We start from the raw sequence: 72,089 nt of genomic DNA, 5'->3' as shown, positions 1-72,089 counted from the left end.
AAGATTTGAGTTAAACAGATGAAAAATATTTATTGCCACCTAAAAAAACATCACCATATAGTCATATAAACCTAAGTTTATAACATTGAAAATACTCATAAAATATACCCTTTAAAGAGCAAGCGCCAACTTTTAAATGTTATGTGAACGTATCACGCAGTAAATATCTGTAGGACTTGACCCAAATTGGGATTATTCTTGGAAACTCAATCTGATTTCCCACAAATCAGATATTTGAGTTATGCATACAACAGAACTTCAATTATAATTGTTGAGGTCTGTCGGAGCACCTAGTTGACCCTTCAATAACTACTCCAAGATAATCTTAGGGCTCTTCTTGTAAATAATATCATATGGTAAAGTTTCTGTATTTTCCCTCTTGCAGTTGGAGAAGAAGTGGAAAGTTTTATGGAAATATGGCAAAAATAAATAAACAGAGTAACATTGTAAATTGTGGCCCGCAGGGACATTGTCAGGCTACTTGAATATGTCATACTGTAACATAACTTTATAGTGCAATGGAAAACATCAAGGGGGTAGAGTGCAACAATAACACCACCACCCGGATGGAGGATTGTAGTGTACATTAATCCTTAATAAAAAAGGATTTATTTCCCATAAAAATATTTTTTTGTGTGTGTAATATAAGGGTACTGATTGTGAGGAGTTAATTTCAAGAGGAGTAGTAAAACAGGTACATTGTTAAAAATGTTAGATACCTTTTGTCCAGCAGCGCTGAATTTCTGCTTTAACTGTTCAAATAAGAGCAATTTTTGTTTGTCATCTGGCAGCTGATTTGATATCCAGCCTGGATCCATCTGAAAAATAATTAATACATTAAATGCATTTTCAGTAGATTAGCATAACATTCCAATGTGCATTATACATGAATTTTAAATAATTCCTTGAAACAGCCAGTAGCATAGACAAAGTATGGGTTTTATTTAGCGACATTTCACTTAGGAAAGAGAATAATCATTTTATCTGCTCTTAAATATACAAATTTCTTCTACCACTTCCTTTAGAATATGCAAGCCAACAGACACAAACACACAGCTCCCTATGGGATCCTGAGTTGTTCTCCACGATAACCACACAGCAAATTATTCCATGTCATCTGACTAGTAATCCAGTTTACACTATGAATTTTTATTAATGTTTAAACTATTTTAAATGGTGTACAACTAATTACATTTTGTTTATCAAGGCCAAATGGTTTCCTACCAAATTCCACCAATATTGAAAATGTAATAGGTACTGAAGTACCTCCTGGCCCTGTCAGAAAAAGGCACAACGGTTGCAACAGGATCTCTGATATAATTTATACACATTCCTATTTATCTGAATAAAAAAGAAACATTAAACAATGTCAGATTAATATATATTTGTTAAACTCTACTGGGAGTTATCTATATTGGCTGGTTCGTACATGCAGAGGTTGTGTGTAATATGAATTAAATAAGGTAGTTCATTTTCAACCTGTAACATTTATTATTTTGTGAAGTGATTAAGGAAGCTGACACCAAAATGTCAGATTTATCGACATAATGGTTTTCTTTTTCTCTTACACTAATTTTACATAACTCTTTTTCTCTTCTTGAAGGGGTTACCCCACTTGACACATAACATCTGGCATTTTATTCTTTCCTTTGAATATTAAATCACACAAAAATACCACAGACACTTAAAAAGGCTTTGCCGTTTCTATGGCAACAACCTATGAGTACCTGCTTTTGTGTTACATGACAAGTGTTCGTTATTAAGGAATAATTTCTGAGTAGGGTTTGAGTATTGAACCGTACTGGAAATTCAGTTTCTATGCAGAATTTAGGCCTTAAAAGTGTTAGAGTCAGCTGAGTAGGTAACATCTCCTTTAATTATTCCATTATGTTCTTCCGTTGACATGCTTTCCTACTTATTTAAAAAAAAAAAAAAAAAAGAATAAATGTAAAGAAATTCTTTAGTCAATATCACATGATATGAAAACTTCCTAGGACCTAGGAGTGATTTATTCTCAAAAGTGAGTTATTCTCAAGTGTGCAAAATACACTAGGGCCTAATTGAAGACTGGAATCAGCTGAATGACGTGCATCTGCGGTCAACTTAACTGAAATGTAAAACAGAAAATATGTAAAATGAATACAAATCTATAATTCTAATCTGCTCATACGTGCTACCTAGAAAAAAATAAGCATTTCTTCTGATACCAAAGGCGTTTTCCATTTTTCAAAGGTCAATTTTTTTCCAAACTAAATCCGGCTATTTGTTGTGTGGTAGTGCATCTAGGATTAACAAATATGTCTCCTGCCAGTATACTATTTTCTTTGTAAAATCCCAACAGCATTGTTTACCCTCCCTTATTTCCTGTTAAAAGTAGCAGCGTAAAGTGTTACTGGCCAGGAGAACAATGCATAGGTTCTGGCACCGGCATGCTGACCTCTTGTTTGCCTTACCTCCGCTGTGCCCTTGGCAGAATGACGTAGCTGCCATCAGCACTTAATCACCTTAATCACTTCCGAAGTAATGAAGAATTTTTGGCAATGTTTTGCTAATCATCCTTGTTAAGGGCTATTCCAAGCTCATGTAATGCTCCACTGTGTTTTAAGAGCAATCACTTTAGTACTGTATAATAGCCCTTTATCAAGTTCCCTTTGTTCGCAAACACTCAATTGGTTACATAAAAAGTGTGAGTACACTCATATATTTTTACAATTATAAATGGTCACACCAACCACACACACACACATGCTTATGCTACATTTACTATGTGGGCAAATTCAATGTGGGATACATGCATGAAGTAACAGTCAAAAGCAAAAAAGACTGGCACTGCTGCACTATTTTACTCAATAGCAAGTGTTTTTCTGTGGCGGACTTGTCTTAGAAGCATAACATTTTAGTCCCAGATTACTTTGTGTCTGTAGCCCATGATAAACCTATCATACTGGATATTAAGTTGTTTTTTTTTGTCACGGGATGAAGATTTTAACAAAGTGTGAAAATAAACTCCTTTGCAAAGTCACTGGTGCTCATAGATGGCATGTATTTTAGGCATGATGAGGATAAAACCTATGATATTGTAAAAAGAAACACACTTAATATTCCGTTATCCATAGCATAGCAGATCTATAAAGCGTTATCATAGGTCGTTTGAGCATCACTCCATTGGCTAGTAATACCCAGAGTCAACTCAAATCCCCATCCCTGGTTATCTTCTGTTTGGGTTACAAGTTGACTTCTTCTGTATTAAGAAAAACAAATACTAAAAGTATTAACCACCTTCCCTTTACATTGTGAGCTGTAGCATGCAAAATTCTTGATGCAACATGTTGGTCACCCCCTACTCTTAGTACATTGTGGAATATGGTGGCATCTTATAAATTACCCATAACAACAATAAGAGGACCAAGTGATTAAAATCTAGAAAGTAAAGTGAAGAGCTATGTGTGTGTTGTTTTTTTTTTTTACAAAGACATGGTCATGCTCTGAAACCGAAAGAAGTTCTCAGAAACAGGAGGAAGTGGAGAGCAACTTTCACTGTCTTAAGTGACATGTCGGAAATACTAAAAAAGGCTGAAAAGAAATAACCGGAAAAAAAAAACGTAAAGCCCAGGAAACCATGATGTATGATAAGCGGAATTTACTTTATTAGGAGGGACCTTCCTAGTTTGTGTAGGTGCATATAATAAAAGCTTCACGCATAAAAGATTTTGGTTACAATCCAATTGTGAAATGGAAATGTGAACCGGGGAAGTGAGGTGGGTGGCTAAAATATTGGTCTACTTTTATAACTTTTGTATAGTGTCATTTTCAAGCTAAATACTTAAGAATATAGCCTCCAAATATGATCAAAAGGTCATCTCATTGTTCCTTTAGGAAAAATATTTGATTTATATTATATCATTTCTTTATATTCATTTTCTGTAGAGATAGTTGGAAACAATGTCCCTTTTTGTGTACCATGAATATATTATTTGCCTTGTCTCATAAATAGCTAGGACACATGTGTAATTTATCTCACACAAGATTCAAAAATTCCCATCACAAACTATTATAAATCTTTCCATGGAGTAAATGACTTTACAGAACCCACCAAAAGATAGACAGGTAGGTATACATACACACACGTGCACACACGCTTACAGAGTCAATTGGATCTCATGCAAGGTGAAAAACCTTACAATATGAATACAGAACACCTTAGTGATTTTTAGTATTGTTTCATGTATTATTAATATTATCTTTTATATATATAACACTTCTTTCAATACATATATTCAAGGGGTATAACAAGACTAGAATTGACTAAGACAACCCGATTTAATTTAAAAGTACCATGTAAACTCTATCTAGCAGGTCCCTCCACACCAGTGTGTCTGTGTAAATCGTTTGCACTGTATGGTACAGTTTATACTGTTTGACAAACTCATATTGATCAACCTTGGGATAAATTGAAGAAATGCTAACCATATAATAATAATAAATACACACACTTTCCTGGAATCATCCCAATGTAATGTTTATTGGAATGATGCCCTAACAAGATACTCTCAAACCTCGCACATTTGGGATAAAACTCATACTGTATGGAACTGATCGCCCCACAAAATGTTAACCTTACTACCTCTGTTACAAACCCAAGTCACCCTACACCTGCCAGGCAGAGCCACATCAGGGATCATCGCTCCAATAGAGGACACACATGAGAGGGGCTGCGATAGTAGATCAATGCCCGTTGGTTAACAGCAGACTGAAGCCATACTCACCTGTGCCTTGAAGTATAGGAACAGTCCCAAAGTGCAGCCGACCTGTGCCACCGCCAGGAAGATCAGGGCAAACAGAACGGACCTGGGCAGCGTGTGAGAACGATCTGGGCTCTCCAGGGCCCTCAACTCCTCGGCCCCTCGCAGATACCCACCAGGGCTCATCTCCGGTGAGCGAGCCGAGCCAACACCGCAAGGCTATCACCAGAGTAGCGGCTGTCAGCGATGCCCTGACAGAGATAAAACCCACAGGGCACGGGGAGGGCTTTAAACTTTCAACCAATCAGAGAGCATGATAGTTTGCCTGGATACGCCCCTTTCTTAGAGGCTTGAGTAAGGCGTTCCATGTAAAGAACGGCGGATCTTGTGCGATGTGATAACGGGAATCTACAACCGGCACGTGATTAGTACCGGGAAAAACTATATAGGGTCTTCCTAAACCTCGTTTACTACGAAATGAGACAGTTATATAAATATTAGAATCTGATTGGGGTCAAGGCGAATGTGGCATCTACAGCAAATAGCTAGCCCTATAGCGGCGATTTACTGTCAGTAAATCATGCGAGAGCAAAAAAACGTGTTCTTTACACCAGATGACCACTAAACACCGTTGTGGTATCATCACTAACAAAGAAACATGTGACAGAATAGTGAGGCGGAGTGTGTGGGGATGTGTGTGTGTGTAGGGGGGGTATGTGTGTGACATGCAAACACACAACTCACACAACTACCCACACACATTCATCTTGAGTGCACCTCTGTATAACAAGCAAGCATAAGTTTACACTCAATTTGAAGGGGGGGGGGATACCTGTGTATAATACGCATCCATCAAATGTCAGTAATTGGTGATCAGATCGTAATCATATAAAAAATTTAAAGTAATAAAAATATTGTTGAATTTATGTTTACAAAAATTATTTTTTTAACGCAATGGTGTTGCTCCATAGCTTACAGTAGCCACTTTAATGCCACAATGGAGTTATAGATGTGATCTCAGGACTGCAGTGATCATGCAGCAGGAAGATGAATTGGTGTTGGGCAGATCCCAGGGTGCCAGGGCTGACATGATACTAAATGTGGAGGGCATTAATTCACAAGGGGTGCTTGCTGGGGGCATCAGGTAAATCAATACTAGGGGGGCTGGGTGATGGGATAAATATACAATGTGGGGCTAGCTAGGGTCAGTACACAAGGGTGTGGGGACACTAGGGTGACCACATCGGCCATATTTTCCAGGACAGATATAGCTTTTACATATTGCTGACCAGCCCAGATAAAATGCTGCCCTGCAGTGTATAGACTCATGGAAGGAGCCAACTAGTCAGATATACATTAGTGTGGCAGAGTCTGTCCTGGTGTGTGTTTTACTTATCCAGAGATAAAACTTTCTAGGCCCAGAAGTCAATGAGAGGAAAAGTAAAGGTTTTCTGTTATTTACTCTATTCCAATCTGCATATCTTATTAAAAAGGATTAGTGGCACTAAATTGTTGCTTCAGGCATCCCGTGTATGATGACTTTTTTTAGTGTACCGATGTACTCCCAATCCCATCACATTACAATGTGCATTAGAAAATCAGGAAAAGATGGGCATGGATGGTGGGCTGATTTGGGGGCACAATGAGGGACTTGACTAGACTTGCTCCCCAGGCCTTAGACTGCCAGCCCTCCCCAGGCATGTCTACGTTATCCCATTAAAAATGAAACTACAAAATCTGGGACTGGGTAGTATGCATCTCTAAAGAGGGTTACGTCTGCCATGAGTTTTAGTGATTTGTGTGGAGTGGTATGAGTCTTCAATGGTTATAAGAAAGAGTATAAACTTTGTAATACATAAATATTTTTTATATGTATTTTATAAAGACATTACCGTGTCCAAATATAGGAGACAATTGCCAGATCAGAAGCCAACAACTGATCAGGGGCGACATCCATTCAAATCAGTACCCTGGACAGTGACTGAAATGTAAAGGCCATCTATAGTGACCACAACTAGGATTGTCATTTTATAACTGATATCCTGCAGCCTACAGGGAATTAGATTGATTTGTACTTCTAAACACTTATGTTGTCCCTGAGCTCAACAATACATATGATAATTATAATCTTGGGGGGATTCCATATATGTGGCCCTCTCAGGAAAAAGTACTTCTCAGATGTGGACCTCATAATAGATACCTTTCCAAAGGAGCTGAACTCAATGAAAACCCACTTGTAGTTCTGAAATTTTGAGTTTCTCCAGAGCAAAACACCCGAGGGGAGTTAACTTTGAAATTAATGTAGTCTATTCAGAGAACACTTTGTCAAATTCTAAAAGCAAAGTCCCTTTGAATTTTATTTAGCTAAAACTTTATGAATTGCTTCACTGAACTATCTAATTCCACCATGTACTTCCATTCTAACTACACATTTGCCAAGTATAGGTATATGGGTGGAACATTTAGTAACAATGTGTTTTATTTCCTAATAATACCTGACCCTTTTATCTAATGTGTACAAATCCAGGACAAAACCTAACCTAAGGGGGGCGTGGCCGGCTGCTGGAGAAGATGGCTGCTTGAGACCTGAGCTCCGTCGGTCCCCCGGTTTTATTAGCACTTCTAGCTATCATTTGCACTCATGGTGCGTAACAGAAGACAGTCCTCGGCCCCGTCGGGGTCTGGGGAGGGTGCCATGTCTTCAACAGCCACCCTTAGGGAGTTTTTTCGCACCCCAGCGGTGTTGGCCTCGCAGGCCCCTGACGACCACGAGGTGCCTTCGCCCGCGGGTTCCCGCGATTCCGGAGACCGGTCTGAGGATTTGGCTACGGGACTGCCTGTTGCACCTACCTGCTCGGCGGACGTTCGTCAGCTTTTTTCCTCGGCTCCCTGGCGGGAGGATTTTAGCACTTTGCTGGTGGAATTGAAGCAGACCGTGACCGATGCCGTTGCGGGCCTTCGGGCCGACTTGGACGGGTTAGACCGTCGCCTTGCACTCCGGGAGACGGAATCCGCTCAACTGGCTCAGAGAACCTCTGTCCTGGAATCCTCTTCTGCCCATCAATCCTACTTTTTGGCCGACTATCGGAGAAGGTTGGAGGATCTCGACAACAGAGGCCGTCGCCACAATGTGCGGATTCGCGGTCTTCCTGAGGAGACAGCCCACTCGCCTGAGGATGTTGGTGGTCTTGTGGTCCGCCTGTTTAACAGCCTCTTGGGGAGACCTCCCGAGGCTGTGATCTCTTTGGATCGTGCACACAGAGCTCTGAGGCCTAGGGGTCCCCCGACAGCACCCCCGAGAGATATCATCTGCTGCGTTACGGACTTCCAGCTGAAAGAGCAGATTATGCGGCGTGCGAGGGAGGTCGGCTCCTGGAATTACGAGGGCTCTGAGGTTACCCTGTTTCAAGATCTCTCCGACATCACGCTCCAGAATCGGAGAGTGCTTCGACCTCTTACCGCTGAGCTCCGGAGCCGTGGCATCCCGTATCATTGGGGTTACCCCTTTAGCCTTAATGTGCGCTCGGGTGGCTATACCTACTCGCTCCGATTTCATCGCGAACTGTCAGCGTTCCTCCGCGATCTCAACTTACCTGCTATTCGGATCCCTGATTGGAACTTGCCTGATGTCCCGGCGGATCGTGGTTCTGGTGGCGGAGTGGCGGGCTCTTCCCGTCGTGTGGGGAGGTTGCCGGGTCGTCCTCTACGTCCTGTACGGAGTGCCGGGATTCCTGCGGCGACGGATCCGGAGGAGTGAGCGCCCCGTGCGGTATCCCTGCTGTTCTGTCCGGTTGCGGCTGTTTCCTCGGCTCCGTTGATGTACCCGAAGGTTGCCTGCATTTGGAGCTCTACTCCCCCCTGCCATTGTTCTTGGTCTTGGGGCTCTGCCTTGCCCTCCTGGGTCCTGCCTGGTGGCTTTGCTCGGGACGCCTTGCTTCTTCCTCCGGTCGGCCTTGTGGACGCTATCCTGTGTCGGGCTGCTCACATCCCCGTTGGACGGGTCGCAACGCAGACTCCTTTTTGTTTATGTTTTTGGGGGGTTTGCTTTTTATTTTTCTGTAAGGGTCGGAGTGGGGTGGGGGGGGTTTATGTTTATGTTGCCTGCACATGTCTACTGATGTTGGGTTCTCCCACTTGTGGCTCCCAGCCCTAGGCAATGTTTGATATGTTGTGTGGGTGATAGCTCAGGGCATTTTTTGTTGGGATGCGGGGGGCGGGTTTCGGCACTTTTGGGTGGGGGGGGGTTTTTGCGTTTGTTATTCTTGTTTATTTTCTTTTGCGCTGATTTCTTGACTCTGCTACTCGTCCTCTGATGTGCTGCCTGGGTCCACGTTTCAGGCTTGGATTTCTACTGCCTGCTGCTGTATGTTGCTGTATGCTGCCGACGGGTTCTCCCGCTTGTGGCTCCCAGCCCTGGACGCTGTTCGATGAGGCAGATGGGTGCTGGCTTTGGGCGATTTTCGTTGGGCTGTGGGGGGAGGGTTTCGGCACTTTTGGGTGGGGGGGGGTTTACGTTTGCTATTATTGTTTACTTTCTTTTGCGCTAATATCTTGACTCTGCCAATTGCCCTCTGAGGTGCTGCCCGTGTATGCGTGGAGGGTTTGTGTGTATCCAGCCTGCTACTGTTTGCGGCTCTTCCACTTATGGCTCCCGGCCCCCAGGTCATGTCCTGTAGGGTGTTTGGGGGCAGGCTTTGGGCGATTGTCGTTGCGATGTGGGGGGAGGGTTTCGGCACTTTTGGGTGGGGGGGGGCTTGGTTTCTCTGTTCATGTTTATTTTACTTTGCGCTGATTTTTTGACTCCACCACTTCCCTCTGCTGGGCTGCTTGTATACGCGCGCAGGGTTCGTGTTTACATTACCTGCTACGGTATGCTGCTATCGGGCTCTTCCACTTGTAGCTCCCAGCCCTAGGCGCTGCTCTGTTGGATGGCTTGGTGTTGGCTATGAGCACTTCTCGTTGGGCCGGGGGGGGAGGGTTTCGGCACTTTTGGGTGGTGGGGGGCTTGGGTTTTCTGTTCTTGTTTATTTTCTTTTGCGTTGCTTCCTTGACTCTGCCACTTGCCCTCTGATGTGCTGCTCATGTGCGTGGGCTGGGTTCTGTGCTGGATCATTTCTCGGTTCATTAGGGGTTTTGCTTCCCTCTTAGTTCTTGGGCCATATATTTTATTTTATATTTTATATTTTATATTTCATATTGCATATTTCCTTTTTTGGGAGATGTGCCCCCCTCGCCGTCTGCCATTCGTGCCCTCATTTGACTTTATGGGGTTAGCTTGTTGTGGGGGGGGTGGTTTACTTTGCTGATACGCTGGGCTACCTGGTGTGCCGGGGACCGATGGTAGGTCTCATGTTCTTTTTGGTTGTTTTTCCGGTTTTTGTTTTGTTTTGGCCGGATTCTTTTTCGGTGGTCGCTCCGCCTCTTACCATAGGCGTCGTGTAGTGCTGGTGGATGCGGGGGTCCTGTTGTTCCTGGGCCTTCCAGTGTACCCTCTTCCGGCTGACGCCATAGGTATTTGTTTGGAGTGTGGGGATTGTTTTTTCCCCCCACTCCCCGTTTCTTCGTTTGTTTGTCCCGTTGTGCCTTCTCCTTTTCCTTGTCTTCTTCTTCTGGTGTTTGTCCCTTCCCTCTTTGTTTCTTTGTGGGTCTGTTTGGGGGTGGGTCGTTTCGTCCGTACCCCCTTTCCTTGTTTTCGTCTTCTCCTGGTGTGTGTTTTTCCCTTTCCCTTCTTTTCTCTTTGTTGTTTGTCTCTCTCCTTTTTCTCTTCCTTTTTCCTTCTACCCTTCCCCGGGGGGCTCCTGATTCCTGCTTTCAGGGGTAATTTCCCTCTCGTTGGTCCCATCCTGCAATATGACTTCTCGTCCCGCTGATCTTGTTGTGCTCTCGATCAATGCCAAGGGGCTTAATGTCCCTGAGAAACGTTCCATTCTGCTTAGGGATTTGAAGCGTCAATGTGCTTCTGTTGCGTTTATTCAGGAGACTCATTTTCGGGATGGGTCTCAGCCTCACCTGAGGTCGCGGGATTACCCTGTTGCCTATTTCAGTAACAATCCGCATTCTAAATCGAAAGGGGTTGCTATTTTGTTTTCTCGCCATATCCCGCTTACTGACGTCACTCATTTAGCGGACCCGGAGGGTAGATTCCTCTTTGTCAAGGGTAAGCTTGCTGATGCCTGGTACACGTTTGCTAACGTTTATGTCCCTAATCTCAGACAGCATTTGTGGCTTTCTAAAACATTTCGTGTGTTGCGTCGCTTTCAGGAGGGGCTGTTGGTTTTCGGTGGGGATCTCAATGTTGCTCTGTCTCCTCGTTTGGACACGTCGGCGGGGGTGTCTCAGACCCCTTCTCATGTTCTAAAACGTATCCATTCCCTGCTCACTTCTGAGCAGTTGGTGGATTGTTGGAGGGCCCTTCATCCTTCTGCTAAGGATTTTAGCTTTTACTCTATTCCACATGACAGATATTCCCGCATTGACTGTTTGTTTATTACTCACTATAATCTCCCTCTCCTGCTGGATGCCCGCTATGGGGCCATTACGTGGTCTGACCATGCCCCCCTGTCCCTGACGCTTACGTCCCCCCTGACTCGACCTACCCAGAGCTCTTGGCGGCTGAATGAGTCGTTGCTTACTGATGCCATTGCCTCGGAGGTTACTGCTGAGACCTTACGCGACTATTTCTTGTCTAATGTGACGCCAGATCTGCCTCTTCCTACGATTTGGGAAGCACATAAGTGTGTTGTCCGTGGTCAGCTTATTAGATTAGGGGCTGCTAAGAAGAGGGCTCATGCTCAACAACTTAGCGCTTTATACTTGGAGATAGAGAGGTTGGAGAGGGTTCACAAGGATACGCTGGTGGCTGCTGACTTTGCGCGTCTGCTTGCGCTTCGTAAGGAACTCGCTTCTATCCTCAATGCCCAGGCCCAGAGATCTTTTGTTCGTCTGAAGGCCCTCTTTTATGAACACGGGAATAAGCCGGGAAAATACTTGGCCCGCGCTTTACGTAAGAGGAGACAACTTTCCTATATACCCAGGATTCGGTCCGCTGGGGGTGTCCTGCGATACCTTCCGTCGGAAATAGCTCAGGAATTTGTGACCTTCTACTCTAACCTCTACAATAGCTCCCCTTCACATGGCTCCTCTGGGGATGTGGAGGCTCGTAGATTGGCTATTGCACAATACTTAAACCGGTACTTACCCCGTCGTTTGTCCCTGACGGATTCTGCGCAGTTGGAGGTTCCGATTTCTCTGGAGGAGTTGTCCGGGGCGATTAAGCTTTCTAAGTCTGGTAAGTGCCCAGGTCCGGACGGTCTCTCCCTGGCCTATTATAAAAAGTTTTTCGACGTTTTGGGTCCCCAGTTGGTCTCGGTGTTTAATTCTATTTTGAAGGGAGACAGCTTTCATCCCCATACCTTGGCGGCTACGATAGCTGTGATCCCGAAGGAGGGGAGGGATGCGGATCTCTGCGGTAGCTATCGGCCTATTTCCCTGCTGAATGTGGATATCAAATTATTCTCCAAAATTTTGGCTTTGCGTTTGGGGCGCTTTCTCCCGGCTTTGATTCATCCTGACCAGTCGGGCTTTGTGCCTGGTAGGGAATGCAGGGATGGGACTATCCGTGCTTTGAATCTTATCCATTTGGCTGGGCGCTCAGGGGTCAGGTCTATTTTGCTCTCTACGGATGCCGAGAAGGCTTTTGACCGCCTTGATTGGTCGTTCATGCTGGCGGTGCTTCGGGGGGTGGGTCTTGGTCCTCATATGATGGGTTGGGTCTCAGCTTTATACTCTGGGCCTTCTGCCAGGGTTCGCCTTAATGGTGCTCTTTCCCCCTCGTTTCCTATTTCCAACGGTACTAGGCAGGGCTGTCCACTCTCCCCATTGCTGTTTGTCCTTTCCCTGGAACCCTTTTTGGAGGCGGTGCGTGCTAACCCGGATATTTCTGGGGTTCTGTGTGATGGTGTCCAACACAAAACGGTGGCTTTTGCAGATGATATGTTGTTTGCACTCGGGACTCCCCATGTTTCGCTCCCCGTGCTCCTCGAGGAATTTAGGCTTTATGGTTGTCTTTCTAATCTGAAAATTAATTTGGCGAAATCTGAGATATTAAATATTTCCTTGCCTAGGGCGGAGGTGGACTCTTTGACCTCCTCCTTTCCCTTCCGTTGGTGCTCTCAAGCGCTGCGTCACCTGGGGATCTGGTTGACTGCGGACTTATCTCTTCTGTATCGCTTTAATTTCCCCCCTCTGATTGATGCCATTCGCGGTGACCTTCGCACGTGGGGCTCCTTGGTTGTGTCCTGGGTTGGTAGGGTGAATGCCATTAAGATGAACGTCCTTCCCCGCATATTGTTTCTGTTGCAGGCGCTGCCTATTGTTTTGCCGAGGGTCTTTTTCTCAACAGTGCGCTCGTTGTTCTTGTCCTTTATTTGGGCTAAGAAGTCCCCTAGACTGGCCCTGGCGGTGTTGCAGAGACCTAAGGTGCGGGGTGGCTTGGGGTTGCCTTGCCTCCGTTCTTATTATTTTGCTTGTCATCTTTTACGGTCTTTGGAATGGACGTATCGCCCTTCTCATAAATTGTGGGTGCCTTTGGAGGCGTGTGCTTGTTTGGTTCCGCTCCGGGTACTTACCTGGTTGACTCCTTCGGTGGCGCGGAAGCAGGTCGGGGGTAATCCCTTTGTATTGGCTACCTTACAGGTGTTACACTCTGTCTCTCGCAGATGCCAGTTGCTGACTTACCCGTCACCCATGACTCCGCTTCGTGGTAATCCGGATTTTCCCCCGGGTGGGTCGGGGGGTGCCTTTTTGGGGTCGCCATCCCAGGACTCCCCCTCGTTGTGCTCCTTTATGCTGGGTCGTGCGCTTCGGCCCCTGTCTAGCCTTCTCCCCGGGGTTGCCCCCACCGCTCTTCAGGTCCTCCAATACTTGCAGTTACGCGATTTTGTTGCGTCTATCCCTCAGAAGCATCGCCTTATTCGGGATCTTACGCCCTTTGAGGCTTTGCACTCTAGGGCTGCTTTGCCTCCCCATGGTATCTCTCTGCTCTATCAGCTCCTGCTGGGCGCCGATGATGCCCCGCTACCTGATTATGTGGCTAAATGGGAATCAGAGCTCACTGTCACCTTGACTGCAGCACAGTGGGGTAAGATTTTTACTTTGACACACGGCTGTTCCCTAAATTCTAGATCACAGGAGATGTCCTTCAAGTTTTTGTCGCGTTGGTACCGCACACCGGTTAGGTTACATGCTATGTTTCCTGAGTGCCCCAACGTCTGTTGGCGATGTGGGCAGTCGGTGGGGTCAGTGCTTCATATCTGGTGGGCTTGTCCCTTGATTGTCCCTTTTTGGACCACTATCCGTGATGTCCTTCCTCGCTTCACCGACTCCCCGCCCCCCTTCGCCCCTGCTAACTATTTGCTGCATCTTACCTCCCAACCTGTCTTAGTGTATCGGCGCTCGGTGGTTCGACACCTGTTGAATGAAGCTAAAGCTTTGATTCCCCTTCATTGGGGTGCGACATCTCCGCCCTCTATACGTGAGTGGGTAGTGCGGGTTGAACAGGTTCGTGAAATGGAGGAACTCGTGGCCAGGTCTGATAGTCTTAGCGAGAGGCATGGTCGTACCTGGTTCTACTGGTCCCAGTTCCTGGCGGACCCCTCTTCCCGGCTTCTGTTTGGCTGATTTTCCTTCATTTGTTTCTGGTACCCCTCCTCCGGGCTGCGGGTGCTGGGTCGTCTGTATGCTCTGTTGGGCTATGATGTCATATATGCTGTCATTGTTATTTGCATTATCCTGCTGTGTCAGGATCTTCTGATTTCTTGCTACTTTTCGCAGGAGTGTCCCCCCCCCCCTCCCCTCCCCCCTATTTTGTTCCCTCTTATTTCCCTTCTGTTGTGTACGATTTGTTGTAAAATAATAAAATCTAATTTACAAAAAAAAAAAACCTAACCTAAGGGTATCCTAACATAATAAACATAAATGAAAGGAAATAACGTTCCAATAAATTATTGTCTATGGCAAATAAGAGAGGTCATTTTATGGCTCTATACGAAGATCTGGTCTTTGAACCTGACTTTATAATCCGCCTCCTCTACTCTACTTTCTGCAGGGTTGTGCCAGGTTGACAACATGGAACGCCTGTCAAGGACTGGTTTGAATGTGCATGGTAAATCAGTATACCACCAGGGGACAGAAACCTAATCCCAAAATCAGATGTTTTCCTTTTTGGTTCTAGAAATGCATCAGAATCAGTTCTAAACATAATCTCAAATTAATTATTGCAAATTTCCATTGTCAGATGAAGGACTCCTACATGAACCACAATGATTGTAGCTATAGAAGAAAGTAGGTTAGATGTCCATTTACACGGACAAGGTTCTGTCTTAAAACCCTTGCAATCTAGGTCAAGTAAACAAAGACCAGGCCAGCAGTAAATAAGGATGTCTCAACTAAAAACTCCAGTTGAGCCTCCTACTCAGACATGAAAATATGATAAAAGAAGCCTGTCCTTTTCCACTGGGTAATTTCAAAAGCCTAATTAGACCAACTAAAATCATGTATATACAAATCAGTGTAAGTGGCTTTGAGATGAACAATTCATCTTTTTTCTATTTTTTTCCACTCATGTTATTTATACAGTATATACAGTATATATATGTGTGTGTGTGTGTTTGCCAGCAGATCAGCTATTTGGGTGAGTGTTAACAAAGTCAATATAGGTATAGGACACAAAAAATGCTGTAAAATGCCCAGGTTTTATCAAATACAACCATTAAACATCTGGTATAATTTATATGAATGTGTAACATTATGAAGGTAATTTGGTTTAGTTCCTTCCAGGGCTCAGTTGTGATGATGATTAAGCACATAGCACCAAATTCTTCTCTGTTTCTTCTGTTAAGTGTCCCTCTGTCTTGCCAGGTTGATGTCTGAACTGATGACCTCAGCATTGGTTTTCAGATTTGCTCAATTGTTGCTTGCTGTCAGGTGTAGCTCAAGCTTTTGTTAAGTTCTTTATTTAATAGATTTATTGGGCCCTCATCTTTCACACAAGTAATAAAATAAATATACTTAAAGGAAGGAAAATCCTTTGGCCTTGCCATTTTTCTCAGGTAATTGGTAAGGAAAATAAATTCTCAGTTAAGATTTTTCTTAGCCTCAATACAAGGTGTTCCTTACTTGTATTACTATGACCTCCTCATCCCTGAACGCCTTCCCAGTTTCTATCCCACCAAGAACAACCCAATAACCAAACAGGAGCCAATATTGGTATAAAATAGACCACAGCGCTTTATTAAACAGAGTTATACAAATTATACCATTTACCCCCAGGGTCCTCACGTATTCATTGATCTGTCACACTTTCCAATTCAACAATGCTAACTGCTAGCCGGCTCTTAGCTCAGTGGGCACATCCAATAATAGTGAGCAGTTAGCGGTGGGACGAGGCCTCAATATGACTTCCATTAACCATGACTCCTCCTCCTTCCATTGCCAACCCGACTGGCAAGGACACACACACCTTGCCTGCTGTGACAAGGAAAAAAGGTTAACACATACAACCAAAACAAATAAATAAGAACAAACAAAGAAGGGGAGGGCAGTCGAGGGGGGGATAGAGGTATAATGGCTGCTGGGAGCACCCTACCTTAAATAAGCTCCCCTCACCAAGACCACACATCCCCTGAACAGGCACTCACGCCACGCATACCCCACACCCATACATGGGCCCTGTCTGCCCAGCTGCGCCTGGCTACCAGAGATTCTATGGGGAAGATGGCTGCTAGAATGTTTCTTAGAAACTCCTGCGGTGACTGTGGGACAAAGATCTTAATAACAGTTCTTTACAAGTTGTGTTTAGTACCCAAGCATATATTTTGTTTTACATTTTGAAGTTGTCCAATGCTGTGCTGTCAATCAGCACTGTGCAGGCTTACGTTTCCAGCACCTTAAATGAGTTTCCATGGGCTACAGGATTTGATACATGCTGCACAAAAGGAATCACTTATCCCTCCCCAAGCTTCCCCCTTCCCTGCACAGCCATGTTGTCAACCTACTGTGACTCTACTGAAAATCAGAAATTGTAGGCGGAAATTTCTTCAGACCATATTCACTTTCCATTATGAGGGACCAAAGCGACCCTTTTTCACAGAAGAAATTTGCCCACACAAATTACTCTTATATGTATGGGGTTTTGAAAACAAATATCTGGAAACTGATCTTTTTTAACATCAATCAGACATAAAGTAGGTCTTATTAAGAAGAAAGGCATAAGGGGATTTCCTCAGTATCAGGTAAATAAATACCACCTTTTAGTGTATGGTTAGTCTTTAAGTGTTCTTGGATTGGATTCAGGCCATTACTTCACAGGGTCTTGGTTTCAGAATAAGTGCGTAAGCTGTGGTTTCAAATTGGTATTTCTGAGTGGAAGTGGTAAAAGAAAACCTATTTTCTTGCAAACCATGAACTTTTTCAGAATTAAGATCAAGGTTTTGATTATTAGGTTAATTAAAGATGAGGAAAGCATATGTGTACTTTGTGTTCAAAAGAAATTATATTAAGATGTGACTTTATTTATGAAGAGTAGTATTTAAAATAACAATGGTAAGAATAATGACAATTTACATGTTAGCATATTTATTTGGACCCTTTTGTTTGTTAGATGCCGGGTGATAAACACAATTTTCCTTGAATTATAGGTGGCAGGTCAATAAAGCAAAGATAATAAATATTCTTGGCACCTTTTCTAAGAATTATGTTCTGAAATCATTGATTGCCAATCAGTGATCAGTTAATGATTGTCAACCTTTCTGACACGAAAGGAAGCCAGGATGCAGAGAAGACGTTAAAACAACATGGATTAAATTGTAGCATGGTGGGCTTGTTCTGTGTATAAACCACGAATAACTTCCGTTCCCCCCACAAATTCCAAGTGAACAAGATACGGTATTACTAGCGCATATTCTAAGGTCACCTACATTTTAATCATTTTATTTTACAAGGACTCGAAGGGGTCATTTAACAACACCGGATGGGCCTTTAAAATGTAAGTGTAAGCTGTTTTCCCCACAGATAGCACCTTTCAGTTGCCAAGGGATTGGACAGTGATTTATGCCTTCCACCTTCGTTACACCCAAGGGGAATTGGGATAAACCTCGTCCCCACTGCTAGGTGTCCTAGCTAAAATGGTAGTTTTTTTACATTTTTATTTTCTGGTCACACTACATCCTCCATTCCACAGGGCTGGAATGGAAGGAATGGGAAGGGCACAATATTTTGTCTTAATGATTAACCCGTCATCCCACCAGGAACGTGATGGAAGTTAAGAGAGCGGTACGTGATAGGGTCCCCACCTTCCACATCTTAACCCACCATCACCCAAAAAAGCTCCAACTCGATTTTGCAACTTGCAAGCAACTCATGGATTACCAAACCGAAGTACATCATCGTGGCTGATTTTCTGCATTAGCAAATGTTAGTACTTGGCTTTATTGAATTTGTGATTTGGACTTGCAAACTCACATTTTCAGCCAACTGGCATGTACATCTATCTTAGTGAATAGACCCCAATAATACTTCAAGCCAATTATATCTGCTATCTACAGTAAATGAGGGGACACAAGTGTGTGATCTACATTTAATTGATTTGTTTGCACAATATTTTTATTGTATGTTTGTGTTATGACTTGTCTTTATTATATCTAGCCCACTTTTGTTATTCCTCCTTTCTTATTTTCAAACCACGGAATAGTTAATAAAAGGTTAAAAAGTTGCTCTTTGCAATATATTCCACCATTCTACTATGTGATCATGCTATGGAACATGTTCACTGAGTATATCAAGGGACATTACCTTAGCGTGTCTATTTTTCATATGAAAACTAAGTGGTTAAGAGTTTGTGGTAGACTACCATGCATGTAAAATGTTTGTGGTGGTGTGGGTTTCTGGAGTCCTATATGGGTGAGCAGTTTACCCTTCATAAAGTTCTGTTGCTGAGAAAGTTTTCTTTACTGTATGTGTACAGAAAATACCGTAGGATGAAAATTAGGCATAATTTACAATCAAGTAAATATGGAATCTCCAACGTTATCCTCTTACGTCATCTTCTATATGCTCTTCTTTCTTTATCTTTGTTACTGTGTTGTTAGTTTATCCAGCAGTGGGATTCAAAAATTTTTAGTAACCACTTCCAAGCTTTTGTTACTAAAAAACTCACACACACAGACTCAGGCAGTCTCACACACACACACAGACTCAGGCAGTCTCACACACACAGAGACTCAGACAGTCTCTCACACACAGACTCAGGCAGTCTCACACACACAGACCCAGGCAGTCTCTCTTTCACACAAAGACTCAGGCAGTCACACACACAGACTCAGGCAGTCTCTCACACACAGACTCAGACAGTCTCTCTCACACACACACATACTCAGGCAGTCTCACACACACACAGACTCAGGCAGTCTCACACACACACAGACTCAGGCAGTCTCTCACACACAGACTCAGACAGTCTCACACACACAGACCCAGGCAGTCTCTCTTTCACACACAGACTCAGGCAGTCTCACAGACTCAGGCAGTCACACACACAGACTCAGGCAGTCTCTCGCACCCACACAGAGACTCAGGCAGTCTCTCTCACACACAGAGACTCAGGCAGTCTCTCTCACGCACAGAGACGCAGGCAGTCACACACACACACACAAAGATTCAGGCAGTCTCTCTCACACACACAGACTCAGGCAGTCTCACACACACACAGACTCAGACAGTCTCTCTCACACACACAGACTCAGGCAGTCTCACACACTCAGAGACTCAGGCAGTCTCACACACACACAGACTCAGACAGTCTCTCTCACACACACAGACTCAGGCAGTCTCACACACTCAGAGACTCAGGCAGTCTCACACACTCAGAGACTCAGTCTCTCTCTCACACAAACAGACTCAGGCAGTCACACATAAATAAGTAAAATTTACTGTAAAAATGTGCAAAAGCTGTATAGTATAGTAGTATAATCTAAAATGCACCAGTGCATACTTTTAAATACCATTAATTAAAGCTAATTACCATTAGATTAATAACAAATATTATATATTTATAATATCAAATAACAGATGGAATAAGTATCTTGTGATAATAGCTTTTTTAATGGACTAACAGAATTTTGGAATGACAGGCTTTCGGGAGCTCTTCTCCCTTTCTCAAGTCTAAAACATTTCTGAGCAAAACGACACATAGAATTCAATGTTGTGTGGCAATGTTGTGTCCCCTCCCCTGCCACACAACATTGAATTCTATGTGTCGTTTTGCTCAGAAAAAATGCTCACCAATAATGCTAACTACCATTATACCGTATTGGTGAGCAGCGCTGCGAGGGATCTGGATCCTCACCCAGCTGTTTGCCCGCAACAGGGGTAAATGATAAAGAAACGAAAAAAACACCTGCCCAGCAGGGCGATACAAATTACGCTAAACCCGTCGGGCAAAACAAATTATACTAAATGCCGATTATAGGCCGCACCACTACTTTAAGTGTGGGGGTGTGTGGCCTATATAAGAAATGGTTCGAGCGAACTGGCAAGAACCGCTGAATCCCACCACTGAGTTTATCCAAATACAACTGCCACCCTCTTTGTTCCCTTTTGTGGTGGGAACCTTGGCAGGGGCAAACGGGGGCATACCTAGAAACCACAGGGCCTTGTTGCAAAAATTGCCCTGGGCCCCTCAACTTCAACTGCTAATCTGTGCCATCTTTGCCCCCACACAACTTGTCTTTTCCTTCTTTGCCCATTGCCTTCCTTCCAACATACAACATATGTAAACTTACACAAATTACAGACACTTACTCATACTCACTAACACACATTCCATCTCATCGCACACATCCATGCTCACACACACACTTTTACACAGACATGCTGAAACACGCACACACAAGATTACACATCCATGCTAACACACACCCAAGTACACATCCATGCTCACACACAAGTACACATCCAAAGCAAAGTATACATCCAAAAACTATTTTGAACCGGCAAGGGGAGACAAAATGAATGGGTTGCAGGGGTCACACTGGGCCCCCTAAAGGCAAGGGCCCCATTAAAGCTGCAGCCATTAGTTTAAACTAACTATCACAGAAACAAAATTAAATAAAACATAGCATATTACTTCTGGAAACTTGTCACAGGGTATGGGTACTATCCAAACTGAACAACAAAATATCCTCTAGAGGTTATTATTCATTCTGAATGTCACACAACCTGATTCTAGAGATACGGTAAATGACACAAGCTGCATGTATTGCAATGTGTTTTTTTTAGCTTCCACCATCTCTACAAATGCCAGTATATTATTATTATTGCTAAATATCCTCATATTATTTCTCAGGTCCCAAAAATAAATTTAAATTGAAAGTCTGATGTCTATCACATCAGAGGAGAAAACCAAATTACAGTAAGTTCTACTTTGGTGTGGTAAGTGTCATAATACTGCCACCTAGTGATCATAATGTTGAATGTAAAAGGAAATGAATTGTCTAGTATACTTGCAGTAGGGTACTTTTTTCATTTTAAAATAAAAAGACTGGGATTGCCATTTCTGGTACTTTTTCTTATTGAAATCAATTTTGGAATTGCAACCAATATTACATAAAAATAATTTGGTTATTCTATAAATCTATAAATATAAATACTCTATAAATTCTATAATTTGGTTATTATAAAGTAGTGAAGCTAAGTATGTGATCTTACACACAATTAGCTGTAGATTTTTTTTCGGAACAGGTCATGTCAGTCAATGGCACAGTTCTTTGTAGTGACAAGTGGAGAAATTATTTAGTTTAATCAGTTTTCAGCAAGCATTTTTGTTGCCAGTCTGGCAGCACCACAAGGTATCTGCGCGAAAGAGACTAGGAGCCCAAACTCATATACTGCTAATGCCCTCTCTGCTAACCTATGCTTTGAGGATAAAAGCAAGACCTGTCATTGGCATGCTAGGGTGCTAGACAAGCTAAGTGACCAGATCATGGAAAAGGGATGTTATCTTATGGTTGATCGGTGTATATATATAAATCTATATATATATATATATATATATATATATATATATATATATATATATAGATAGATAGATAGATATAAACTTTTTTATGTTACAAAAAACAAGTTCTACATTATTATGAAAAAAATACTATTAAAAAAAAATTACATGCAAAGTCCCTAGGTATATAGGTGTAAAGAAATCCAGCTTTTCGAGTGTCTGCTAGATTTACTTACTCATCACAAGCAACCAGACTAGTAGAAATTTCCAGCTCTAATTTTGTGGTTTCATGAGGGAGGGGTACCACAAAAAACACATCCGCAGGAACTACTGGTCAATAAAAACTGTCAAGAAAAAAACAAGTCTTTAAAACAACTTTAATAACAAACAAAAAATATTTTGGGGTACTGTTCCTCATTTTCTCGTTTTGCACTCCAGAATTATTTTGTAAAGATAAATGAGAGTGATAAGGGATGTGGTAATTGGGGGGGGGTGTTAAGAAAGACAATATCTGGTGCATTAAAACATTTCTCATCCTTCTGTTGAACGGCCCATTACATTTGGGTACCATTGTAATAAATGTGTTTTAAACCTTTGAAGCATATATGTCTTTTTAAGGAACCTCCAAAGAAGGTTAGTTTATTGGTTTGAATAAGAGTAATACATACAGTCATACATGCATACTCCATCCCTTTCCCTCGCCCTCCTTCCCTCAAGGGTGACCCTTACTCCAATCGCAGTTTTCCCTCTGGCACCCTCACATTTAACCGTGAGGTCACGTAACCTCGTGTTATGTGACCCTGTTATGTTTGGTCAGTAATGCAGATAGATTTGGGGAGAAAGAGCAGAATCTCTTCTCTTTTTCCTCAAATCTATCCAGGACTCATGCAATTGTTAGGTACAAACAGAATCGCTAGCATCACCTTTTACTTTACTTACAGTGTGTTTGATAAGTGGAACAATGTCCCAGTGGTAGCAGTTAATATAGTAAATGAATCTAAACATGCATGGAATAGGCATGATGCTATCCTAAATCTAAGACAAGACCAAGAACTTATTATGGTGTGCATATTATCTGTTGTCTAAGTCTATGTTTTTGTTTCTCAATACAAGACAAGCTGGGTTTCTTTCTTTATTTTGTCGGGTAAACCTCAATGCCAAACACAACCAAGACCTGCAAATATTGATAATAATAATTCAGATTTTACTTAACTTCTGTTGGAGTTTTTTTTTGCCTTCTTGTAAAAAACACACAATTGCAGAGTATTGCAAACTATAACACAGCCAGGGATACTGGCTTTGGTTTTCCAGTAGTCCACACATTGGCAACTCCACCACAAATTCTAGGTTGGTATGAAGTTGTTGGAATGAAGTAGCGTTGACGGCAGAAAGAGAAAAACATAGCAAACCACAAAATGACGAAGGTTGAAGTCGTTTGGAATTGGCACATTGAATTGTGCAATGTGTAAATGTTTATTTTAATAAAAGGCAATTTTACCATTGTTTTGGAGAATTAGAACGTAATGCTTCAAGGTCAATACAAGGTAGGCAATAGAGAAAAAAATCAACTCCCACCAAATATGTTATTACAATTATTTTCTTTTCAGCATACTAGGCATACGACCCTGCCTCCTTATCATACTGCCTGTGGTTAACAACAGAATGGTCCAGTCCTAATCACCCAGCTAGACACATATAATAAATACAGTTTTATAAAGTTCACTAGATCATCCTGATTCAACTGAATCAGAGGGGGGGTGTTCTAAATACAAAAGATAGCTTTAACCATTTTGAAAAGCATTTGTTCCTCTAACCAAATGCGTGTTCTTTTAATTCAACCACACAACAACCCTGTAAACCCCTATATTTTGGTCTTCTTTCTGTGGTCACCTCTCACGTACAATAGAGCGCTCCAACAATGATTCTGCTGGTAACCATTCAATGCAGGACGGCCTTTATTTTACACATCACCTGACCGGTCGGGTGGGTCATCAGGTGGCCACTGGCCTTAAAGTGCTTGGGCCACCCCGTGATAGCCAGTCCACCCCTGCAGAACACCATCTCTAATGTTACACACATTAGGTGAGTTTCACATTAGGTTATTATTTTCTCACCGTAGGTTTTTGTAATAGGACATTGGCTATAAGAACTATCTACAATGTATAAGGATATCAAAGACAATAAATTCTATGTTTTAATTATTTCTAATTAGTTATATTAGTCCTTTGGTTGGAAAGCCTGCGCGGTGTTTGGGTGAATTATTACCACTGAATGTTCCAGGAAGGTTTGCGTTTGATTAATGGACATTTTCCTTAGCCACTAATGGATTGTTTACAGGAATCACCATCCTAAGACCACTTGGATTCCTGCATCCCGGTCCTCCATTACAGTATGTGATTCATTGTTTCGATGTAGTAAGTGTCTGGAAATGTTACCGATCTCTGTTTAATGAACTCAAATGAAGGCTACTTCCTTTATCTACCAATATTGTTAGAGGCTTTTACATAAGAAAAAAACATTATTCCATTTATTTCAATTTGTGACAGTTTTTTTTACTAAGGCATTAAAAGAAACAATTTTAACAGCCTTTATCACATCTGCTGTTGATTATTAAAATAAAACCGCACTCTGTATATTCAGTGGAAGGTTTACAAATTGTCACGTAAGCAAATGATCCATGTACGAAACTGAATTTAAGTTTTAAATATTTATATTAAAATGCAGTTATATTTATATTTAAACTTTCATGCAGTTTTATAATTTGATATGCCCATATTCTTCAACCATCGTTTTTATAATTTCATAAAAATACAACATTGCAGCATGTAAATAGTTACATAGAAGTAACTATACATTTCCTCTTTTTACTGTTGGAGAAAAGGTGATCGGACTCTGGCTGACCTGGAGCATGACATGTTTAGATGGAGCAATCAACCTCCAGTGAGGGAGATGGGATTAAGCAAAGATAATTGAAAATAATTCAAATGCAACTTGAGTACAAATACAAATTGAGTCATTATTTTGGGACATTTTCACCAAAGATAAATCATGAAACCCTGCTGGTTTGCATTGACTCCAACAAAGTGGAGGACTAGATATAAACACTCTTGACCAATCTCTCAAGAACTACCAAAGACATAAAAAAACTCATAACAACTTCAATAAGGTTGGTATGGAAGGCAATACTTTTCATATTGTGAGGTGTTTTGACCCTAAATATTTCTATCCAGAGGCACACCCAACTAAGCATATGTGGCAGTTTGGGGCAACTATATCTCCATAGCTCCATAGCACCATGATGTGGGTTAACTGAAACTATAGCAAAGCTACACCGCTTTTCCCAGCCTCTCACAGGGAAAAATGTGTCCCATGCTTTGGCACACAAAGGGTTAAAATCACAATAATGTGTATAAAAAAAGCAGGAAATGCATTGATGAATTAAATTGGATTAATACACTATTCTCTCATTCAAAACTGTGATCAGTTACATCAATAGCTAGCAATAGATCACATAAAACATTGTGCCCTAGCCATGCTTCTAACCAACAAACAAGTGTACCACTTTAGATAAATAAATAAAATGTTGTTGCCATGGAAACTGAAAAAGCCTTTTTAAAGTTTTTGTCCTTTTTTATGTGCTTTAACCTTCAGATGAAAGAATAAATGACAGATCTGCTAAAGTGAATTTGTGTAACATAATGTGATGATGTGGAACAAAACTATTAAAACTAATTATGCTCAAATTTTAGTTCACCATGCTAGAGAATGTGATGGTGTTTACAGATTAATAAAAGTGTGTGTGTGCATGCGTGTGTGTGTGTGAGTGAGTGTATGTATATGTATACACACACTATATGGACAAAAGTATTGGGACACCTGACCATTGCACCAACAGGGACTTTTATGAGATTACATTCTAAATACATAGACATTAATCTGTAGTTGGTCCCCCCTTTGTAGTTATAACAGCTTCCACTCTTCTGGGAAGGCTTTCCACAAGATTTTGGATGTTCCTGTGGGAATTTTCCCAGTCCATCCAGTAGACCATTTGTGAAGTCAGGCACTGATGTTGGACGAGAAGGCCTGGCTTGCAATCTCCATTAAAGTTCATCAAAAAGGTGTTCGATAATGTTGAGGACAGGGCTCTGTATTGCTAGTCAAGTTCTTCACACCAAATTCATCCACCCATGTCTTTATGCTTTTTGTACAGGGGCAGAGTCATGCTGGGATACAAAAGGATCTTCTCCAAACTGTTCCCACAAAGTTGGAAGCATAGCGTTGTCCAAAAAGTCTTGGTATGTCTCCTTAAGCATACCAAGACATTTTGGACAATGCTATAGTCAGGTGTCTCAATATTTTTCTCCATACAGTGAGTATATATTTAAATAAGAAAGTAAGTAAAAGACCTACCAGCTCTTCCAAACATCTACTTGCACAGTGTTTGCCAAGCCAGCGCTGGAGCTGACTGGTGGTAAGTATATCACATTCACGGAGATGTGTTTGGACGAACACATCTCCTCCACACAACATAGTTGGGGCGAGTGAATGGGCAAATGCATATGGAGGTTTTAAGCAAAGGAGGACACCAAAAAATTTGAAAGAGTCCTCGCAGCTATCAAATGCATTAAAGTGTATATGATGGTGGAGTGTCCCTTTAACTTATCATTCTTAGGATCTGCATGATAATTCTTTCCCATCCAGTACATCTCCCCTGCTGTACTCTTTAGCTGAAGTTGATACTATAATGTCAATGTATAAAATATATACAGTATATACTGCATATAATCCCGTAAACCTTATTTAAGAAGTTCTCTTGTTCAATCACTTAAATAATCCTGTTTGGTATATAATGTGAAGTTTCAACATATTTGAATCATTTAAAGTCATCTCAGATGTCACAGTGGCAACACTCTGTATGACCCAAGGGCTACCGGTATTTCCTTATATATATGGTTAATCACATCCTGAGATGTGGAATGTGGCAAGATTTCCCTGACTCAGTTTGTTCACATTGGTAACATAAATATGAGGTTTTCATTTTACCATTCGAAAATATTAATGGTTATTTCCGAATACCAGGAAAACAAGCTCTGATACCACTTCTATAAAGCAAACATGTGTAACCGATCAAGATTTACATGATAAATCTTTTCCTCTGCGTTTAGCGGTGGGTTTACTTTTATGTCAAATCTGTGTGACATGCTGTGTGTGAATTACTATAATATTAATCAGTTTGAAAATTAGGTTCCATAAACTAGTTTTTGAGCTTACATCTGTATCTTTTACTGCTATAATGTTTATTTTCATCTATTTTATAATTATACATAATCACACGTGCACACAAATAATTTCACTTGGAAACTAACCTGTTCAAGATATTTTATCTATATTTTATTAAAATTAATGTTATTGTTATAGAACTAATACAATATTTTGGAAATAAACTTGACTGTGAAATGTTTTGACATAAGATAATTTTACGGCCATGTATTGTAAATTTCTGTTAGCCTGGAACATCTCCTTGTAAGACTCCAAGCAGGGGCGTAACTAGAAACCTCAGGGCCCCGGTGCGAGAATCTGTTAAGGGCCCCCCTAACCCCCAACCCATCTATCCCTTTCTGACAATCTACCCTCTCCATCCCTACCCCCCTTCTCACGATCTACCCTCTCTCTCCCTACCCCCCCTTCTCACGATCTACCCACTCCCTCCCTACCCCTCTCCCCTTCTCACGATCTACCCACTCCCTCCCTACCCCCCCTTTGTAGGTCACTTACCGTCAACTCCTTGCCGCAGCCGCCTGCCTCAGCGCTGCCCAGAGTGCAATGTTGGGAGCGTGAGGCGCTTGTCTCGGGTGCCGGCGCTTCACGCTGGCATATGACGTCATATGCCGGCGCTCACCAGTGAAGCGCCGGCACCAGAGACAAACGCCTCACGCTCCCAACACTGCACTCTGGGCCGCGCTGAGGCAGGCGGCGTCGGCGGGAGCAGCAGCAGCAGCAGCAGCAGCAGCAGCAGCAGTGGCGGGTTAGCGGAGGCATCCTGGATTTCTGTCAGTCAGGGCCCGGACGCAGTCGCGACCCCTGCGACCCCGGTAGTTCCGCCACTGACTCCAAGCAATTACCAGCTAGTTTCCTGCTTTTAATATCATCGCAAAATTTCTCCCTTGAGAAAAGGCTTTTTGGGAAACACTAGGGGTATCTCAAGCAGGACCTGTTTTCGTGTGACTTTCGTGGGATTTATTACCTGCTATTATTATTCCTTAGTTCACAAATCATACATGCCTGCCATCCTCAACACTCAAGTAGTGGCAGCTGCCCATGAACCTGACCAACCAAGTGTACGATGTTATGTATATACAGCCCCAAGAATTAGACTGATACAGTATATCTGCCATTTTACCAAATGCCTGAATAAAGCAAAAAAATAGCCATTAGTAATTGTTATCAGCAGTGCTGGACTAGGGATAAATCAGTGGTCCTGGCACTTTAAGGCCAGCGGCTGCCTAATGACATCAGCTGGTGGGCACTGCTGGGCAGCGGACAGATGGGCAGTCCAGGCCTGGTTATCACTGCCATAAACATTATGAATTAGGTTATTACTTAACTTTCAGTGACTGGCACAGTGACTAAACAGATATCACACAGAATAAGTGAAAGCTGTTCATAGCTTCTCCGCACATAAAAAAATAGTGTTTATGGCATCAGCTATTTTCAGTAAATTATTGTTCCTTTGTAAACCGCTAAGCATAACACAGCGCGTAATGCAGATTTTTTGTTTCATTACAGCTTTGTTTGCAGGTATCACTTTCTGGTGAAGAAAAAGAAATATTTTGTCATTATGACAAAATTTGATGATAATGCTAGACTTTGTGTTTTTTTGTGCCGAAACATATTATGTAGGCAGATAGTCACCACTGAAACATGACTCATCGTATGCATCTTTTCTTTTAGAAATAGAAGACTTTCACTACTATTGGGTTCTGCAACCAAGTGTTGAAATCAGTGCTGGCCTCTTTGCGCAATAGATAGATAAACTGTTGTGGACTTAAGGTGTTCATTAATCTTTTTAGCTCCAACCACCCAATCCTAGATCCTCTGCATCTCTCACCTCTCTAGCTGGAGAGAAGAGGTTGGCCTCCATGCCACGCATCTCACTCCTGCACAGATCTCCATTGAATCTATCCCTTCCACTATACAATCATCTAATGACGAGCACATGATATGATTCTAACAGACTAGAATTCCACTTGTTCAGTGGCTCAAAAAATGGAGGATCAGACTAAATGTCTTTCCAGAGACTCAGATGGACATATGAGAGGGACAATAAAAAAGAAATAAACATAGTGCAACAACGCTGGTACCAAAAGTAACAATAATTGAATCAGGGTTACCGGTAGCCGTTTTCTTGCTGACTGTCGATGTAGGACCCATATGAAGGAGCGCACCCTGTGAGAAAGATTGGAGAAGCCGAAAGAGATGTATAAAAGTATCCTGAATGAGTTAATGGGCTTCTGAAACCTGTGATAATCAAAAGAATAATAATATAGGAAATCCACTGACACCCTATAGGTTTTGTTCCGTATGGACCTTCCTCAGGGGTATACCTATAACAAACAATTGTTTGCGTGTCATAACTGTACCTGCTAGGACTTCTGTATGTCAACCACAGCGGGTGGAATAAATGAGCATGTTGTCACCAAAGACAAGGAAACAGTCACAGATACTTTGCAGATATGACCAAAAACCCAAACTTATTTTAACAGAAAAATGGATAAAAATAACTAAATGTGGTTATCTATGAGATAGCTTTCTCCTTAGCAAACATTTATCAGGTTACCTTGAGAACTGGTTTCTAAAACAATGCAAAAGTTATACATATATACACACAGTCATATATACATATATATATATATCACCAATTGTTTTTATTTATTCATTTATTGAGAAGTGCTTATGATTCAGGAATACATTATCTGACACTGAGGCATTTATATTTTTTCAAATATTCTTATGAAATTGTCATATATAGTATTTGAAAATCTTCTTCATTCAACTTTTGCTTATAAATAAAACTGTTGTGACCCTATATATTTCATCCTAAGGGTTCTAGAGTTTCTACCAGTACTCCTGTTAGAGCCTATGAAGAAAGATATCAGTTGAAATACCTTTTCTAATATTCTAACTGATAAAGGGAAGTCTTAACGGAGATGTCTTGTGATGAGATATGGGGGCGCCCATTTATTAAAGAGAAAAATTGCTTTGCCTTCCTTATGAATAGATGTTTCAATCCAATCCATATTACAAATATGTACTAACCAGAATGTTTTAAAGTCTGTTAATGATATTTAAATTCTTATTTACTTTCACTGTACTGTATTGTAACAGCGCTATGGAATCTGCCGGCACTATATAAATGAATATAATGTAATTCATTCTTTTTCCAGCAGGACAATAATCAACAAACATAGAAGCTCAACCAGGTACAGTATATGTGAAGTGCACCAAAGTGCAATGAGTGCTAATTTGCATGGCTGTCCATCTCTAGGTTTGGAAAACTGTGCACAAACTTGTAGAATGAATGCAAGCGTTAAATCAAACGGTGGTCATACACCAATTATTGATTTTCAGTATGTTCTAGAAATCATATTTTTTACTTTTATTAGTAAAAATGATATATTTTAGTTCGAGAAATACTGTATATTTTGTGAAATAAATACATTTTTCAGAATTCCTGAAATAAAAGCAGATCGTGGTTGTGGACCTTTGGACCCTATTGTACACTTTGTGTGTATATATCATTATTTTGCATGATATAAAGTTTGTAGTTAAACTGTCATTGTACTTCTACTAGATTTACTAAAACTTTTGTGATTCTTCTTAACACTAACTACTTTTCCATAAATATCACAGTAACCTTTGGTCAGGATTCATCTGGAAGTTGCTATATGGTCTGGAACACAGAGCTTGGAATCACAAAATGATAGACAAACCACAATGGGGCACTGAGTTATTGGTGGTTGGAAAGACTAAAACTGCAAACCTTAAGCTATCAAGAGAAATACAAACTTTCCTTTTCATAGACAACACAATAATAATTTTAAGGCTACAAAAAAGCTAAACATATCGCACCGTTAACCCTTACGAAAAAATTACTGCAGTTTTTCTGAAGTAATACTGCAGTTTTTTGGACATGAAAAAACTGCAATACTGCACTTTTACTGCACTTTTACTGCAGTATTACTGCACATTTACTGCACTTTTACTGCAGTATTACTGCACATTTACTGCACTTTTACGGCAGTATTACTGCACATTTACTTCAGTTTTACTGCATTTGTACTTCACTGTACTGCACTTTTACTGCAGTTATTTTTGTACGGAAGTACAAATGCAATAAAGCTGCAGTACTTTGAAGTACAACTGTAGGTTTGCAATATAAAAAAAAGTACAGCAAATGTGCTGTAAAACTGCAGTACAGTGAAGTACAAATGCAGTAAAAGTGCAGTAAATGTGCAGTAATACTGCAGTAAAAATGCAGTATTGCAGTTTTTTCATGTCCAAAAAACTGCAGTATTACTTCAGAAAAACTGCAGTACTTTTTTTGTAAGGGAAAGGTTAGCATTTCAACTAAGGTGGGATTTCAGTACTTATAATTACTCATTTTTTCCTGCATTATTTACTCACTTGTCAGATAAAAATGTTTTTAAATACAAAAGAAACATAAGATTATGAATACAATTTAGTAGCATCAAGGCTCACGTGTGGATTAGTGTGCCATATCAAAGACTGTCAGCCTGGCAGTCAGCCCTTTATATCTAGGATAGGGAAAACAATACATGCCAAGTGCCCCTGTTTAGGTGAGCCAGTCGCCCTTTTGAATCAATATCTCTGTAGCCCTCTTAACCTTCAGATAAAACCACTGAGAAATGGTGATTCACTTTAAATGTTTGTTATCATCATGAAAGTGAAAAGCGTCTTAATAAGATAATCTGAAAGATGTATTGTAATTTGCATATTGTGGGGTTTCCGATAGAAATATGCTTTTTACTGTTATAATATCAAACACAACTACACTTACTCAGCATATTCCAATGTTCTGCAAGCTGTTTTTGTTAGTCAGACATGCACTGAAACCACTTACCTGTCTCCCTCCATGTAATGCCAAATGAATCATTATCGCATATCACAGTGACAAAGAAAAGGGGAAAGCGCTTTATTGTAAACTCAGAGAATTTTGTATAAAGCAGTAGTTCTGGCTTCCGGGGAACATAGAAGTAAAATTGATGACAAATCAAAAATATATTTTAAATATGAAATGATAATTCTTTGAACAGCATATTGTATAAATTTGATTGGATTAACTAATCAACCATCAGTAGGTCAGTATGGATTCAGGCTATATCTTATATTTACCGTCCGCATAGTGGAAGAAAAACAACAAAAAAATATTGTTGCACAGCATACTATTTAAAATATGTTTTCAATTCACTAATCTTGCAGAATATGATAACCTCTCAGGTCTTTTCATGGGGTTTTCATTCTTTATGGTCCCCATAAAAAGTGCAATTAGTTAAATTACACATATCAATAGCTTTACTTATCAATATATTGAATCCTTGTCAGCTTGGGCTGGTGCCAGGTAAGGGCCCGGTAAACTCACCAAGCCTGTGCACAAGCAGAGCACTTTCACCTTCTGACAAGAGAGGTCCTTGCATGCATGGAGCAGGAGGAACCAGTGATGGAGTGGGGAGGAAGCATTGTATCTAGCACTGGCTTGTGCGTCTCCTCTCTTGACAAGCCAGGCTCAGCTAGCCATTGGCTGGTGGAAAACTCAAATGACTTCCCAATCTTAGAGAGACACAAAACTAATTGAAAAGCTTTCTGCCGCTTTCAGAAAGTAACCATCTTTTATGAGGTTGGAGTGTAGAGATCTGTGTTCAAGTGACCCTTCCACTGGATCTACATGTTGACAGCTGTCTACTGCCCAGCTCTCTACCCCTGAATTATAGACGCCCCAGATACCTGGTACCCACATTCGTGCCCTTCAACTGGATATATATGTTGACGGCTGTCTACCTCTCAGCTCTCTACCCCTGGAAGATAGAAGCCCCAGATTATTATTATCTTTTATTTGATAGCACCAACAATTTACGCAGCGCTTAAATTGTTACCCAAATCTCTGCTCATCAGAGGAATCTTGGAGAGCTCCTGAAGTGCACCAACCCGTGGACAAGGATCCAGTACCCCAGAACAGGGTCTGGTGAATGTCTGATCAGTGAAAAATTACCCTTAGAAAGATGCCACTGAGGCGACGACTTCCCTTTATGATCACGAAGGGAGAAGGTGGCAGCTCAAGTGGCTAGACTTGCATCAGTTGTATTTAAAGTCCGTTGAATGACTGACTCATGACTTACATTAGGGATTACATTTTTAAAGCTGTCCATACCCAACAACTGAGGGACTTTAGGTCTAAAATTGGAATGTTCTAATCTTATTTGGGCACAATAAAAAGGCAAGTAAAAATTCTGAAAATTCTTGGAGAGAACCAAAGAGATCACCATGGGGTACGAGATCTTGTACCCCTATAAAATAATGCTGAGAGCCTAGAGGTTGTAATAAATCTACAAACTTTTCCATTTTTAACAGCAAAAAAGGCCACAACAGAACTCCTTCATGGGAGAATGGTGGTCCTTCAGTGGGAAACAAACTTGGAAGAATGATTCTTCTTTGTGGGCCTCTCCTGTTGAAGCCCTATGAGCGGGTTCTTATCACGTCATAGTTTATGCCATAAAGCACCTAGGTCAAGGTCCAAACAGAAGGTCATTGCTTAAAGGAAGGTAGACCCTATGAGCAGGTTCTTAAATGTTTTATCCCCTTTTATATCTTAAGCCATAAAGCCCTGAGAATAACCAGGGTGCTTCAGGAAATCCAATACAGTCGGTAGGTAACATAGTAACATAGTAACATAGTTCATAAGGTTGAAAAAAGACCAAAGTCCATCAAGTTCAACCTTGAGATCATCTAGAGATGTAAGAGCCTAGTGATTGTTCCCAAACTCATCTTAGAGAGTGTTGTATCCCATCATATATTTACATTAGAACACAGAATATCTAGGATGGCCCTCTATGGTGAGAGCAGGTTACAGAGCCGAAAGTGACCTGATGAGGAGAAAGCGTGTTTAAACTAGATGGAAGCAATGTTTTCTGCTGGCCTCGTGCTATGGTTTTCCTGACACATTGTTTGCTAACTTTATTAAAGTTTTCTAGCAACACCATGAATCAAAATTTAGTTTTGATGACCATTATTACATTACTTTTTATGTACTGGGTGTAAGCAGATTCTGTAGTGTTGTTACAAATGGAAACTGAGGAGGAGGAGAACACCATATTGACAATACACAAAATGGAACATAACATTAACACATGTTAAAAGGCAGTGGTACAGACCGAGAAGAGGGCCCTGTCCTTGTGAGCTTACAATATATGAGGAGGCTGACAGAGGAAAGTGGCATTGGCAGGCAAAAAATTGCAAGGATAATAGTTTTCCAGGTCTCGGAAGTCATTAGTATATTTATAGACATGCTCTCGCAGTTGACAGACATGTACACTCAGCAGGCATGGTGATGGCACAAATGGGTTTTAGATTAACGGTTACCCCATTGCAGCACTAAGCTTCGGTCTTCAGCCAGTTTATTTGTTAATGCTTCTCTTGAAAGAATACATACCTAGTCCTATATAAGACATAGTTAAATCTGTGACTTTTTTGTTAAACTTGCCTTATCGGTTAAACTATGCATCATGTAGTGCCAGCCTGCCCCTTAATGCGGCACACGGTTAGCCTTTTAAAATGCTTTCTTTGCTTTATAAGCTCCTTTGTCTTTTGGGCTTTCCGATGTGTTCATCCACTAAAACAATATAATTGAGATATAAAGAACGGAAACGGAAAAATGGGAAGATCGATTATGACTATAGCAGAACAAAATTAGCTGGTGGTACATAGTAATAGAGTAATGTAATGTTGTGTTGTGAAGAGTTTCTGCTAATGTTGCATGACTAGGTTAAAATGAATAGCACTGCGGAAGGTTTTCCAACATTACATGCATTAAAGGAAGTAAAAAGCCAAAACAATAAATGATAAAAACATTACAACCCATAGGACATGTACACTTGAGTCATTAACAACTTACATTAACTGCTTTATTAATATGTACATTTGTGCAAAAGGCAGACACAAAAATATATGGACATGGCATTTATCCATAGGGTACAGGATTTATTCATTGTAAGGCTGTCTAGTTTACAGATCAGGGTTAGAAGAGAAACCAAATTAACCTCATTTTAATTTTAGTTACTATTTTCTTGTGTTTGTTGTGATAACAATATGAAACAGTCACAAAAGAAACTACATGACATCTGCTTATTACTCGGAAATCCACACTTACCGGTGAAACACCCTTGCCAACAATGGCAAGCAAATGAAATAAATTTACTGTATGTAACATAAATTACCATAGAAGAAAGAGAGATATTTTAAGAATGTTGTGAAAATCGTGAGTTACAAAATGATAAAATCTTTTTATGTAAATATACTGGATACTGATATGTCATTGAAACAGTCACCAAGCTGACAAAACAAGTGCTCGTAGATCTTGAGTACCAAGAACACACATATTCTTGGTACGTATCACAAAGATATGCATTCAAGTGGATACGTATATTTGCACACACATTTTCCACGACGCAAAGCTACAGTATATTGTTTAAACACTGCCAGTTAAAATAACTAATAGCATATACATTTATAACTTCACAGCTGGGCCCCTTCCTTCTTGTTTCCAGTATTCTAAAGTGCCTTTTATTGTGCATATTATATATGTTCCAGAAGCCAACCGAACAAAGGTTTGTGAAGAGTAGGGGCATTTTCCACACATTCACAGTACTGGAGGACGGCTTGCAGAAGATCGCAGACTTTCCACTCTTTGTCTCTGAGTCTTCTGGAAAGCTGCAAATAAAACAAAAGGGCATTTAAAAAGCTCCCAAAAATATGGACTGTTGTCGAGGAATGCTGAATTAAGGTGTTTTTTCTTGACAAGATAAATAATCTGAGCCAGAAAACCCTACAATCTTGTGGTTTGTGGTTTTTATTAAAAAAAAATGCACAGAAAACAGGAAATTTGTATTAAAAATAAAAAGGTTAATAGGTTTGCCAACACACCCTAATACCAGATATAGAAACAGACAACAGACTTAATTAATGACATGCATTTTCCTACTGTGGGATATAGATTGGTTTTATAGCTTGTGCTCCACCTCAGCCAACCAAAATATTTTTCTTTGCATTTAGGAATTAGTGATTCACAATTTGCTTGCAAAAGGCAAGCAGTCAAAATTAGATTCAATGTATTTATATTCCAACATCCTATATCAAGATGGGGCCACTGCACAAGGCAAATCTAGAATCAAGGTCACGTGAGAATATGCACTGAGGCTCACATTCATTAAACACAATGTTTTACGTAATACATTGTTTAAACTTACAGTCACGTTGTATGCCTGAAATGTTTCTAAAATGTGGAAAGGGAATGTATATATTTAATACAAATCGCACTAGAAAAAAGGGGTAAATGCAACTGAATTGCATGCCAATATGGCGTAACAAGGTATCATTTCCGTATAACATTATAATTGGATGCATTTACTGGATTTGGGGGGCAAAGCTACAATTTTGCAAAACCTGTGATAGTATCCAAAAGTTTCTCCAGCGTGAAAGGCCGAGTAACCATGCATAATGCATAACTCAGTGGGTTCAATTCATAAAGAAGCCTGGATGTCAGGCCTTTCACATTTACACGGATAATACATGGAGCCAGGTTGGTTCCATTGGACAGCTGTGCACCTGTATATGACTTGAGATTGTTTCTGATGTTTGATAAAATGTACAGTTGTTACCATATCCAATACTGTATTGCATAGTTTGAATGGAATGTAAAATTCTGCATTTTTTAGCATATTCCAAACATATAATTAAATCAAGACTGTTAAAATACTTACAGCCAATAGCTCTTTTTTGGCAGCCTCTGGAAAGCAGAGCTCAGAGATGCCCGACTCTGAAGCCACAATCCACTGTAACACCATCCTTAGCTGAGACTCCCCTGCACACACGCCAGTGTCAATGTTCCTGATCAGCAAAGACTTGCAGTGCTGCCCCACATCTGGGATGAAAAGAAGTGATCGGTTATTCATATGTAATAACTGATACTGCAGGGCCATCGTGATGATGTCTGCAGAGCAAACAAAAAAAACTGTCTGTAATGGACAAACTTCCGATGTGCTATAAGGCCATAACCTGCTTATTTTTGTGTAACAAATGTGAAGCTCTGCAAATATGCAATACCTTCTGCAGGATCTTTGGGACCTTCGTCTTTTTCTTCATTACCATCACTATTTTAAGCAAGAAAACATATGTAGGTTTTAGCAGGAATTACAAGAAAAATATTTTAATACGAAGATACTGAGCTTAAAAACTCTATGCAACTCATTGACCACACCTGCAGTAAACACGTTACTAATTGAAGGAAAACGGAATATAAATCCCATGTTGAAAAATATCAAAACCTACTATTAGGCTAGATTTCCACTTGGTTTTTTTTTTGCTAAAAACGCCCATAAAAACGCCAATAGCGCCACCTGGCGTTTTTTTAGTGAAAAACGGCTGCAGCCAGATGTTAGCTGTTCTTCAATAGGAAATCGCAAAATGCAATTTCCACTTGGCGTTTTTCTGTTTGGCGTTTTTTCAGTCCTCTTTGGCGTTTTTCTGCTTTTTTGGGCTCTGTGGCAGTTTTTCAAAATTGCAGCATGTTGACACTCTGGCGTTTTTTGCAAGAAATCTTGGCGTTTTTCTCCAATAGAAGTCTATGGGAGAGAAAAAACGCCATGAAAAAGCCATGTGGGTTTATTGCCTTGGCGTTTTTTATGGCGTTTTTTTCCACAGTTACAATGCAGAGGATGGACCCAGTATCTGTGTGTCCTACGAGAAATAGGCTGAAAACAAACAGTTTCACACAAAACAAAGTCCTGGACTGGTTCATATTGAATTTTACACCATTTGGAACAAACATGCCATTACAAACATACGCGACTGGATCCTGCGTGCCAAAAGCAACAGCAAACAATTTGCACCATCATTTGGGGCCAATCTTCCCAGAGGAGCAGACATTCGGAATAAAGCATGCCTTACAAACCACAGAAAAGAGACAAAAGGGTCTACCAAGTAAATGACATCAGGAGAGGGCAGATACTTGCCATTTATCCTAATCCCTTTTAGCTGGGTGAAACTTCTAACTTGTAAAGGCTGGAAAAACTGCCTAAGGTCAAAAAAAGCAATTTCCACAGAAAGGCTAAAACGCCAGAAAAAACTGCAGAAAAAACGCCAAAACGCAGGTAAATGCAGTGGCAGTTTTCTTGGCGTTTTTCCTGGCGTTTTTCATCAAGAAAAAAACGCCGGACAAAAACCCAAGTGGAAACCTAGCCTTATGCTATTTAGAGCATGCATATTACTAGGTGCACCAAATAACTTACAAATAAGAAGCTGGATTCCATGCACAGTAAAGGTATTTGCATGCATAAACACCATTTGACCCAGGAGCCAAACCAACCTGTCTGATGGTGGGAAGGATATATTCTCTTCATACATGTCTCCTTCCAATCCCAGGCTGCTCCAGCTACTGCTGTTACAATTACTACCAGGAGATATTAATAAAAACATACGTATTTAGGTGTGTGTAGTACATACCTTATGGGATAACGCTGGGATACTCTCTGGCTACAAGTAGTCACTTTGTTTTTGTTAATGTAGTTAAAAGAAGAGGATTTAAAAAAATTACAAACATTTCACTCATCAGGGAGTCATGTCAGAAACCTGTCCATTCAACATTGAACTTTGGTTTAATGTTGCAAGTGGTGTAATAAAAATGGTTACTTCAATTGATGCTTCTTACATATGCTAACAAAAGTCCCATACATTATAGACACTGTGGTAATCACACTGAAAAGGAACACAACAAAAAGGGTTTTAACCCCTTAAGGACCAGGCTGTGTTTTACCTTTTCACCGAAGCTGTTTTAACACTTTTGCGGCACTCGTGTTTAGATGTAATTTTCTCCTCACTCATTTAGTGAACCCACATAAGTTATATATTGTTTGTTTCAGGACAAGAAGGGCTTTCTTCAGATACCATAGTTTTGATCATATTATCTAATTTCCCATAAAAATAATAAAGTATTATGAAAAACTTAAAAAAAACCCACATTTTCTGACTTTTACCTAAAAAATCTTTTACTCATCCCAAAAAGCTAATGAAAAAACCTTCTAAATAGATTCTACTATTTGTCCTGAGTTTAGAAATACCCAATGTTTTTATGGTTTTTTTTTTGCTTTTTTCTGCACGTTATGGAGCAATAAGTACAAGTAGCGTTTTGCTATTTCAAAACCATTTTTTCCAAATCTGGTAATTCTTCCCCCATGTGCCCTTTTGGGTATCTTTGAAGCCAGCCAATGCAAGTTACCCCATCAAATCATATATTTTTTGAAAACTATTGCGCTTCAGGTATGGATTTACAGCTCTTGGTATACGTTACTATCAAACAACACCCCAATGTGTTCAGCAACATCTTTGAGTTAAGTGACCGTTTTGCATGACGTGCCTCACCCAGCAATGGACGTTAAGGGGTTAAAAGCAACCCATGCAATTCTGACACCCACTTAATGTGGCAAAATTGTCCATGTCCAAGTCTTTACACTACACCAAGTATGTGCTGTGTGTTCTGTGTCTAAATATTGGCACTCCACTAAATTACATTGGTGAGGTTGTTTCCTATTGATTGCTATGTAGCCTTTAGAGTTTAGACAGGTAGTTAAATTGCAAACCAGGCTGCTGAATTTGTGTCCAATATGACCTCATTATCAGAATATGATACATGCTAGTAACTAATAAGCCCATGTATATCTCTTCACTATACCGCATGTTTTTCCCAGTAAATACTCCCACAAAAAGAAGCAGAGGATGCTAGGAGCTGCAGAGCTCACACAGAGATGCCTATTTTCCACAAGTCTTATGAGGAAATAACACAACCACTCAGTTTAAACCAAAAAAAAAAACACACGTATTTACCATATCAGAGCATAGACTGTTGTTATTTCAATATTTAAGAACATAAGTAAAATGGTTGCTTTTCTGAAGCCTATAATCATAAATATTTAATGTAAACAATTCTAAAAAAGGACCATTTGTCCATAGTGTACCTGTCACTGAGGTGAAGGAAACTGCTGCTCTCGTCTTGGTGTTCATCTTCAAAGCTCAGATTGGACCAACTCCCAGTGCTGTCCTCACCAACACTAGTGCTGGTCTTCTGACTGGTAACCGATTCAGCAGACTGAAACCCATCTTTGTCATTAGAACTAAATGAGACAATCACAGTGAATTAGGAACATCCGCCCTGTTAATGAACATAAGGACACTAGGCCAGCCCAATAATAGAACATTTAACCGCATACATACAGTATATCAGTCGCCAAAAGAAATGTTACACTAACGTACTGCACACAATTGTTAGGAAGATTTAAGGATTTTTTAAACAAATAATTTAAGTTTTTAAACATTTGTAAAATAAGCTATCATCCAGAAAAGGGAGGTTCGCTCCAAATTGGTAAATGTAGTGTAGTGATCTATGCACAAGAGCCAGTAAAAGAAAGTGCTAATTAAAACATATTAAAAAGGATTTAACCATTCAATAGTGTTATTGCAACATAAGCAATTTGTATTACTTTTACAATGACAATGTATATGGCCTAGCTGGGTTTTTAGTCAGAGTTGCATAAGCTTTCAGGGCGACAGAGATCTCTACTTCAAATGAATGGTGTCTCTGAGGTGTCTTCTTGAGATGACAATTCTATTTTTATCTGAAGAAAATATATCAGGTTCCAAAAGCTTACTGTATGCAACATTTCATTTTTTCTAGGTAAGCCTAAGTAAAGTTTATTAACTTTCCACGCATACCCAACACTTTTGAGAGAGATTTTGGTCTCTTACCTTACATTAACTACGTGGCCGATATTCTTCATGGCGGCCATTATTATGTCTGTGGTAATGCTGTCTGCAAAGCTCATCCCATCTTGGCCAATTCCGCTGTCAGCTGCCAAACTTGTGTTGCTCAGTTCCCGCTCTGCTTTCTCAAGAGCGGCACTAACTATTTTCTCAGCAAATATAGCTCTCTTATCGAGATCAATATGAATTTTGGGTATATTAAGATGTAGTAGTTTTGACTTTTGGCAAGCATTATGCCTGGATTTTGAACTCTGTTTGATTTTACGTGAGACGTCATGTCCTAGCAGGAAGTGACACGAGGATGTTGGATTCCCTGGCTGTTCTGTAACACTGCAAAGTCTACAAGAAGCACCATATGAATGTACAAGCTTTCCTGAACAAGCGTCTTTATCGGTTATTTTCCGATTTTCCATTGCTTGACGTTTTGCTGCTTCCAAGCTGAACTCTAAGGTGTTCTCGACAATTCTGCACGCGTATTTTTCAATAGCCTGAATGATGCCTTCACTTAAACCATTTTCGTTTAGACTACCTGTGCTGTGGTACAGCTTGTGTTTATGAGGGTAAGGAAGAAGAGTCTTGGGAAATGAGGTTTTGACTAAATCTCCGGATGACACATTGTTGGCTTTTGACTTTGTATAGAGACAGGAATCAGTCAATGATTTGGGAAGAGAGGCAGCTGTCATTTTTAACTTTCTCCTTACATCACAAGTTATGGTGTGTGCAAGAGATTCTGCAAAATGCATCAGGCCCGTAAATTCTGGTTTTCGTATAACTTTCCCATGTAACGTGGGCTCCTCACTGTGAGAATGACAAACAATGCTACTTGTATGCAACTTGTCTTTGACTTGATGGTGGTCCCTGCTGAGAAGGGTTAGTATATTCTGTGTGGTACTTGCATCAGAGTTCACCTTAGAATGTTTTCTTCTGTTACACTGCAGTTTAATAGATTTAGAAGCTTGCTGCAGACCGCCCTTTATAGCTCTATAAGCTAATCTGCTTGCATATTGGTCCATGATCAACTCACTGTTCCCACCTTCCATTTTAAGCACACGTATAATATGATCGGCATACTCCTCTGTCACACTTTCGCAGCTTGGGTATTTAGAAGTCAAACCAGCAAGTTCATTACTTGGAGGCAAAGAGAGAGTGGAAAAGTCAGAGGCCTTAAAATGCATACTATAGTAGCCTCTTTCTATTTGTCTACAATCCTTGGCCTGCTTTTTTGAATTATTGCAATCTGTACCATAATTCATTTTCCTCTTCGTTGTTTTTTGCTTCTTGCCCACCACTTTCTTGGCATGATCAAGAACTTCACCGGCAACACTACCTGCGTAGCTACACAGGGTATGTAAGGTTTCCTCTGAAATATTTCTCATGTAAGCTGGGTATCCCCACTTATCACTCAGGACACTTAACAATGACCTGTTCCTAAAAGCAGCCCCTTGGTCATTTTCATCATCTAAAGAATAAGCAGCCATTTCAGTGGCCACAGATATGATATTAGTAGACAGGTAGTCTGCGTACTGACAGGTTTCTTCAGAAACAGCAAACTCTTCCGTAAGGTCCTCAGAACTTTCATCACTGCTAACACTCTCAACTTCTTCAGACAGTGACCTCATCAATCTCAACATGAAATCGTCTTTCTTTGAACAATCGTGCTCAAAGGCAGATAGGTGGGGTGTAGAGGGTGGGGTTGCTGGATAAAACTCTTTTGCCAGGTGCCCTTTAAGTTTCTTACTAAGCTTCTTCATGCTCCTCTCAGGGCTTATATTATATGAAGAAAGGGGGGTTGGTGGTGGTGTACCAGGAAATACTGTGATATTAGCGTCTTTTTGACATCTTTTATCATCTTTCAAGGTGTCATCACCACAACTACATATGACAGATGAAAGGGTATTGATATGTGAAAAACAGCTCTGTAGACCAAACGCTGATGATGCGGATATATCGCTATTTTGTATGTTTATTTTGGAACCAATTTCTTCTGAATGTATTTGGTTTAAAGAACAAGTAGCGCTTGAGGTATATTTATCATCTACACCCAAAATGGGATAATCTGGGGTGTATTCAGAGGGTGTAGTGCACATAAAAGTCATTAGTCCTTCCTCTGTAGATACTGGAGAATATTTCAACCTCTCAGTGTCCTGAGTGAAACCAGACCTGGGATCAATCAAAATCAAATTACTAGCTGTTTTCAATCTACTTGACTGTGTGTTTGCAGTAGCAGAGTATTCCAATATACACTTGGCCATGTCATCTGCAAAACAGTTTTTTGACGCCTCGCTGTTGAATAAATGTTGTTGAGATGGAATTTCAAAAACTTTTTTAGATAACAATTCAGCATAATCTTCAACAGTTTTTGTTACTTTTGAAGGAGTTATCGTGTTATATGCCTCATTAACAATCATATCCACCATGGTTGTGGAGAATGCTTTTATTCCTACAGAATCTCCACCTTTATGCGTAAATTTGACGTCTTGTTGGCTATTATTAACAACATATTTAGAAGCTGGCAGCATAGTTTTATCTGATGACTCTACATTATTTACACATTCGCCATCACTACCCGAAATGTCCGTATTTTCACTAACACTAAAAAAATCATTTGATATCTGTGGCTGACTTAGAGCTTTGGCAGCAACAGGCACTGGGACAGAACTTACAAGGCCAGATGTAAAATACAAGGCATACTTGACAGTATAATCTTGTTTCGTCTCATTCTCTGTAGTCAATGGCCCTTGAGTACTATCAGGGAGGTTGGGAAAAGTTACCAATGTTTGCGTTGAACGCATCAAATCTTCAGAACTTACATATTTCAGGTTGTCCACTGAAACACTGATAGCTGCTTGAGAGGTAAATGCCACATTCACTTGAGATAACTCAATGAAAGCTTCCTGAATTACAGATTCTGATAAATCTTTAGCATAGGATCGCACTACTACATCTTCATAATGAAAAGACTGTGAAGGTGCAACAGTTGGAGTTGGTGGATGTGAAAACTGACATACTTCCATAATCCCTTCAAACACAAGCTCCTCAGCAAGGTCTGCAGCAAAGCGTGTGACAGCATTGGCAACCATCTGTTTCTTTATACAGTGGAGCTCTTTTAGAGCACTTGAAATCACTTCACTCACCATCAGGTTCGCTAGCCCATTAATAGCTCGTTCCTTTATTGAAAATGCTTGTCTTCTTCCTATTTCATAAAAAGCCATTTGGAACACATAGGAAGTTAGTCGAGCCGCTAAATGGCAAATTGCGCTAGTGCAAGATGTGACACCCTTTTGTAGATCTTTAAATGCACTACCAAAACTTCTTTCAACCAGTTCAGTAGCAAATTTCTGAATGCCACCTTTTGCAGGCTTTTGCTTGGACTTCTGCTTTCGTTCTGAATCCTTGGTATGGGACTTTCGTTTGAGCTTTGGAGCTTTCACGTGAGCTTTTTTTGATACACCAAGATTGATGGGTGGCTCAGGGTTGAGGACTGAATCAAACATTTCAACACATACACGGTTTGCATAGTCACTATAAGCAGAGCATGATTTGTCTTTACCTAACTCCATGGATGTGGCAATACCAAGGGGGCTAAATGCAGATGACCTGATAGGACTAAATAAAGTGCCAGTGTCTTCCATGGAGGTCCTAACAGGACGAGGGGAATCTGGTAAATCACAAATACTACTGTAGGGAGATTCCGGTTTACGAGGGGTTGGCTTTTTTACACTGGCAGAAAGCGTTGGACGATTAAACATGAACCTCTGGGGATTCATAGAACCAGTACCTAGTGGTTCATGTGCACATTTTCTCTTTTTGGGTGGGCTGGCCAGTATAGGTTTCTGGTTGGACTCATAGCCAGTTTCTGGAAATATCTCTGGTTCATCAAAACGATCAAAACTATCAAAAAATTCACTAAGTTCTGAATCTGAGTCTTCAATGCCATCTTTACCAACTGGAATCTTAGGAAGGTTTAGTTTTGCTTTCATGCTTTTCTGGTATCCCTCCTCATCTAAGAAGATAATTGGACTTGGACTAGAACACTCAGATTCTGATGAGTCTGCAGGAGAAGGAGACAGTATTTTTTTGTCTTGACTAGTAAATGTTTTTGGTTTCCAGGAATCATGTATTGAGATTGTAACAGTGTTCTTAAGTGAGGATGACAGTTCTGGTGGTCCCATGAAACTCATTAATGTTGAAGATTTTATAGAAGACCTACGACGCACTGAACTAAATATGATTTTTGAACCACTTATATCTAGACAATGGGCAGGCTGTGTCTGGGAAGCAGCATCCCGCTGATTTTTCATTATTTCTGATCCTGGGGAAAGAATAAAAAATATTTTTTATAGCCTTAAACTTATTTAACTGGAAAAGTTTGTGCTTTATGGTCTGGTTTTGGAGACCCTTTTCATTGTATTCAGCATGTTCCAATTCACTAAAAAGGTGCATTATAAATGCAATGCAATGTCACATTCTAGATTATCTCTCAATCCTTATTTGTATATCCATATGGCATACTAAACACGCATTAAATGGAAATCTCATTAAAACTACCCTTTACGGTTTTCTCTGCATTATATCATAGATGTCAACTTGCTGCATTCATTTTGAATTGCTGCTTAGACCTAAGAAGTTTGTGATGACTTCTTAGGGTTAGAAGCTTGTGTGTCATCTGCTAAAACAATGCAGGTTACATTTTTTAAAAATGTCTGACAAAAGGATTCCAATGAAATCTCCACTAATGGATCACGCTGTGTAATAAGTGTGTGAGCATGGATGTCTATGTATAAGTCTGTGTGAGCATGAATATTTATGTATACAGTTATACTCAAAAGTTTGCATACACTTCCAGAAATTGTGAAATGTTGGCAATGATTTTGAATATATATAAACAACAAAAAAATCCAGCATTTCAAATAAATTATAAATTGATTTGCATTTTACTCAGTGAAATAAGTATTTGACCTCTTTGCAAAATATGACTTGGTGGAAAAACCCTTGATGGCAATCACAGAGTTAAGACGTTTATTGTAGTTAGCCACCAGGAGGGATTTTGTCCCACTGCTCTTTGCAGATCCTCTCCAAGCCATTAAGGTTTTGAGGCTGATGTTGTGCAACTCGAACCTTCAGCTCCCTCCACAGATTTCCCATGGGGTTAAGGTCAGGAGACCAGCTAGGCCACTCCAGGACCTTAATGTGCTTCTTCTTGAGCCAATCCTTTGTTGCCTTGGCCATGTGTTCTGGGTCATTGTCATGCTGGAATACCCACAACCCATTTTCAATGGCCTGGCTGAGGGAATGAGGTTCTCACCCAAGTTTTGATGGCTCATGGCCCCATCCATCGTTCCCTTGATGTGGTGAAGTTGTCCTGTCCCCTTAGCAGAAAAACACCCCCAAAGCATAATGTTTTCACCTCCATGTTGATGGTGACAATGACCCTAAGCACAACACCAAGTTGATCCTCCAGTGGTTACAGTAGAAAATGGTGATGGTTCTGGAGTGGCCATCACAGTATCCTGACCTTAACGTCATCAAGCCACTCTGGAGAGATCTTAAACATGTGGTTCATGACGACCAAAGACTTTGCATGATACGGAGGTAGCGATACCACCTGCAAGAATTTGGGGCCTCAAAGACAACTATTACAAAAGACTGCACACTGTCATTGATGCTAAAGGGGGTAAATACACAGTTACCCTGCAGAACTAAGGGCATGCAGACATTTGAACAAGGGTCATTTTATTCTTTGTTGCCATGTTTTGGTTTATGATTGTGGCATTCTGTTTCTCAGAAGTCAATGGGCAACAGTGTTTTGTCTCTCACTACCTGGCTGTTGGCCAAATGAAATGTTTCTTTCATATAGAGCTAATAGGGATTCTGCAAAACAAATAAATGTGTGTTCGTACAGGGGTTTTAGCCAATGAGAAAAATTAGACAGCTGCCAAAAACCTAAAATAAAAAGGCTCCTCTTCCTAAAAATGGTCCTTAGGAGAATGGACTGTACAGTGTATCAGGTGCTTTATGGCGGACTGCATGTCCTCTCTTTCCTTTAATCATTACCAGCGGCAAATTGTGAGCATTATTGAAAATGTTCTCATTTTAAGATTATTATATTAAATACACTGCACAGTGTTTTGAAATGTAACCATTTCTATTAAGAAATAATAAAAACAATACAGTACCATGTTTTTCATTTGTACTTAATGGCTCTTCGTCATCCAAATGTTCTAAAGCAGTTACAAAATCATCTTCGATGGAAGATACAGATTGATTTGTATCATCATCTTCATTATTTGAGGTGCTTCTGTTCAGCCTGTTCAAGCAATCCTGTTCCACTGTGTAGCGAATGCCAACTGAATATTTGCTCAGCAGGACAAATAAGGCATCCCTTCTAAAATTGGGGATGGAAGCTGTCATCATACACACAGCTCCAGGAAAGACAATCTGGATAGAAAGAAAAATAACAGAATGGGAAAAAGTAACATTTCAAACAATGTAAACATTTTCAATATAAAAATGTATGGGTCTAATTCTCAATTCATTATTAGCTGTTTGTCCCTCAAGCTTGTAGACCAGCCTGTTGTTTGGGGACATAACTTATTTTTGAGCAGTCATTAACTTAATGTTCTACACTGAACGGACGACACGCCTGTGAATGGCTTGTAAGTCCTGTCTACAATGCAATGCAGCTAACAGGAAGGAACGCCCCCCCCCCCGAATGTTAGAAATGTTAGAAAACTAACAAAAAAGCCGTGTTAGCCGCTCACAGAATAAAATTGTGTGCTGAAGTGCACAGCATGAAAAAATGCTTTTCCCTGGTAGGAGCTTTCACTACCCCTATTACCTCCTCAGCACCAGAAGAAGCATCCACACACAGGCCTGAGATCACCATGTGCAATGAGTTGGAGTAAAGGCATTGGACATCTGGACTGATTATTCATCCTTCACCACCTGGGATTGGATTGATGACTCTGGGTTGGGCAGATATGCTCAGAAACAACTACCTGACATGCTGCATAGCTGAAAATAGTGTCATGTGGCCATGTTTACATGAAGAAGGTCTAGTAGTAGGCTTGCTCATGGATGGAGGGTGTCTATAGGTTCGAGGACGGACATTATAGCGGTCTCCCCTGGCCACAGAGGTTAGGTCTGGCAGAAAATAGTTTGGGTGTTTTCTTGTCATTTAATACAAAGGTGAAGAAAGCGATGTCCATATCGAAAATGTATGCCGAGATCAGTGCAGAAGAAACAGACAAGCCTGCATGGCACCTGGACCTCAACAACATTTAGCACCTGTGGGACAAACCGGAATGCCAACTGCGGGCCAGGCCTAATCCCCCAGCATCTTGTGGGAACCTTCCTAGAAGAGTGGGTGCTGTGATAGCATGATTTTGGAATGAGATGTTCAAAATGGAGGTGATACCAAATACTACATGCCAATAAAGTATCTAAATATACATATTGTGTGCCTGTACTGTATTCTAAAAAGATGCTACCGGAAAATAACATGCTAAAATTACTACCACACGTATAAAAAAACCTACAGACCCTTTTTTCTCTGATACAACTCCCCCCAGACATACTAAGACATGAGAGTAAAGTAAGGCCATCGGATATCATGCATTTGTTCTGATAAGGAGATCAAACACATCTATCATTTCCCCATAAATCCTTTATACAGAAAAAAAACATTCTGTAGGGAAATTAACCAGACCTTAAAGAAACTAAGAAGCAATCTCACATCTAATGTATGGAGACGTTTTTCTCTGGTCCTTACCTACAACAACTTAATAGAACCACTCAAGGACATAGTTAAGGACTTGCAAACCACTGATGTTTTTGTAGAATGACTTGTCTTATCATACAAACAGCCAGGCTCCAAATCTTCTGCTCGGGAACATACTTGTATCTGCTATAAGATCTCTCACTGGGACCTCACACAACAGGAAGAGGTGTGCAACCAGCCGGCATATCACTATGCAAACCAGACTCTCAGACACACACAACACATAACTGTAAAGATCATCCACTTGCAAATCCAACAACTTGATATATCAAAACATTCATCCATATACACAAATGCATACGAGTGAAGCCAAGGATTTAATCACCATGCATTTAGAATACTGTTTGACTAACATTTCTCAGTGGTTGAACATACTAGGGCAATTTAAATTAAACACTGGACTGAAAACCTTGGGAATATGAAGATCTGCATTTGAAATGGCTTAAATGGGGTTTTATGGCATTCAATAAACTTTTGTAATAAAAGCCTGTTCACATTCTTAATTTATTTGATCTAGGTCCATGTAACTTGTGAATAACCCCATTGTGTGAATCCCCTCTAGAATTGTTGCTTCCTATTCATGTTATATATATTTGAGAAGAAAGGCACCTAAACCCTATATGACACTGCATCTTTTTGTATATCGACGAAATAAGAAATATGTACTTTGGCTCAAGACACTATAATGACAAACTAGATAGGCAAACAAATATTAACACTGTTAACAATATTTTATGTTTTTTGGGAAACACTGCTTATTCTTACCTGCGGCCCATGTGATTTAGTAGTTGCTATTGCCTCTTTTAACAAAATAACTTCATTATCGCTGAGGTTACAGAGATGGAGTGACCGAATCAATTCAGGTATATCCACATGAAAGGCACCTAAACTCTACAAAAAGAGCAGACAAATATTAAATTAGCTATTTATTGGAATATACAGATTGAAATAACTGTCCAGTAGTGTAAATGTAAGATACAAATAATAATTGCTATATAAAAAAATACCTTTTTATTGGACTAGCATTCTATTAAAGTATGAGCTCTCTAGAGTATAAACCTCCCTTTGCAATACTTGCTTTTGACTTGACAAATGGAGGTTTATGCTCTCAAAATATACATAAACAGTGAAATAGCAATGGTTACAGGATGGAGATGAATTATCTGAAGAGTCAGGCTTGTAGACTAGGGGTACTAATGAAGATAAAAAAGCAGATAACATATTTTTGTATGTCTAGCGTAAAGGGACAGTCTCATATCCCTAACATTCCCTGTAAAGAAGAATGCATATTAACCCCTTAGTTCCCCTATAGACGTACTGGGACGTCCAAAAAACGCCCACAAAGAAACCCCTATGGACGTCCCGGTACGTCCAGCCTTTCGTGCAGCGTCAGGGACACATCCCTGCCGCTGCACGGGAGACCAGGCTGTCATTTGACAGCCTGGACTCCCCCCTGGCAGCAGAAGCCGGCATTGTCGGCTTTCTGGTGCCCGATCTCCCGTAACAGCTTCCGGCATGAAAGCCGGTAAGCTGTTACGGTTGAAAGTGCCCGATCGCGCAGTTGGAAACCCTTCCGGGTTCCCTTCCTGCTGACGTAACCCGGAAGGTCATCGGAGGACAGGATATCCCCTGCGGGGATATCCTGCCCTCCGATGAGGCACAGAGACGCTGCGATCTCTATGCAGGTCTGTGAGGACCTGCATAGAGATCACAGTGTGATCGGTGCAGGGGGAAATATATAAAAAAAGATAATAAAAAAAATTATTAAAAAACCTTACTTCCCAATGCCCTAGCATAATATCTAGCCAGTATAACCCTCCTGCCCCCGTTCACAACCCCCAAACCCGTTAAGCCATAGGCATAAAAATTATACAAAATTGTACACCTAATAGAACGCTCCCTGGTGCTGGGAAAGTCTGGAAAATCTATAGAAATTAGGTATTTCTGAAATCAGGACACCTGAATTAATAAACTTGGAGGGGATTTTCCATCACTTTACCTAATTTTGTGAGGATTCAGAGGGAAAATGTAAAGAAAAATTAGTTTAATTTTCTAATCTTCGCTAGTTTTTACTAAATTTGTCATTCTAAATATCCAGCTAATCATCCAACTATGGTATCAAACGAAAGCTCTATCTCTCCTTGAAAAAACGATATATAGTTTATATGGGTACACTATTCACAGGAAAAGAGAATCATCGCTAAACCGACATACCCCAAAAATGGCAAAATTGCTCTGGGCTTTGAGGTACCAAAAACCCCTGGGATTGAAGGGGTTAAAGTACTGTGTGTGTAAATGACAAAAATAACATCTCCTATAGATCACTTAGCTGTGGGTGGGGAAAGCTTAATGTATTTGGGGGGATTGTGCAAAATCTCCCCATGCGTTTGCAGAATGGACCACACAAAAATGTAAGGGATTACGCATCAATATGCGTTAAAGTGTTACATTCAACAACAGGTCCAATGTACATACCTGAATATGTGCTGCTCCTGAACCTGTGGGAAGTCCAACAAATGTAACCTGTAAAGATAGTGATACATACATGCTGTTTATACAACGATGGAGTACAACATACACATCACATGACTGCTTGAACATCAACATGGAGATCATGGTTCCAAAGTATTATGTCCATTAAAAATCCTGTTGTAACTAGTTTCATTAGAAGAAGTTTGAAGAACAGTTGGAACATGTCCAACCCTGGGGATGCTTCTCCTGCAAGAATGAATAAATTGCCCCATGATAATGTAAGTATCACCAATACAAAAATGAATAATTACAGTAAATAAACACACCTTTTTTAAAAAAAAATTTATTTAAAAAAAGGAAAATACCCTGCTGAATTAAGTCTATTCCTCATCTGATTACAGGTGAAAAGTATTCTAGGTGGGGTGTGCACTTGGAGGAGGCTACGGTTTCTTATATAGTTGATTACCTTAATAGATAAATTTAAGCAGCATCTCAGAATTAGAAGGCTATGAAGGGATCGGCACGCACCCCTGCATAACTGAACTGTTGAAATATAGCGTATAAGCTATGTATTAGACTTTGTGCAACTTTTGCCTAATTCATGAATTGGTAGAAATCTTTGAAAACTAGGGAGATCACAACCCGTTTTGGCGCTCTTTCAGCAGAGAAAGTAGGAAGGGACTGTGTCTAGGGGTGTACAGTATTCGTCATTGATAGATAGAAGTAGCCAGAACAATGCGGGGGTTTTTACTTTTGTTACTCTGGCCAATCAGCATTTACAAGGGGTGCAGGTACAAATATACAGTAAGCTTGCGATGCTATTTTAACTCAGTAGCAGACAGAAATAGATGACAGAAGTATCACACAATCAGTGGCAGTGTTAGACCCCCTTTCTGCAAACAGTGTAAGTGTATGTACTACTAGTGCTGAACATTTACTGGTGTGGGGTGGATTGTAGATGCTGTAGAATTACTAGTATAATAATAATAGTTCATTTTCCTGTCCTACTGGGACTGCAGCAGGAGTTTTTTTATTTTTTTTACATTTAATTTCATAATTAGAAGACACTTCTCCATATACGATTCCTGGGTTTTATTCCACTAATACCCTTACACTACCAGCAAAGCCTGATATTTTTGGAGAGAACAAAATAAATAAATAAGAAAATAGTGTTCGCATATTAGGCAGGCCGGCATTTCTTCACATACTGTCCCTAGGTTGTTTTTCCGCATTACACTACCAGCAAAGCCTCACATTTTTGTTGAGCAAAAAAATTAACGAGTAATAATTATTATGAATAGTTAGGCAGGCAAAATTAGGGGGTTGTACACATGATGTATGTCCAAGAGGTCCTGCTGATCACAACTGATCATTTATCTGTTAGATCTGTTGCTCCTGTAGTAGCATCAGTGTGGTTGTGCCACTGGTTCCCCTATTTGTGCAATCACTGCTGCAGTAAAGTGTGGGATTATTTTAAGAGTGTTGTAGACAGGTGCACTGCAAAGTGCAAGTTTTGTCGAAAGGAAGTGTGCTGGGTTAAGTTGGTAGGACATCTCTGGTATGAACCAACATGTGTCACCACACGAAGGCAAGACAGCAGCTGAGGGAGGAGCAGGAAGGCAGGTCTAGCCTAGCACTGTCTATGTCAGGATGTTGTCACCAGCTGGAACTCCATCCTGGACATCATGGAATGGATCCTAGAGCAGCAGAACATTGGGGTGTCCAGCCCATTGGGCAGAGGGAAATGGACATCAATGAGGCAGGTAGTTCCGGTTCTAAAGCAAGCCATCATGGACACCACAAGAGTACATGCTGACCACTCTCTGTGACAAAAGGGTACAGAGCAAGTCGATCATTAAAAAAACAAAAAAACAAAAAAAAAAAAAAAAAAAACTTGGAGAGGCAAGCTCTGCGAAGGAGAGACACAGGTGTCCAATTCCTAGATCCCCCAGAGAAACAGCAATTTGGGCAGAAGCCCTTGATTCAGAAATAGTCAAAGCCTACCTTGATCAATTGCCACTGCCTTTTACTGTTGACCGCCTAAGTTACTGGGACCAGCTGCAGCAGCTGCTCTATCACCTTCCTTACTCTGAGGGATTACCGTATTGGCTCGAATATAGGCCGCACTTTTTTCCCCCACTTTAAGTTTTTAAAGTGGGGGTGCGGCCTATATTTGGGCTCTAGCGCCCGACGCCCGGGACATGCAGTCCCGGGCGCCGGGCAGGCAGCGGGGTTAAGATACAGATCCCCCGCAGCGGTGCAGGGGACCTGCATCCTTCTCCCCGATACGCTCAGACAGCCTCCCCTGCCAGCACTTCCCACGGGGGGGGTGCCGGCACGGGAGGTTATCTAAGCGTTTTACCTCTGCCCACCCCCGACTTACCGGAGCAGACTCCCGGGTGTCTTGCGGGGCCGGCGGGAGACATTTACGCAATACGCGCATGCAACTTCCGGTACCGGAAGTTGCATACGCGTATTGCGTAGATGTCCCTCGCCGGCCCCGCAAGATACCCGGGAGTCTGCTCCGGTAAGTCGAGGAGGGGGGGGCAGAGGAGGATAGCGGCAGCGTATCGCGGGGAGGGAGGATAGCGGCAGCGTATCGCGGGGAGGGAGGACAGCGGCAGCGTATCGCGGGGAGGGAGGACAGCGGCAGCGTATCGCGGGGAGGGAGGACAGCGGCAGCGTATCGCGGGGAGGGAGGACAGCGGCAGCGGATCTCGGGGAGGGAGGACAGCGGCAGCGTATCGCGGGGAGGGAGGACAGCGGCAGCGTATCGCGGGGAGGGAGGACAGCGGCAGCGTATCGCGGGGAGGGAGGACAGCGGCAGCGTATCGCGGGGAGGGAGGACAGCGGCAGCGTATCGCGGGGAGGGAGGACAGCGGCAGCGTATCGCGGGGAGGGAGGACAGCGGCAGCGTATCGCGGGGAGGGAGGACAGCGGCAGCGTATCGCGGGGAGGGAGGACAGCGGCAGCGTATCGCGGGGAGGGAGGACAGCGGCAGCGTATCGCGGGGAGGGAGGACAGCGGCAGCGTATCGCGGGGAGGGAGGACAGCGGCAGCGTATCGCGGGGAGGGAGGACAGCGGCAGCATATCAGGGGGGGGACAGAGTGGCAGCATGTTTTTTTTTTGGTGCTTTTTTAAAGAAAAAAAACTTTTTCTTTAAAAAAGCACCAAACTTTTAGGGTGCGGCCTATATACGGGGGCGGCCTATATCCGAGCCAATACGGTAATTCATATCAATTGCCTAATTTTTGGAGAAATCATACTATGTGGCCAGATGTGTCCATCTGCCCAGTGCCCTACTGATTCTGCAGCTTTATAATCTTCCTCTGTGGCTTTATCATTTTCTGTGCTGAGGGATCAATACATCAATATAGCATGCTGCTGGATGTGTCCAATGTATCCATTGGTATTGTGCAGCTGCTGCTGGTGGCCCTGCAATGCAATATTTAGCCTGGACCTCATCCTAAACCCTAGCTGCTGCTGCTGCTGTAAGTGAAAGGGCACCACAGAAGGTGGCATTGGACCTCCCCCATTGAAAATATTGCTTCCAATTTCATTTCTGAATGGAAAAAAAACAAAAATCAAACTCTTTATTAGTTTTATTTTCACTAGGACACAGACAGAAAAAGCAGCATAAACAATTATTTATGCACTGTATAAAGCTTTCCTTCGTTGGCTGCTTGGTATGTAAGCTAACTCCCCCTGGCAATGGAATAAATTGCATTACATTTAATGTGTTTGAAGCCAGATGATTTTCAAGTGTTTTATTAAATGACAACATAACTAACCTCAATAAAACTTCCTTTCTTTCCCCCCTTCAGTGCCTCGGTGATGCTGCACAGATCCTTCCTGCTTTGTAGTAACATTTTTACAGAATTTACTAATGTGTCGCTGATATTCTGCAGAGGAAAAAGAAAAACGCTCTATATTAAGAACCCACAAGCAATTTTGCACTTCCTCAATGACAAACCAGTATACCCAAAATCAAAATTACGCAGATATGATCATTTGAGAAATCCCCACCTTGAACGCATTTTTTTCCGTACAAATAACCCACATGCTGCTTCCTGGCACATATAGGGGCGACATACTATATATAAAAACATATCAAGGACTTGGCATTTATGGCATCTAGGAAAAGATGAAACGTCCCAGTGTTAGATAAGGGAAATTTAGTAATAACATGAGGAAATTGATACACATTGGACCACTACATTCTTATCTTCAAAGAGGTGCATGCAAAAACCCCCAAGCTTAAAGGCGGGGGAGTCACACGGAAAAATCACATTGAGCATTAAATACAGAGCTGTACACAGTAATCTAGGTTAGCATCCACATAAACCTGCTTTTGTCTCATTTTGTTCAAATAAAAAATATACACAGACCTAAAGGCGACCATAAAGGAGTCATATGATAACTTTGTTCTTACATAGACTCATGAGTTTAATTATGCAACTGGATGATTAAGACTGAACCGGTGTCATTTTTTTTTTACCACAGATACAAATGGAAAATACACAGTTTTCTGTACACATCATGTTCTGCGACAGCGGTTAAAAAAAAACAGCACAATATCTTTGAAAACTTATTTTTTAATATGATGCTAGTAGGCAAACAAGTTGTCGGGAGATCCTATTTAAGGACCAGAGCTCTTGGCTATTGTTGGGTTTGTCAGCCAGCATTTCCACATTGTAAAACTCAGTAACCCCGCGTGCAAAAAATAAATAATTAGATACCTGTCCTTTAACTGTCCTGCATTAAAACCAAACATCTAGTGATTTGTAACGGAAGCATGATTTCATTCTGTAACACTATGATAGAAAAAGAATAATGGCTCCTCCAGCTTCAGGCAGCTGTGGAGGAGCTGTTATTGCCTGCTCAAAAATAGTGGATATTTATAAACCCCATCTGCTAAGTAACACAAGAGCATCAATTCCATCACTGCTGAGCAATTTACATGTCACACTGGGATTTTGCTGGTTAGCACACACTTAGCTCAAGCTGATTCACACCGCCCACATTCTGGGCTTACCCTCGCTTAGGAAAACCCAATTTACACGTGAGCCTAAAACTACCCTGTGATCGCTTCGAGACTGCAGTTATCCCATCATCTACACACACGTGGACAACACATCTGCTTATTGTAGAAGAAGTGGTTGACTTTTGCATTATGTTAAACAAATTGAAAGCAGACATAAAGCCCTGAGAAAATTCTGATTAGACCGACCAGGCCATGGACAGCAGCCCCCCTGCTACAAAATCGGGGGCATCAAGTTGGGCAATCAAGCTCTTCCGGTGTCCCGCTGCTCAACAGGCAGGTTACAAGAGGGATCTTTGATCTCCCCAACTGACCCATTTACACTATGGAGGTCAGCAAAGCCTCCAGACTGCATTAAAAAGGCATTGTTTAGCTGGCAAAAGTCCTAACATTGTGCTTGTTTATCAGAAAAAAATATATTATATGATAATAACCAGACACTATCAGTGCTGACCCGTCTTCCCCAACAAAATCATAAACATTAATTAGCAATTTAACCCTTAAAAATAGAATTTGAAGCGAACTTCTATTAACTTCTATGTGCTAAGCAGAAACCAAGTATTCCAAGGAAGGAGCTTACCTCTTTTTTAACTGAGAACTTAGGCTTCCTTTGGCACCCCTGGTTTCTTGTGCAAGTTTCCATGACTGTAGCTCAGTTGAAATTCAGCAGGATGATGGCTGCTGGAAATCTGTAAGGCAAATAAAGACAATCTATAAAGATGAACATTGCATAATTTCATCCCATGGATAGCTAGTCATATATAGAAGCGGAGGTAAGAGACTTAAATCTTTTGTTCACTGCAGCATAGTTCTGCATTTTATCTGACTCATGTCATGAAGGCATGTTTGGTTAGCTTCTGCAAACATGAATACATCCAAATAGTTTCACCAAGCTGTGAAATCACCAATCCATCCTCAATAGTCCATGATGTCATATTCAGAGTTGTAAGATCCTAAAAGGTCTCTTTGGATTTCTGTACCACGACTTTAAACTCCACAGTAACAGACATGCTTAATAAACCAGGGACAACGTCTTGTATGAGCACAACTCATCGGTACTGTACAGTAGTTATTCCTTGCTTGTAAACAAATACATCTCCATTTCACATAAAACCTATTTTGGGATAATAAAGGGTCAGGAGGGCACTTCCTTTAAGTTCCTTCTTTTGTGCTGCAAGTACTTTCACACCATTTAAAATATGTGCAGGAAATTGTTACTAGAGTAAGGATCCCTTCCTACAAAGTCTCAGTCCAAGTATAATTAAAGCATAACAAGGAAACACATGAGAGACATCATTGTAAAAGTCTGACATCTGCCTTTAGTCTATGGATGTTAATTTTATATATACTTTATATAATCTAGAGAAATTGAATAAATGTATTGTGTGGCTAAGACTGCATAAACACAGTGTTTCACTTCAAAAATCAAAACTAGGGCTTCGCTCAGGCTTGCTTTGCATCCTGAAGGCCAGCAGACACAAAGCAGCTTCCAACCTCCAGCGGCCTGGGGAAAATGGTAGTTAACCCCTTTGTGACCAGTGGTTTTACTCGCCTTAGTGACAGCTTATGTTGCCATTTTCACCATATGATCCCCCCTTTCAATGTTTAGTATATTCATTCCAATTACACATTGTTGGTTCAATGACCGATAGATCCTTACGCTACCTTTTTTTTTATAGTCTGTCATTTAGTATGAAACATAAACTATATAGACAAAAGTATTGGGACACTTGACTGGCCGCGCAGAGCCCCAACCTTAATCCCACAAAACACCTTTAGGTTGAACTGGGATGGAGATTGCGAGCCAGGATTCTCATCCAACATCAGTGCCTGACCTCACAAATGCTCTACTGCATGAATGGGCAGAAATTCCAACAAAAACACCCCAAAATACTGTGGAAAGCCTTTCCAGAAGAGTGGAAGCTGTTATAGCTACATAGGGGGGAGCAACTACATATTAATGTCTATGTATATAGAATGCAATGTCATAAAAGTCCCTGTTGGTGTAATGGTCAGGTGTCCAAATACTTTTGTCCGTATGGTGTACTTCAAAAAACAAATTAAAAAACATTTTTACAACTTTAGAAATTAGGTGCCACTGATTTTTTTAAATAATTTTTAAAAGAGGTAGAAACACTCTTTATTCCTATTTTCATCCCCACTGCTTCTTATCCCAGAGAGGGATCAGTAAGGAAGGCTCAATTTCCCTACAATGTTGATTGCAGTACCTGTGATCAGCCTGCAGGGGTCTCAGAGGCCTCAGGAGAGCCTATTGGGTACCACACTTTGTACATGTCTGTACTACCGATTGAGCAAATTTAAAGTACCGTATTTGCTCGATTATAAGACGAGGGTTTTTTTCAGAGCAAATGCTCTGAAAAATACCCCTCGTCTTATAATCGGGGTCGTCTTATAATCAGACCTCAAAGTCTGACTATGAGACGACTAAGATACAGATCCCCCGCAGCTGCAGGGGATCTGGATCCTCCTGTATCAACCCCTCCGCCCCACTTACCGGTACTTCTGAGTCCCCGGTGTGTAGCTGGGGCAGCGTGTAGCCGGAAGGAGGTGTGGCTAGAAGCGGGGGTTGTCTGCATGCATCGCGCATACCTTCCCCGGCTGTCAAAGATCAGAATTCCCCGCACCGGTGAGGCACCGGCACCGGGAACTCTGATCTCTGACAGCCGGGGAATGTCTGCGCGATGCACGCAGACAACCCCCCGCTGCTAGCCACGCCTCCTTCCGCTGCCCCAGCTACATGACAGGAGACTCAGAAGTACCGGTAAGTGGGGCGGGGGGGGGGAGTGTTAAATGGGGGGCATAAGGCATTTCTGGAGGCAGGGTACTCTGTGAAATGCGTTTTAACCCCCTTAATGCCACTTTGCCTCCAGAAATGCCTTTTTAACCCTCTATACGCCACTCTGCTCTCCTGAAATGCCTTAAACCTCCCTATATGCCACTCTTCCCCATAATATGCCTTTTAACCCTCTAAGTGCCAGAGTGGCATAAAAGGGTTAAAAGGAATATCATGGGGCACAGTGGCATATAGGGTTAAAAGGCATATCATGGGGCACAGTGGCATATAGGGGTTAAAAGGCATTTCTGGGGCAGATGTGCATAACTGGGGGGCAGGTTGGAAAATAGAAGGAAATAAAACCAAAATATTTTTCTCAATCATAGCTTTTATTAAAAAAATTGTTTAAATGAATTAACATTTACTGGTAAAACTTTTTTCCTATAGGGTCGTCTTATATTCAGGCTTTTTCTTTTTTTCCTAAATTAATATTAAGATTTGGGGGGGTCGTCTTATAATCAGGGTCGTCTTATAATCGAGCAAATACGGTACTTTATAAATACTTTAACATGCACTGTTTGAAAATGTTGAGACAAATGAAATACTTGCCTTAAGGGGAATCTGTTCATAAAGCAAGTTACAAAATGACTCGGACCTTTGAACAAAGAAAATGTTCCTAAAGATTTTGGTCATGTGATATGTGACATGTTTTCTCACCAAATCACTCTTAATTGAATAAACTCCATTGTTTTGGGATGTTACAGGGCCTTCTACAAAGTAAACTGAAGACAATGGTATATGTGATTTTTAGCAAAGAGTATCCCATACTTCAGCTGCAAAACACAGTGAATTATATTAAGTCCTAAAAAGAAACTTAAATTGACAAATGGACAGCACCATATGAAAAGGGTCACGCAAACAGGCAGCACTTACATTGAGAACATCCTTATCCATAATTCCTCCCCATGACAACAGATAAGAAAAATAAGCTATTAATAAACCACTTCTGACAGATAATAAGAGCAGAAATTCAGTCCCTGCTGAGCAATTAAAATGTCACACAGGGCTTTTGCTGGTTAGGTAGTCTAAAAACAGTAAGTGTTCACAACATAAATAGCACATTTCTCTGCAGCTGATTCACATCGCCCCAATAATGAACCGGCATTCTAGGCGACATGTGAGCCCCAAGATTGCTTAAGGGATGTGCAGTTAACCCGGCTTTCACGGATAAGCAGATAACACATCTTAGTGCAGATGAAATGATTTGACCTATGCATTGGGCTATCACAATGCAAACAGCCGTAGAGATCAAACATTATTCCAATTGAATGATTTTTGCCAGTGACAGCATGGGGTAAGGTCACAAAAACATTGAGGATGCATTCCCCAAAAGATACTCGCTAGCTCGCTAAGGGGAATGAAGATACACTGGGCTTATTAAAGGATCAAAAAGCTTCTAATATTTAATACAGTCTGTGCACTACACTAATATATATTATTATTGCACAAAAACTCTTTCCAAACTACTGTTTACTTTTCAGACCCTATAAAAAAGCATTAACAAAAAACAATGTGATCAAGAAACGCTGGAAAGTCTAAGACAAAGTCTATATGAGACGGGCGCGCTCACAACTTATAAACTGAAGTAATGTGACTACAAACATGAGGACAAATCTCCAACTAATTAATCGGGCTCTAACAATTTATTATTCAGTACTGTATAGAGAAGCCATATACATGGCTTCTGGATACGCAGCCTTTTACCCTTACCGCCGGCAGACATATCTTCTCTTGTACTTTAAGTAGCCTAAAAATCAGGACCCACAGAGAAATATAAAAATTTTCGGAAAGTTATTGGTTTGCTGATGGAAGCATTTAGGCCGAGGTCTGGTCATCATAATCAACAGAGAATTAATCGCAGCACGTCAACACTGTAAACACATATATGCATTACAGACACTTTACCCCAGCCTATGCCTTTTTCAATCAATTACTCCATATTTCTCAAGAACGCATACTTAAGACACTCTCCAAGGGTTTTTTTTCAGGCTTACACCAACTAACCACCTCCTCAGTCGGCAACATAAGTACCTCCTAGCATGTACCTGCCCTGCTGATCCCTCCTCCATCTGCCCTGCTGATCCCTCCTCCATCTGCCCTACTGATCCCTCCTCCATCTGCCCTGCTGATCCCGCCTCCATCTGCCCTGCTGATCCCGCCTCCATCTGCCCTGCTGATCCCGCCTCCATCTGCCCTGCTGATCCATCTTCAGCAACTATCTGGGGGACGGCCAAAGCGGCAAATGCATATGGAAGGGTTCTGCAGAATGGTGGAGTGTCCCTTTAAAGATGGAGATGCTTTGAGTATACTTGAGGCTTTGTAAGAGCCCCATAGGCGACAGCGCCTTCATATTATTAACACTCCCCATTGTTCGGTACCTCTCGAAATAAACATAGTAAACGTCATAACAATATTGAGAGAATACAGATTTCTTTTTCCACAACTTATATACACAGGAAGCATTAAGGAATATCTTTCATGTCAAGCATCTCGGGATGAGAAGCTACATTATTATAACACTGAAGAGACACTTGGTTTTATGAGGTGTGGTTGGAGACACAGCGAAGGCTTTTTAGAAACCCAGCCATTTAGACTGCTCCAGAAGTACAATGGATTAAATATGGCAACAAACTGCATTAAAACACCCCCCCCAAAAAAAAAATCACAGAATTGATGGCCATCATTCCCAGAGCCGACTAGATCTACAGAGTCAGACTACAAAGCAATTAAAGATCTGAACCACAGGCTACAAGATTTTCACTAGCTTTATCATTTTTATTGAACGCTGGCCCATAACATAAATACAAGCTATTTAGATTGAGTAAAACCTTAAAAATTCCCAAGTGCAGTACGAATGAATAAACATATCTGTGAACAACGTCACTGGGAAGAGCCATATAAAAGTCGATGATAAACATCGCTGCCTACAGGCATTTATTTATGGGACTCGGATCCGTAACTACAGAGAACTTTAGAATGTAGATTACAAGATCTCGGTGCCAAATGTAGATTAGCAATTAATTTAGAAAATTTGATGGTCTGAGAGCAGCGGCCTTAACATTCTGGATTACATTTTTAACCAAATGTAGCAGAATCGGAATAAATGTATCGGAATGATGTAGAAGATTTTAGTTTGGAAATGCTTTGATCCCTGTTAGGAGTCCTGGGCATGAAAGTAATGACCAGCAGGCCATGACAAAGTTACCCCTGAGTGTTTTGCCAAGACACTCAGCAGCCACACATAAGAAGTGCAAGCCTCTGGATAAAACGGTCTCTTACTACGTCAATAACAAGAATCGGCATCTGCCATACGTCCCTATGACACACAACAAAGAAAATTAACAGAGCCGTAATAACCCAAGAGAAAGCGGAACCTTCAGTATTTGACAGCAGATAAGAAACACTCGGCCCATCTAGTCTGCCCATTTCCCCTGCCGTAAAGGCTCAGACCTTAATCACTCCTTGGTCTTGCCTTAGACTCAGAATAGCTTTGTGCCTCTACCATTCATTGTATTAACCTCTACGACTTCTGATGGGAAGCTGTTCCACATATCTATGACCCTCTCAGTAACATAAAGCCTCCAAACATTACATGTAAACATCTGGCCCTCTAGTTTAAGTGATGGCGTCTCGTTCAAACATTTCTCCTTCTCTGAAATAAACTCCCCTCCTGCACTTTGTTAAATCCCTTTAAATATTTAAGTTTTCATCACACCTCCTCTGCTATACATACACAGATCTGAGCTGTAACGTCACATCTACTACACGCGTGTAATGGTGTTTACAGATTAAAGTAACCGAATTGAACCTTTCCTCATGTAAGCGTGCAGACAGCCTCTTTAACTTCCCGTTCTTGGATTCACTCCCCATGTATGTCTTCTGCTTTGCGAACTGAAACACATATCGTGATGCCAGTCCTGCCCCGCAGATCAGCTTCTATGATGTGAAATAGACTACAGCTAGTTTTAATAAATAAATAGTCACGGCTGGTAACGGCTTCTCTTTTAAGGCAATCCGAGCGGCGTTAATATGACGATATATGGAATAACCATTAATCTTTCTTAAGTCCAAGGTGTGACTGCTCTGTGATGATGTCATCGGAGTACAGCTTCTTCTTATTCACAACACTAGGGATGATGTCACCTGAATACTGAGCGTTGACGCTAATCCTATCACTAGACATAATCCTTTAGATTTAAAAAGAATGCTTGCCGCAAACAAAGCAAAATGAAACCAAAATGAAACAGACACACAAAACGCTATCAACAAGGTGCAGTTCATATTACTGCATGGGTCACAAACCCTTTATTCTGTGCCACGTTAATAATAAAATACATTTAATAAATAATAAAATGTCACAGGACTCTCTTTGGTGCCAAAGCCAGAGGCCCAAAATACGAATTCTTTAAATTCATGGTGTTCTCTTCACCCAGCACTATGGCTCTCTATGGGCAGAAAGGAATAATTCCCTGAATGCTGTGAGAAGCCGGAGTTTATTCACGATGGGGAGAGTGGATGGGACAGCTGTGTTTTAGCAACTTTACATCACTGTACATTATAAAGAGCTAACTTCAGGAGGAGCTTGGCTGGCCCTGTACGGTGTATAGTTAAAACAGAGAGATTTTCTCTGTCCCCTTACACTTTGAATTATACATTGTACAGTGAGAGCTTAGCCCTCTTCGCAGGGGAAACTCGACTGTGTTGGTGCTTCATAACGAATAGGGGGAAAAAATGAAAAGCACAACTTTCCCTTTAGCTAATAAGCCCAAAAGAGTTCTTTCCTGCCCAGTTTCTGTATGGGCTCCTAAACACGGCGTATATGTGGGGAGAAGATAACCATGATGGTTAATAAAAAGGATACCTGTCCCGATAAAAAATGAGATAAAGAAAGAAAAACCTCCCTTGTTCACATGCAGGTCAAAGGTCACTCAAACACAGGAATCCACTTCCCTTTAGTTTTCCAGGATGTCTAACCTGTCACAGTTCACTATGTTTGCACGCATTCTACAAAGGCCTCAGTATATGTTGGTGCTATACAGTAGTGTGGCAGGGCCCTCCTCACCTGTTGTTCCTGTAAGTCAGATTATTATGTTATATATGACATGCTATGTCCTGTTCACCCATGGTACAGAGCTGCAGAATATGATGGCGCCATATAAAACAATCAATAATAATAATGTACTATACATATAATACTCCAAGAACAGTAAAACGGAGCCAGCACAAAACGTCAGAGAGAGCACACACAGAGAGCACCGGCCATCACCTCACAGCATACTGCCATTTTCACAAGCCGCCCACTGCCACAGAAGCCTGCGAGACACTGCTTACGGGAGAGATGTGCTGCAGACTGACGCGGGGTCAGCAGGTCATCGCTTAATCCTATCTGTCAGGATGACATGGAAGTGGGCGGGGACAGGTGCAGCAGCAGCAGCTGACAGGTACCGACTGCAGGGATAACGATACAAACACGTCACATGCAACATACATCATTACCAGGGGAACATCCAATCAGGGTCAGGCCCCCAGAAATCTCGGCATGGACCTTCTTCACTCCGGTGTTGCTCGATAATAGTTCCGGTCCAGTAGATCTCCAGTACCCTCCTTTGCCTTCCCCGTGGGGCCGCAAGATGCAACAGTTTAGGATCCCGAATCGAGCAGCGGTGACATCATGATCTCAACCCAGATACCGACACCCGGGAGCTGCTGCGCAGCTGACAAGGTGTTGTGGTTCTTGCAGTTGACGTAAATTGCGCGTCATAGGTGTGCGACCAGCTGGCGGCGCGTTGGTTGGAAGCTGACACAATGGTTGGCAAAACATAATCGTCGACGAAGGAGTGATGTATTCGAGTTAGCAGAGGCTGTGAATTAAGCGGTCTTGTCGGTGGCTGACTTGTTTATGCATACATTAAACAGAAAAGAATATGAAAGTAAAAATATGTTAATATTTTCTATAAATTCAATTTCAGACTAGGCAAAGGAATGTATAAATGAATACCAAGTCCAGGCAGCCTTACATGAATTACATGACTCCTGGAATGTATTTGATTATGGGAATTCAAATTGTTCTGTTATTCGCTACTTGAGGAATTTACTTGCCACAATGCTAGTGAAGTCCGTACCTTTAATTACAGACTTTAATTTTTTAGACTTTCCAGTGGAAAGACTGGAGTTTATATCATTCTGTTTCAATAAACTTTCTTCTTCTGTTACTAGTGGCTTCAGTTTCACTAGAGTTGGCATCCCCCAGTGCGGTACCTCATAGTGTCACCCCCATGGAGCACATACACACGCAATCTCATACACGCGCGCACATAATCACATACATGCAAACACAGTTACATACAGTATATCACAAAAGTGAGTACACCCCTCACATTTTTGTAAATATTTTATATCTTTTCATGTGACAACACTGAAGGAATGACATTCTGCTACAATGTAAAGTAGTGAGTGTACAGCCTGTATAACAGTGTATATTTGCTGTCCCCTCAAAATAACTTACACAGCCATTAATGTCTAACACCTTGGCAACAAAAGTGAGTACACCCCTAAGTGGAAATATCCAAATTGGGCCCCGTTAGCCATTTCCCCTCCCCGGTGTCATGTGACTCATTAGTGTTACAAGGTCTCAGGTGTGAATGGGGAGCAGGTGTGTTAAATTTGGCGTTATCGCTCTCACACTCATACTGGTCACTGGAAGTTCAACAAGGCACCTCACGGCAAAGAACTCTCTGAGGATCTGAAAAAAAAAAAAAAAAAAAAATTGTTGCTCTACATAAAGATGGCCGCCTAGGTTCTTTGCCGTGAGGTGCCTTGTTGAACTTCCAGTGACCAGTATGAGTGTGAGAGCGATAACGCCAAATTTAACACAAGATTGCCAAGACCCTGAAACTGAGCTGTAGCACGGTGGGCAAGATCATACAGCGGTTTCACAGGACAGGTTCCACTCAGAACAGGCCTCCGACCAAAGAAGTTGAGCGCATGTGCTCAGCGTCATATCCAGAGGTTTTCTTTGGGAAATAGATGTACGAGTGCTGCCAGCATTGCTGCAGCGGTTGAAGGGGAGGGGGGTCAGCCTGTCAGTGCTCAGACCATACACCGCACACTGCATCAGAACATCTGGAGCTCCAGAAAGCTTTGTCTTCGGCAACAATGATTTGATTGTTCAACTCCAACATGTATGGAGCTGAAACCTGGAGGACAACCAAAACAACCATAAGGAAGGTCCAGACCATCAACATCTGCCTTCAGGATTGGGCTGGAAGCGTAAGAGCAGAGGATAGTCCAAAGCGGTGTCAGTAAACAAGCAATAGGCCAAGGGCAGGCGGCGATCAGAATAAACAGTAGTCCAGGCAAGGGTCAGGTAACAGGCAAACGGGGTAGTCTAATAGGGAAGCCAAAGGTCAGGTAACAACGAATCCAATAGAGGGTCTAGAGGTGACCAGGAAGCTGAAGTCCACAGACATACAGGAACCAAAGTTCTGGAACACTGGAGTAAAGTGTTCACAGTTGGAGGGGTTTTTATAGTGCTGCAGGTATCTACTCCTCCCCTGTGCTGAACAAGCTCCTTACTGGATTGGTTACCAGGCAGGGGTAAATCCATAGCACCTGGTCCATTAGTTTTGTATGTGGCCCTCATTGGTGGATGCTTAATGGGGATTACAGGTGTTACCTCCCTTCTACAGGTGTACTGCATTGTGTTGATGCTTGGGCAACACCTGGAAGTCCTCCCTGGGGTTTGCTGAAACTTTAGGCCGCTGCTTAGACGCCGCTACTAAAGACCGCGGCTTCGGCCTACTCTGTGATCGCGGCGCTTTTGGATGGCATGCAGTAACGGAGGACAGCAGGGGAGACACTGCCTCAGAAAGATTCTCCAATTCCGCTGTCCAGACACTGTCAGTAAGACTAACACCCATCCTTGGACAGAATTTACCAACTACTAGCATAGGATGAAATCTGATGGGGCTGGATAGTGCACACTCTAGGCAAGCAGCCAATTAACTTCACCAAGTGGAACCCTCAAGGCAAGTGGAAAAGAGGCCAAATGATGGACTAAACCTGGAACCAGCGAGAGAAAATGGCTCAGAACAGAGGACTCTGGAGATTGGCGGCTCTTTAAAGGCTACATACCATATTTCTGAACACAGATACACAGCAGGCAAATGTGGTCTTTGGAACCACCCCTTCTTTAGCCTGGAATAGTCCACCAAAGCTAGCCACTATTGCCATGTTTATTAGCTTCTCATTCACTAGAACAGTAATGCTTGTCCATTGATCTAGATTAATTTCACCAAAAATGTGTTTATTTTATATATACTATTTATTTTGTCAATGTAGAGCTCATTCTTTTGTGTGCTTCACTGAGAATCTGTGTTGTGAAATATCTTACATTTACCCCTTATTCACAAACATACTTAAAGGAAAGGTGCTGCTGAATATTGCAATGTTACTATGTAGAAGTGTCATACATTTTCCAGTAAGTTTGTCTCATCCTGTTTATTTTTGAAGTCGCTGTAGATGAGATAGAGCAACATTTCAGCAAGAGTGATATATAATGTAGAATCATGCCATGTTTGTAAAAAAAAAAAAAAAAAAAGTACACAGTCAGTTTAGCTTTAGGTTTTATCACTACTAATGTAAACTAGACTACAATTAATCTGTTGCAATTGGTTTGTGGACGCTGGTGCTCCTAAATCAATGTTACATGAAACTTTTGCAATATCTGCCTCAGTCAGGGCTGCCCTTGGGAATTTAATAGCCATTTACCCTTAGTAAGGGGCAAGGGGACTCCCAGTCTCCCTCACACTTGTGGTCTCTGAAGGTCTAAGAGAAGTGACATCATATCTCAGCATTCCATTGCAATTAGTGTTTTAATTTTTTCTGTTTTAACTTTTTTTTTTTTTTACGATAGCTGCACATCTCAAGCTTACCTAAATCCCTTCACAGTGTTCGTACTGCTCCTAGTATTTACAACCCAGTGGAATATTCTTGCCTAGGCCAACTAGGTAGGTCCAGGTGGGCAGCAGCCCCTCTGCTGCATGACATGGAGTCAGTCACCTCTTAGGGGATCAGGCTACCTGTAGCCCTGCTGTTAAAGGATATCCTTGATCTCGCCATCCAGGCCACTTACATTATGGGGGGCCTCTGCCCAGCTAGTACAGGGCCTGGAGGGGGTGGCTGGTGGTACTTTATCCTAGGGCAGCAACAAAAGTTAATGCATCGCTGCTACAACCCTTTTTGTAAAGGAAGAATTTTCACACCTACCCATAACATGTAACGACATTTCTCTCACACACTGCTGAAAAGCCAGATTTACATTTTAAGAAACTTGCTGGGCAATTGGCCCGGAGCCTAAAACTGCCATTTATTCAGAACATGCTACTTGAGATTTATTTATAGCACTGAAACCATCAACCAGCTGTTATTAACTAGTCACCATGTGTGTATATGTACTTTGCAGCTCATCTGAAAACTTTATGAGCCCAAGGACAGAATTTAATAGGCCCTGGACCCATTATTTTAAATATATGTATGTTGACAATTGTACAAATTTGAAAAAAAATTGAAGGCTGGTGCCATCTAGTGGTAGGACATATAACACCGAACATGTTTTATAGCAGTGTTGTTCTTTTAATGTGAGAGGTCACATTGTTAGATTTACTATGGGACAAGAGTATTAATGATCTTATGGGCTTCCCAGCCAGGACAGGGGCTGCACAACCACCGTTTGACTACCACCAACAAGGAAAGGCTGGCAATGGGTCAAAGCAGCCACCCCAAGACTTAATTACTTTTGTATGCTTTACATGCATTTTATTACATAGCTACCAGCACGTCTACATTAATAACATTTTATGCAGCATCTACATCTGTACTGGATGCTTCCCATTCATTATTTATGGGTTTCCATGACTTCTATTTGTGTTAAAGCTTTAGGAATTATTATTACAATGAGAATGTTAACTGTGTTTCACTTCTTTATTACTATGCCACTTGCCCTGGGCTAAATGGTATGAACCTTCCCCTAGACACCAGTTAAGAAAAAAAGTTATGAAGGTGGCAGGTTGACGTTAAAGTGGAGTGGTATAGATATTGCAACGGATTAGCAGGGAGATCAAGGGTAAATGAAAAAAGAAAGGTAAGTGGGGCAGTTGGGGGTAAATGATATGATGCTTGAAAGGTGTTGATGGGGGCATGAAATACTGACAGTGAAGGACTGATGTATGATTTCCGTTGTCACTTTATCTTGAGAATGAGTGCTTACTGCAGATCAATCAGGTCTGTGAACCTTAATGTAATATATCTTTAAAACAGGTGTAAAACCATTGAAACTTAATTCAGACAATAAATAAGAGACACAAAGGATGGCACATACAGTGAACGTATTCTGTTTATTGGGGAAGGAAGATCTCAGAGTGCGAAACAAAGAAGGCATCTCAAAAGTTTACAACAAAAAACCCACCATAGCTTTCAGAATACAAAAATACACATCTCAGCGACTTCCATACAATTAGAATAAATATGTCCTTGATGCATCCAACAAGAAAAAAAGGCACAGAAAACTGGTCACTTAGTAGTCATAAAAATTACTAACTACATAAACAAAACCACCCAATATATGTACAGGGAAATGTAACAATATATTCCAAAGGTGAGAACACAAAAAAACAAGACATTTTTTATTTAAAAATAGTATGCAATAAATACCTTAAGTTTGTTTATATATATATATATATATATATATATATATATATATTCTCCATTAAAAATAAGAAACTGTGCCATTGTAAACAGTATGTAAACAAACAAAACCCACTTTTTCTTAACATTATTACAAAAAATGTACAACCTGTATGATCCATTGAATAACACCTGTTGGAAAATATGCCTGGCAGTTGTAAGGGTGATTATTTCAGATAAAATAAATTAAAATATTTTCTCCTGTTAACCCCTTGGGTACACGTGGAGAACACAAGGAATTGATGGTTCTACCTCTAATGCTCAAAGAGTTCTGCATTGTTGTTAAGGCTGTGAGCAATTAGCAACTGGATTATCGGGTGATAAGAGGTTTGTTCCTAGAAACAGATTTTCTTTCCTGTTTAAGGAACATGCTAGCATTAAGAGAACGTAGAGAGAAAAGATCTTTTGCAGGGCATGTAATAATCTTCAGGCGAGCGATGTGACCAAGTCAGCTTCACTATGCATTATGAAACACAAACCCTAGTAAATGTCAAAAGAGGGAGCAGTAGCCATAACAAGGGACAGCTTGCCCCTTTTGGGTAATCAATCTCTTGGATCCACCATTTACTGAATGGGCTTGTTAGTGAGACTGTAGATCTCGCTTGTAGACAGCCCAGATGCCCTATGGAAGTCTGTGCCCGCTGTACCCATGTTCTTATTAGGTAAAGCTCCATTTGTCCTCATACCCTGGCGCTCACCAGAGACAGCAGCTTTCAGGGTAAATAGCAGGGCTATACTGAAATAACCAGCTGTTAACTATACATTACAAAGGGAAAACTTGGTCCTTCTTGCAAGGGTTGGCTATTCATAATGTGTACTGATGTTCTTAGGTTGAAAGTTTCAACTCAGCTGCAAACTCACAGTTTAGCTACTAAACCTTTTATAGCCATGTTCTAGTGTTTTGTTGCACAAATATAAGGATTTCTGTCATTAACAATATTCCTTCGGAGTTTTAAATGGTAAATATGAGTTTAGCGGCACCTCCGGCATCTAAACGGAATTATTTAACATGCATATTAGCTTGAAATTATAAACGTTTTGTTACACATTTTCAGTACTGGTCCTCAAGGTAGGTTGGTGTCAGACACTGGAAGAGCCACATGTGCTCATGTGAGAGACCCTGCACTTCTGGAGAAATTTTGGGCCAACATTAAGAAATTCCATATCACTGGGGATAGAAGACTGGTGGATTCAGTTAAGTTGTGTTTCTATTTTAGTACAATGTAATGACATGAACAGTATTATAATCAGAATATTTTGAACCACAGGCGAGCACCTGATGGCAGCTATTGTGACACCCCACAAAAGTGCTTGAGCATAAAGCTTCTAGTGCCCACAGACTTCCTTCTTCGAGACCTAAGGCAAGTCTGTCTATTCCGTAAAGTAAAAGCAAGTCAGTCCGCATAGACACATTTGGGTTCTACTCACTACAGGTTTCAGAGGTTGTGGTTTCAGTTCTTTCACTACACTGTACATGATGATGAGCCAATCCCAGTGAGCTTCTGGTGCACGAAGCGGTTGGCTGGCCCTGTGTAATGTATAGTTAAATCAGTGATATTTCTCCATGCATTGAATTATGCGGGGCCAGATTAACCATCTTGTTCGAGAAACTTGGTCCTTCATAATGAATAGTTAATTGGAGAGTTGAAACCACAACTCCCCTGCTATCTTTCCCTTTAGAGAATAAACTCCAGCTCTAGTTTCAGCAGTGGCTGTCCGACCCTGTCCCTATAATATCAATGACACCGAAAGACCATTTTTTTTGGTAAAACATAATTTTTAAATGTGTTTTTACTTATTGAATGTCGATTTATACATACATTTAAAATAAATAAAAAATGCATAAATATCACCCCCCCACCCACAAATATTCTTATATCAAATAATTTTAAACATAGCTAGGAAGAACTTAAAGATGTAACTTGCATATATGTATCTTAGCACATACTGGAGAGACACACCTTCTAGATATTGAAATAAGAACAGTCACAAAAGTTTGAAGTCTACCTTTTTTTTTTTTTTTTTTTTTTAAAGCGTCATTTTAATATTGTGCAATTATGTATCCTACAAAAACACACTTACCCAAATTGTTATCTGAACTGTACACAACTCTCTTCTTACAAATCAGTTAGGTATAAAAGTCGGGAGGACCCCGAAAGAGCCTTAACGTAATGTCACGTTTCTGCAGAAGCCCATAGAGATCAATCAAGCATCACAAGGAGGTCAAAGGAACGACAAAGTAGGATCAAAATCAAAACACGAATATTAAACAATTTAATCATACTATGTAAACATCACCACAATC

General features: G+C 41.1%; 2 protein-coding genes across 4 annotated transcripts in view; both read right to left on the bottom strand.

The window, feature by feature from the left end:
- TNFSF11 (TNF superfamily member 11) overlaps positions 1-4,928 on the bottom strand; it is a 9,560-nt gene extending 4,632 nt beyond the window's left edge. The window contains exons 1-2 of the mRNA XM_053455469.1: positions 4,767-4,928; positions 720-818 (exon numbers count right to left, since the gene is read on the bottom strand). Coding sequence (XP_053311444.1) covers positions 720-818; positions 4,767-4,928 — 261 coding nt within the window. The remainder of the gene's footprint in view (positions 1-719; positions 819-4,766) is intronic.
- Positions 4,929-34,970: 30,042 nt separating this feature from the next.
- Positions 34,971-64,784, bottom strand: AKAP11 (A-kinase anchoring protein 11). Of its 3 annotated transcripts, none has more exons than XM_053455452.1 (12): positions 64,530-64,784; positions 56,768-56,876; positions 54,938-55,048; positions 51,149-51,196; positions 49,439-49,564; positions 47,070-47,331; positions 40,879-45,205; positions 40,092-40,247; positions 38,447-38,530; positions 37,186-37,232; positions 36,843-37,003; positions 34,971-35,793 (listed from the first exon to the last, which is right to left on the bottom strand). In XM_053455452.1, the coding sequence occupies exons 2-12, from the start codon at positions 56,828-56,830 to the stop codon at positions 35,659-35,661; spliced, it is 5,520 nt and encodes a 1,839-aa protein (XP_053311427.1). In that variant the 5' UTR covers positions 56,831-56,876; positions 64,530-64,784; the 3' UTR covers positions 34,971-35,658. The 3 variants fall into 3 exon arrangements, with proteins under 3 accessions (XP_053311427.1, XP_053311425.1, XP_053311426.1); XM_053455450.1 differs by having other exon boundaries at positions 56,768-56,868; positions 64,538-64,784; XM_053455451.1 differs by having other exon boundaries at positions 56,768-56,865; positions 64,538-64,784.
- Between the last annotated feature and the right edge of the window lie 7,305 nt (positions 64,785-72,089).

Source organism: Spea bombifrons, chromosome 2 (genome assembly GCF_027358695.1).
Source record: "Spea bombifrons isolate aSpeBom1 chromosome 2, aSpeBom1.2.pri, whole genome shotgun sequence".
Lineage (NCBI taxonomy): Eukaryota > Metazoa > Chordata > Amphibia > Anura > Pelobatidae > Spea > Spea bombifrons.
Note: the sequence above shows the minus strand (reverse complement) of the source record. Positions and strands in the feature narration are given on the sequence as shown.

Coding starts and splice junctions, on each gene's coding strand:
- AKAP11 (XM_053455452.1), bottom strand. CDS start 56,830: ATGGAAACTTGCACAAGAAACCAGGGGTGCCAAAGGAAGCCTAAGTTC. Junction 40,248..40,878: donor GGCCACGTAGTTAATGTAAG/GTAAGAGACCAA, acceptor TGTCTCATTTAG/TTCTAATGACAAAGATGGGT. Junction 35,794..36,842: donor CCAAAAAAGAGCTATTGGCT/GTAAGTATTTTA, acceptor TTTTATTTGCAG/CTTTCCAGAAGACTCAGAGA.